General features: G+C 41.5%; 1 protein-coding gene and 1 long non-coding RNA gene across 5 annotated transcripts; one reads left to right on the plus strand and one right to left on the minus strand.

Moving 5' to 3' along the window:
* Nucleotides 1-16,827: 16,827 nt before the first annotated feature.
* On the minus strand, nt 16,828-40,908 carry palmda (palmdelphin a). 3 transcript variants are annotated; one of them, XR_009650246.1, is made up of 10 exons: nt 40,848-40,908; nt 35,052-35,103; nt 34,688-34,768; nt 29,372-29,490; nt 27,527-27,641; nt 26,081-26,105; nt 25,863-25,976; nt 24,789-25,628; nt 20,874-21,163; nt 16,828-17,032 (listed from the first exon to the last, which is right to left on the minus strand). XR_009650246.1 is itself a non-coding variant. In XM_060898164.1 (9 exons), the coding sequence occupies exons 2-9, from the start codon at nt 35,094-35,096 to the stop codon at nt 21,138-21,140; spliced, it is 1,365 nt and encodes a 454-aa protein (XP_060754147.1). In that variant the 5' UTR covers nt 35,097-35,103; nt 40,848-40,908; the 3' UTR covers nt 20,851-21,137. The 3 variants fall into 3 exon arrangements, 2 of the variants coding, with proteins under 2 accessions (XP_060754147.1, XP_060754148.1); XM_060898164.1 differs by lacking the exon at nt 16,828-17,032 and having other exon boundaries at nt 20,851-21,163; XM_060898165.1 differs by lacking the exons at nt 16,828-17,032; nt 27,527-27,641; nt 35,052-35,103; nt 40,848-40,908 and having other exon boundaries at nt 20,851-21,163; nt 34,688-34,761.
* An 11,576-nt stretch (nt 40,909-52,484) lies between these two features.
* On the plus strand, nt 52,485-57,134 carry LOC132864750 (uncharacterized). Of its 2 annotated transcripts, none has more exons than XR_009650248.1 (3): nt 52,485-52,832; nt 52,933-52,984; nt 57,016-57,134. It is a non-coding gene; the product is annotated as an uncharacterized LOC132864750 (long non-coding RNA). The 2 variants fall into 2 exon arrangements; XR_009650247.1 differs by lacking the exon at nt 57,016-57,134 and adding an exon at nt 53,132-53,475.
* The last annotated feature ends 14,955 nt before the right edge of the window (nt 57,135-72,089 follow it).

Raw genomic sequence — 72,089 nt, forward strand, 5'->3', positions numbered from 1 at the left:
GCTCAAGAGTGTCAACACTTTCTGTCAACACTGTTGGATCTTCATCTTCATTAGGTTCAGCTTTACTCTCAGACTGGCTATTAATTTCATCCTCCACTGCATGGTTTTGGTCATTTGTCTCTTCGTTGACATCAAGGGTATCTGATTCTAAAATGCCACCAAACTCATCGTCATCGACAACAGGAGAAAACATGGTCTTCCACTGCTCCTCAGCATCACTATCTGATGAGACAATAGCCATCTCCACATGCAGGCAGTCACTCAGGTCATCTCTATCATTATCATGACAGGATTCGGTAGAGGCATCAGAAACAGCCAGCTCCTTGATTTGCTGTTCCAACACAGATTCTGGCTCTATTTTTGTAGCTTCCTGTGGCTCGTGGTGTTCTGGCTCTTTTGCATCAAAAGAGGATGTGGTGTTGTTTTCTTCCTCCACCAGCTGATCTTGTGCTTGGGGATCTGTGTCAGGCTCCGGAGATGGCACAGATTCTTTAAGATTTGACTCCTCTTCCTTTGTGTCTTTTATCATCATGTCTTCTTGTTGGTTTGCATTTCCGTTACTTTCCTCTGTGCCCTCACATTCACTGGCTGTATCATTGCTTTTGTGCTGAGTTGCGAGTGGGGAGTTGCCCTTTTCAGTATCCAGGCATTTGGAGAAATGTTCATCAAAGCGTTCTTTATCATCCTCGCTGTGCTGGCATTTATCCTTTTCTTTTTCCTCAAGATCCATTTTATAGTCTTTTGCATTAGCCATTTCTGAAAACTGGCTGGTCTCCATGGAGACGGCCTCAGGGAGGTTTTCTTGCTCTATTTGTTGCTGGTTTAAAGAGTCTCTCCTACCTTCACCTATTTCATTCCCATTTGGTCTTTTCACACCAGCTGTGGCCCTCTATGAAAGTTAGATTGAAAAGGTTTAGGCTCATGATCACACAAGGGGCAAAAACATTAACCAAGAATATCAAACTTATGTCAAACCAACATCTTCCCATCTTCTTAGTTTCATAATCAAGGAACGATTAATAGACTTGACAAGTCACATGCATAGGTCAATCAGTTGTCTAATGCTGTTACACTGAAAAGTCATCATGTCACTTTAATTTCGTTGAAGTGGATCCATCACACGTCACGAAACAGGATGCGAGGGAAGATGTTTAACAGATTGAACTACCATGAGACAGGTTTCAAAGCAAGCATGGAATCTGTGTAAGTGGGATAAAGATTCACAACAAAGGTAAAATGAATCTTAAATGCTTAACATACTGTATGCATACGTTTCAGTAGTTGAAAACCTCACTGATATTTACAATCGCAAAACATATACAGTACAATTAGCCATGACTGAAAGAATAAATGAAGGTCCAGGAATCTGACTTCATATGAAAACCTAGGACTTCTGACTGCAGTCTCTGGTTCCTCACATCTGCACTCTCTGTACTTCTGTTACTCAGTTTAGTTTGCGTTATGGAACCGTTATAAACTCCAATATTTTCATTTGCATCTCAATAACAGAGAAACTCAGACACAAGAAAGACAGGCAAGATCCTAGAAGAGTTGAGCTGATTGCACTGCTTTATCCTTTCTCCCATCATTCTTTCCACATATCTTTCTCCACATATCTGGGGGATTAATCCCATGTTCAACCAAGGATTTAATCTAACCCAGAGAGACAGTATTTTACTTCATTTTCTTTTTTTTCTTCTGTAAATGGCAAAGCTGTAATGTTCAACAAATCCTCCAAAATATTCATATATTGGCGTATAATGGAATTAGGGATGGGGCAGAAATGATGAAATGATAAATTCATGTTATATTAACCGTACAATGTTCTTAACATTCTGTAAAATGTTATATAACATTGCAGTGCCATTACAATCAGTAATTTAGTCAATGACCATTTAATGCTGACTGAATACAACAGGCTTGCTCTTAGAAGGATGAGAACTGTGACAAATGTCTGAACTGCTCGTTCTGTGAAAAAAAAAAACCCACAACCTTTCTTCATACAACATGGTACTGTATTGTATAATATTAAAGAAAGAACAATTTCAGGTGTCCTTATTACTGAGAAGTGGTATGTGATCTCACATTCTTCTAGCTGTGTTTTGCATTAGAACATTTGGCGAGCACAAATTTTTCATTCAATGTCAATGTTCAGAAACAGCATGAAACGGTTGCTTGGAAACAGAAGGTTGGAATCAGAGGTCTTTCATGGATGCAGAGTGAATCCACCAGAGTCTCATTTATTATAAATGATTACAGACTATCTGTGATTTTAGTGTAACTACAGTATTTCAGTTGTATTAGGTTTCTGTAGGAGAACTGCAATGGAATAAATATCTATTTCGGTGGAAAGGGCATCGTGTCCTCTTCGATTTGACTGCTATTGATGAGTGACCAGCATTTGACCGGAACACAGACTGCATGTTGTGGAAATTAAGCTTCCACTGTCTGGGCAACAAAGCCAGTGAACTTTATCTATAGATACTATATACCTCATGAATAACACGACTAAATTTAGAAATACTGTAGCACTTGGCACTCTATCTATCTATCTATCTATCTATCTATCTATCTATCTATCTATCTATCTATCTATCTATCTATCTGTCTGTCTGTCTGTCTGTCTACCTACCTCTCTTTTGCCATTCTGGTTGGACTTTGCTAAATATGCCATGATGTCATACTGTAACATAACTTAACCTTATATGATTATATATATATATATATATATATATATATATATATATATATATATATATATATATATATATATATGTTATTTACCAGCTGGGAGGTCCGTATCATGAAATACCGTGACCGAGGTCTTGAAAGTACTGAGCAAGGCCCTCTGGGCCGAGGTCAGTATTCAAGGCCGAGGTCACGCTATTTCACCATACAGACCGACCTTAAGCTGGTCAATAATATGTTTATTTTTTTCTTTACCAAATTCTAACAGAAAACGAGAGCGCCCGAAAGGGAAAACCGAGCCGAGGCAAGCCGCCATTTTGAATCCTCATTCACGGCTGTAATGCAAATTGCTTCCTCCTCGGTATACAAGTGCACTTCTATGACAGGAAAAAAAAAGACATTTTGCCATCTATATAGTCCCCTATTTATACAAATAGGAGTCATTCAGGATTCAGCCATGTTTTTGCTCGGCGTTAGCAACAGTTACAGGTTTTTAGCTTTCTCCTGAAATGTTTTCTTTTATTTCTTCTTCCTCAGGGTAGTAAAACTCGCTTTCGCTGTGAACACTGTCGTTATCACTATCCATGCTGTAAAATTAATGCTATTCTCCTGAGAAATGCTGGCAAAAATCTATAAGATTTTTGATAATCTTATAAATAAATCTTATAAAAAAAAGATAAATGTTGACAAAAAATGCGACTATGTTTGTTGTTGTTGTGAACGAGCGAGTCGCCAGAGGTCCGTAACCGGGGTCCGTAGGATACGGACCCGCTCGCCACCCAATCAGAGCGCAGGATTTGGACCGCGAAAAAAAAAAAATTATTTTATACATGGATCCAGTTATTGTATATAACTTGAATACAGTAATAAAAGAGTAAATGTTATCAGACTGAAATAAGTGCAAATTTTCAAAAACTATACCCAAATTTTATGTCTTTACACAATATTGTGGCTTGACAATAATATATTTTAGAATGCAAAGTATTTCAAAATATTGTGTCTCATCCGTCATGACTTTATTTATTTATTTATTTATTCATCCATCTCCACTGAGCGTTCTTATCCTGGTCAGAGCCGTGCTGGATCCAGAGCCTATCCTGGGAACACTAGGTGTGAGGCAGGAATACACCCTGAGTAGTGTCCATTGTAGGGCACCATGCACACAAACACACTTTTTTTTTTCTTAATACAACTTGGGGCAATTTAAAGTCGTCAATCCTCTTCCTGGCATGTTTTTGGGAGGTAGGAGGAAACTGGAGAACCTGAAGGAACACCCCCGCCACACACACACAAACAGGGAGAACATGGGAAACTCTGCACAGGCACAGCTCAAGATCCAGAGCTCAGGATCAAAATGGGGACCCTGGAGCTGTGAAGCAGCAACACTACCTGCTGCTCCGCTGCCGCCCACATCATTTATTATGATGTCATATCATATTGATCAGCCTTACTGTTTTTTTTTTTTTTGCGTGTGTGTCCATTGCTTGCATTTCAATCTATTGTTCTACTTTAATCCATCTGAACAGGTTTCATGTTTGCAGATTTTCAATTGAAGCATTAACAAGTTCTGAATTGATGCATTAATTTCAAGAATGGAAGAAGAAGAAGAAGAAGAAACCCAAAACATTTTCACTGTTAATGTTCATCAAGTGAAATGAAGTCGCCCTTCAGATGTTCAAATCCCACTGGGTTCATGTGGGTTCAAATGACTGATGTCAGATCTGTTGGACTGGGTGCAGCTCAGCAGCAGAAGGGACCATTATGAAGGACAGGCAGTTATAAAGAGTCATAGGTAACACCATGACTCTTTATACCATATACATTAGATATTTTCTGCATAATGCATTGCATTTTTTTAAAGAAAGGATGAGGCACGATTGCTGTGCGCAAGTGTCTGTTTGCAAACGAATAGAAGGATGCATCAAGAGGGGGAAAACAAACAAACAAACAAACATGGGTACCTACCAGCAGCTTTAAAACGAGCAGCCACACGGAGATCATCTCCAGTCTACCGCAGCTCGTACATGCTTGCACGAGTCGGAGCAGCACGAGAGACCGGGCGGCAGCGCGTTGCCGTCGCGAGCGAATCATAGGGTTCCGTTCCTGCCTTCTCACCTATCGATCACTCAGCAACAGCGTGCCGGGAAGTGGAGCGGATGGAACACGCATTGGCAGATTGGCAGGAAAGCCTGAGAGCTGCTGTCTGCTTTAATCCATAAAGATGCACACAGTCTGTTCTCTCTGCGCGCAGCTCGAGACGCAGGCGCAACCAGCAGGGGTTCCTGCTCTGGGCGCCCACACACTTGTTCTATGCAGAACGCCTGCGCCCGTGCAGCTTAGCTTTGAAGTCGATGGTTTGAACCGAATTTGATACGTGCAACCGTTTCTCATGGATAAAAGGATGTGTGGCAAACTGTATCACTTGGCTGCTCGTTGAAGGTTTCACTCACTGCTTCATCTTCAATCATCCATCCATCCATCCATCCATCCACTGTAGCCGCTTATCCTGTCCAACACGGTCGCCTCACAGCAAGAAGGTTCTGGGTTCAGTACATACTTAGTGCTGGTCCCAAGTCCAGATAGATTTGGGAGGGTTGCGTCAGGAACGGCATCCGGCGTAAAAAAAAAAAAAAACTATGCCAAATAAAATATGCGGATAATGATGATCTGCTGTGGTGACCCTAAACAGGAGCAGCCAAAAGAAGCTAGAAGCAGATGTATAAGTGTACCATCATAATACAAAGCAGGCCACTATAAGCAAAACAGACAAATCTATATTCATATCCTGAACAGTCAAGAAGCAGAAAATCTTATCACAAAGAACCAGGTGACAAGGAAAACTAGAGAGACTAGATAAAACCAGGTTATTGCGGACACCTGACCATCACACCCACATGTGAAGAAGAAAACCTTCTTCGAACTGTTTCCCCAAAGATGGACCACACAATTGTATAGGATGTCTTTGTATGCTGTAAAATGACAATTTCCCTTCACTGGAACTAAGAAGGTGGCACGGTGGTGTAGTGGTTAGCACTGTCGCCTCACAGCAAGAAGGTTCTGGGTTCGAGCCCAGTGACCGACGAGGGCCTTTCTGTGTGGAGTTTGCATGTTCTCCCCGTGTCCGCGTGGGTTTCCTCCGGGTGCTCCGGTTTCCCCCACAGTCCAAAGACATGCAGGTTAGGTTAACTGGTGACTCTAAATTGACCGTAGGTGTGAATGTGAGTGTGAATGGTTGTCTGTGTCTATGTGTCAGCCCTGTGATGACCTGGCGACTTGTCCAGGGTGTACCCCGCCTTTCGCCCGTAGTCAGCTGGGATAGGCTCCAGCTTGCCTGCGACCCTGTAGAACAGGATAAAGCGGCTAGCTGTCCAACACGGTCGCCTCACAGCAAGAAGGTTCTGGGTTCAGTACATACTTAGTGCTGGTCCCAAGTCCAGATAGATTTGGGAGGGTTGCGTCAGGAAGGGCATCCGGCGTAAAAAAAAAAAAAAAACTATGCCAAATAAAATATGCGGATAATGATGATCTGCTGTGGTGACCCTAAACAGGAGCAGCCAAAAGAAGCTAGAAGCAGATGTATAAGTGTACCATCATAATACAAAGCAGGCCACTATAAGCAAAACAGACAAATCTATATTCATATCCTGAACAGTCAAGAAGCAGAAAATCTTATCACAAAGAACCAGGTGACAAGGAAAACTAGAGAGACTAGATAACCACAGAAAACCAGGTTATTGCGGACACCTGACCATCACACCCACATGTGAAGAAAACCTTCTTCAAACTGTTTCCCCAAAGATGGACCACACAATTGTATAGGATGTCTTTGTATGCTGTAAAATGACAATTTCCCTTCACTGGAACTAAGAAGGTGGCATGGTGGTGTAGTGGTTAGCACTGTCGCCTCACAGCAAGAAGGTTCTGGGTTCGAGACCAGTGACCGACAAGGGCCTTTCTGTGTGGAGTTTGCATGTTCTCCCCGTGTCCGCGTGGGTTTCCTCCGGGTGCTCCGGTTTCCCCCACAGTCCAAAGACATGCAGGTTAGGTTAACTGGTGACTCTAAATTGACCGTAGGTGTGAATGTGAGTGTGAATGGTTGTCTGTGTCTATGTGTCAGCCCTGTGATGACCTGGCGACTTGCCCAGGGTGTACCCCGCCTTTTGCCCGTAGTCAGCTGGGATAGGCTCCAGCTTGCCTGCGACCCTGTAGAACAGGATAAAGCGGCTAGCTGTCCAACACGGTCGCCTCACAGCAAGAAGGTTCTGGGTTCGAGCCCAGCGGCCAGCGACAGCCTTTCTGTATGGAGTTTGGATGTTCTCCTCATGTCTGCATGGGTTTCCTCCGGGTGCTCCAGTTTCCCCCACAGTCCAAAGACATGCAGTTAGGTTAACATAGGACAGCCTTGGGCTGAAGTGCCCAAGAGTGGTGGCGCATACGTATGCAGCGGCTTTGCTCTCCTGTGATGAACCAAATTTCATTGTACATTTGTGCAGTGACAATAAAGGCATTCTATTCTATTCTATTCTATTCTATTCTATTCACTATGGGTGAGAGGCGGGGTACACCCTGGACAAGTCGCCAGGTCATCACAGGGCTGACATATAGACACAAATAACCATTCACACATCTGCATGACTGTGGGGGAAACCGGAGCACCCAGAGCAAACCCACACAGACACTGATTTGTGAACCCTTTAGAATTTTCTATATTTCTGCATAAATATGACCTAAAACATAATCAGATTTTCACTCAAGTCCTAAAAGTAGATAAAGAGAACCCAGTTAAACAAATGAGACAAAAATATTATACTTGGTCATTTATTTATTGAGGAAAATGATCCAATATTACATATCTGTGAGTGGCAAAAGTTTGTGAACCTCTAGGATTAGCAGTTAATTTGAAGGTGAAATTACAGTCAGGTGTTTTCAATCAATGAGATGACAATCAGGTGTGAGTGGGCACCCTGTTTTATTTAAAGAACAGGGATCTATCAAAGTCTGATCTTCACAACACATGTTTGTGGAAGTGTATCATGGCATGAACAAAGGAGATTTCTGAGGACCTCAGAAAAAGCGTTGTTGATGCTCATCAGGCTGGAAAAGGTTACAGAACCATCTCTAAAGAGTTTGGACTCCACCAAGCCACAGTCAGACAGATTGTGTACAAATGGAGGAAATTCAAAACCATTGTTACCCTCCCCAGGAGTGGTCGACCAACAAAGATCACTCCAAGAGAAAGGCATGTAATAGTCTGCGAGGTCACAAAGGACCCCAGCGTAACTTCTAAGCAACTGAAGGTCTCTCTCACATTGGCTAATGTTAATGTTCATGAGTCCACCATCAGGAGAACACTGAACAACAATGGTGTGCATGGCAGGGTTGCAAGGAGAAAGCCACTGCTCTCCAAAAAGAACATTGCTGCTCGTCTGCAGTTTGCTAAAGATCACGTGGACAAGCCAGAAGGCTATTGGAAAAATGTTTTGTGGACAGATGAAACCAAAATAGAACTTTTTGGTTTAAATGAGAAGCATTATGTTTGGAGAAAGGAAAACACTGCATTCCAGCATAAGAACCTTATTCCATCTGTGAAACATGGTGGTGGTAGTATCATGGTCTGGGCCTCTTTTGCTGCATCTGGGCCAGGACGGCTTGCCATCATTGATGGAACAATGAATTCTGAATTATACCAGCGAATTCTAAAGGAAAATGTCAGGACATCTGTCCATGTACTGAATCTCAAGAGAAGGTGGGTCATGCAGCAAGACAACGACCCTAAGCACACAAGTCGTTCTACCAAAGAATGGTTAAAGAAGAATAAAGTTAATGTTTTGGAATGGCCAAGTCAAAGTCCTGACCTTAATCCAATCGAAATGTTGTGGAAGGACCTGAAGCGAGCGGTTCATGTGAGGAAACCCACCAACATCCCAGAGTTGAAGCTGTTCTGTACGGAGGAACGGGCTAAAATTCCTCCAAGCCAGTGTGCAGGACTGATCAACAGTTACCGCAAATGTTTAGTTGCAGTTATTGCTGCACAAGGGGGTCACACCAGATACTGAAAGCAAAGGTTCACATACTTTTGCCACTCACAGATATGTAATATTGGATCTTTTTCCTCAATAAATAAATGACCAAGTATAATATTCTTGTCTCATTTGTTTAACTGGGTTCTCTTTATCTACTTTTAGGACTTGTGTGAAAATCTGATGATGTTTTAGGTCATATTTATGCAGAAATATAGAAAATTCTAAAGGGTTCACAAACTTTCAAGCACCACTGTATGTTCCAATGTTATTTCATAGTTTAGGTGTCTACAGTATTGTTCTACAATGTAGCCAAAACACAGAAAAAAAAACAAACTTATGAATGAATAAGTGTGTCCAAACTACTGAACTACTGAAACAACCTATACTGAACTCCAAACATGTATAACCATCAATTGGCTCTGTTGGTCTGACAAAATTTCCACACTCATTACCATTAAAGCTGTTTGAACTTTCTTTCTGAGAAACCTAGTTTCAATCCACTTTTTGATTAGTTCAACAACCACAACAACAACAACAAAAAGAAAGGTTCATTCTGACATGTTAATTACACAATTTCCCAGCCTAAACCAATCGGCTTTCCTGTTGCCTATCTTTTACAATAATAATCAAACAAGTAATAACAATGTGAGCAGATAATAACATATTATTCTATCCACATTCACTGGATATTAACAATCGCACACTCTGATTGGCTACTCTACTACTAGGATATCAGCTCATATACCGTGAGTAGAGAAAAATAAAATGGCGGAGCGTGTTGCTGAACCAACCGAGGATGAAATAAAAACTCTACTTGAAAACAAAACCCCAAAAATAGAAAAAAACAACAAAATATGGAATAAAAGTATTTCATGGTAAGAACGTATATGTTTTTATTTTTCAAGAATTATTATTCTAGCATTTTTCACAAATTGCTACTGTCATTTCGCCGATTTGTTTACATTCCAAACGGAAATTATTTTATCGGACGTTTTGTATAAAGTTTTTATTTATCCAATTTGCAAAAAAATTTGCTCTGTTTCTCAAAATCCAGTGAATGTGGATAGAATAAAACAGTTATTCCACTTAATCTTGTCATACATGGCTTATAGCCAACTTGGTGCTATGCGCCTCATCGGCTATCAGCTCATGTACGACTCGATTTTGTGGAATAATTGTTAAATATCTGCTGATCATTTGACATTACAGTATCAAACTGAACTGACAGCATGCTGCATTTGCACAGTATCTGAGTTCAGAAGCTATTCTTTCCACATCTAATGAATCTAATAGCTACTCTTCATTCCTATCCTATTACTGATGGTGTAATATCTTACCACCTGACTGATAAACATTTTATGTATCAAATTTGCAATACACTGTAGCGCCCATGGGTTGAATATGACTGGTTTAGATCAACCAACTAAGAAAAATGTAGTCACTGCAATTTGGTGGATGACAACCGGCCTGCAGAAAAGTGAATCTAGTGAACTGAAGCACGACAAATAGAGCATCATGAATTTTTATCAAAATTATATGTTAAAAAAATTGGTTTTCCTTCGCCTGATTTTCAAGCATGGTTGAAGAACAGAACATCCTCCAGGACTGAGCTCTGTGTTCAGAATGTACAGTATGGCCCATATTGAAAAAAAAAAAACCAACCAACCAACCAACCAAAAAAACCCCGACAACAACAAACCCTTCAAACAACAGGAAGAAAGGTGAGCGAGCTAGAAGAGCGAGAACAGATCTCACTGGACAGTTTGTCTGTTTTCAGTTCTAACTCAAGCTGTGCTGTGTTTTTTTCTTCATCACCATCCATCCCACACACAAGTGTATATCAGTGTAGTCTGCATAAACACCAAGACACTTTAATGGACACACACTCACAGTAACTTAGTTTTTCTCTTCTTTCTCAGTTTCCTCCCACAGACCTGCAACATTTGCGCAGCACCCCCTCCAAAAGCCGCCCACTCTGCCAACCTCCAACTAGTGCTGAAGAGTGACTCACTTCATGGTGCTGAGACAGCACAGCTGTGGCATGAGCTATGGCACAGCATCATGTGTGTGTGTGTGTGTGTGTGTGTACTTACCGATGGCTGTCTCAAAGGTCGTCTGCTTCAGTCTGCCTCTGTGTGTTCGATGTGTGAATGAAACGACATGCTCTGATTGAACGTGTGGGATTCAGCCAATGGCTGATGGCAGTCTCAATGACAGAAGTGACAGGCACACACACACACACACACACACACACACACACACAACTGTATCTAGCTATAATGTAACATGTAAAAATTTAACACTTGATTTAACATTTAATTTAAAGATAAAATTTAATCGCATTACCTTCTGAGCAAAGCAACTCATTATTTAATATCATTCATCATATTTAATTATTATACATGCAGGACACTTTTTTGATGGAATAAAAACATGTATTCTATTCCCTTCTAGCGGGTTTCATTCATTTGGTTTGGATAGCATGCAATATTGTTCTCATATCGCTTATCCTACATGTATTACGTCACTCTACCCAATGGAGAATGAGTGTTGAATATGGTTTCCAATATTGTATGGTTGTCAAGACAACATGACATCACACGTCGGAGATGTAAAACTTCCACACTGGTGAGCGACTGTGACAATTTGTAAACAAACATGGCTGCCAGGTTTGCTTCATTAAATATAGAAGATTTTGAAATCATTTTGAAAGAGAAACACGCATTGAACACCTAAAAGGAATGTATAATAATAATAATAATAATATTGGCTGGCTTTTTTTCATCGTATATCAGATATATTCCATTATTCCATTCAGCTAGCATGATACAGAACTTGTCTTTGATTCGTTCAAAATCATGCTAGCTGAATGATATATATATATATATATATATTCCCCCCCCGGCGGCACGGTGGTGTAGTGGTTAGCGCTGTCGCCTCACAGCAAGAAGGTCCTGGGTTCGAGCCCCGGGGCCGGCGAGGGCCTTTCTGTGTGGAGTTTGCATGTTCTCCCCGTGTCCGCGTGGGTTTCCTCCGGGTGCTCCGGTTTCCCCCACAGTCCAAAGACATGCAGGTTAGGTTAACTGGTGACTCTAAATTGACCGTAGGTGTGAATGAGAGTGTGAATGGTTGTCTGTGTCTATGTGTCAGCCCTGTGATGACCTGGCGACTTGTCCAGGGTGTACCCCGCCTTTCGCCCGTAGTCAGCTGGGATAGGCTCCAGCTTGCCTGCGACCCTGTAGAAGGATAAAGCGGCTTGAGATGATGAGATGAGATTTTTTCCCCTATAATTGTAAAGCGACCTTGGGTTTTGAGAAAGGCGCTATATAAATTAAACTTATTATTATTATTACACAAGAGATATGCTTGTTTTAAAGTAAACAGTGCTTGGACCCCTAATAATTAATAAAAAGTTGCCTGATATACCACTCAAAAAGATCTGATATACCACTCAACGCCAGCCAATATTATTTAAGTATTCAGCTGGTCCTCCAAAACATTACACATTTGGTGCACAATAATTAACACAATTTTTCACATATGTCTGGCCAGCGTTTTCTCCTCTCATTTCCCCATGGTAAAATATTGTTTTTTCATTAGCTGCATTCTTGAGCTGGGTTTGTTTCCTACTTTGTTTGCTTGAGATGTGGTCTGATTTAAAAAAAATCATTCTCATTATAAAAATGGATACACTTACTCATATAAGGGGTTTTCTTCATTTTTCCAATTTTTAATTGTTTTAGAATAATAATGAAGATTATTAAGATACACTATGAAGAAACACACATGGAACTACTGTATATAGTGAGCAAGAATAAAAATCAAAACTATTTTTACCTCGCCCATGACGGAGTAAGCGGGGCAAGGTATTGTAATCAGTGCGGTTTGTTTGTTTGTTTGTTTGTTTGTTTGTGTGTCTGTCTGTTAACAATCTAGCATTTAGATTGTTACATCGATTGACTTCAAATTTTCAGGGTAGGTGGGCAATGGACCGTAGATTACCTGATTAAATTTTGGGTGTAATCGGGTCAAGGTGAAAGTCAAGGTCACTGGAAAGGTCAACCTTTTGGTCAAAATAACAGATTTTTCATTATAACTCAAAAACGGTTGCTAACAGATGAATGTTTGCTCTTATAAGCATATAGGAACTCCCATATGGCCTTTCATTTGATCTTTGACCTTGATAGGTCAAACTCAAGGTCATGGACTTTCAGAGGGCTGTAACTTGAAAACGGTTGATGGTAGACAGATGCTTACCATTATCAACTTATAGGAAGTGGCATATGGGCTTTCATTTGGCACCATGACCTTTGACCTTGCATGACTTGGAAATGTCAAACTCAAGGTCATGGATTTTCATAGGACCATAACCTGATAGCTGATGACTGAGAAATATTACCATTATCAACATATAGGTATAAAATAAGTGCTGCTGGGCAAGGTTTGTTTTGCCTGGCAACACTTATCTAGTTTAAATTTCTAACAGTATTCCTGAGGAAGCTTTGCACACTCTTGGCATCTCCTCAACCAGTTTCCTGAGGAGCTTCACCCAGGCTGACAGCTCCTCAGTGCTTCTACTAAGTTCTAACCAAAAAATACAAGTTTGAAGAAATGAATAATCTATCCATCCATCCCTTATCTGTAGCTGCTTATCCTGTTCTACAGAGTCGCAGGCAAGCTGGAGCCTATCCCAGCTGACTACGGGCGAAAGGCGGGGTACACCCTGGACAATTCGCCAGGTCATCACAGGGCTGACACATAGACACAGACAACCATTCACACTCACATTCACACCTACGGTCAATTTAGAGCCACCAATTAACCTAACCTGCATGTCTTTGGACTGTGGAGGAAACCGGAGCACCCAGAGGAAACCTACACGGACACGGGGAGAACATGCAAACTCCACACAGAAAGGCCCTCGCCGGCCACTGAGCTCGAACCCAGGACCTTCTTGCTGTGAGGCGACAGTGCTAACCACTACACCACTGTGCCGCAAATGAATAATCTGAAATAAAAACTACTTGTTTTAAGTAAAATACAACTTACATTATTAATATTATATTAAATATTTTAAATATTGGCGGCACGGTGGTGTAGTGGTTAGCGCTGTCGCCTCACAGCAAGAAGGTCCTGGGTTCAAGCCCCATGGCCGGCGAGGGCCTTTCTGTGCGGAGTTTGCATGTTCTCCCCGTGTCCGTGTGGGTTTCCTCCGGGTGCTCCGGTTTCCCCCACAGTCCAAAGACATGCAGGTTAGGTTAACTGGTGACTCTAAATTGACCGTAGGTGTGAATGTGAGTGTGAATGGTTGTCTGTGTCTATGTGTCAGCCCTGTGATGACCTGGCGACTTGTCCAGGGTGTACCCCACCTTTCGCCTGTAGTCAGCTGGGATAGGCTCCAGCTTGCCTGCAACCCTGTAGAACAGGATAAAGTGGCTAGAGATAATGAGATGAGATGAGATGAGACATTCCAGGCATTTAGCAGATGCTGTTATCCAGAGTGATGTACAACATACCCAGAGCACCTTGGGGAGCGGTTAGGGGTTAGGTGCCTTGCTCATGGGCACCTCAGCCATTCCTGCTGGTCCAGGGAAATCAAACCAGTAACCTTTTGGTCCCAAAACTGCTTCTCTAACCATTAGGTTAGAGAAGCAGGCTTCCCCATATGTAATAAATATATACGGTATGTATAAATGGACATTATACATACATGTAATAAATATATGTACATAAATGGACATTAATGCGCTGGCTTCCTTCTACAGTCCAAAGACACGTAGATTCAGAGGCTGTCCACACAGCAACGGATTCAGGTGAATCTGATAAAATTGTTTATCGTTTCGGCCTGGCGTCCACACGGCACCGGCGTTTTGGGTGCCCCAAAACGATATTTTTTGAGAACGGGTTCCAGAGTGGAAAAATCTGGCAACGGCGCCGTTGCGAAGTCGTCTGGATGAGTAGAACGGATTTGTTTACGATGACGTCACAACCACATGACTAGAACAAGCAGCACTCTCGCTGTTTTGTATGAACCACTGCATTGCATTCACTTTTGTATACAGCTTTTCTTTTAAATAAACAAGTAACTGAACCATTTCTTGAATTTCTTTTTTTTATTGGATAAGACTGCTTTTCAAAATGTTCACACACAATATAAAAAGTTATATAAATTATATAAAAATGCTTTTCAAAATGTTCACACACAATAAGAAAATTAAGTTATATAAGACTATGCACACTAATAAAACTAATTTGTACACACAGAAGGCACGATTTCCTCGCGTAGTCGCAGCCATCTTCTTCTTGTTGTTGTGTGCTTGTTCCTGAGTGCTTCACACTGGGTAGAAGAAGGGGTTTATGTGCATGCGTCTACTTCTTCTATTGTTCTGGTGTCTCCGATGGGACCGTCTTACAGCGCACGTAGAGGTGTGGCATGTGTATTGCATCATTTTCAGCAAGCGTTGCGTTGCCATATGAACCTGATATTTTACTGATCCGTTGCCCATGTGGACGCGATATTTTTTTAAATAAAATCTCGTTGCCGTTGTCGTGTGGATGTAGCCTCAGTCAACTGGCTACTCTAAACTGCCCATAGATGTGAATGTGAGTGTGATGGTTGCTCATCTCTGTGTTAGCCCTGTGATAGATTGCCCAGGGCGTATCCCGCCTGTCACCCGAAGTCAGCTGGGATCGGGTCCAGCTTCCCCGCGACCCTGATGGATAAGTGGTAGAGATATCGGATGGATGAATGGATGGACTTCACAATGTAATATAGTTACAGTATTGTGTAAAAGTCTTAGGCACATGTAAAGAAATGCTGTAGACAAAAATGGCTTAAAATAATGAAATGAAATGTTTCAACATTTAAAAATACTATAAACAGCAGTAAGCTGTAATAAATGAAACATAGTCAATACTTAGTCTGAGACGACCCTTTGCTTTTAAAAAAAATAGTAGTCTGAGGTACAGTGAGTGCAGTTTTATGCGGAAATGAGCTGTAGGTTTTACTGAGCATCTTACAGAACCAGACGCAGTTCTTCTGGACACTTTGACTGTCACACTCGCTTCTTCATTTTGCACCAAAACCCAGCAGCCTTCATTATGGTTCATTTTTTAATCTGAAACGTGCTCTCTTATGTAATATGCTGCTCAGATACGTACAAACTTTTTTTTTCCCCTGTAACATGTAATTTTGTGCTGGAAACCGAACGTTTGGAACTCTAAAATGTTTTTGTTCTGACTCGATAATGTAGAAATCATAAAATAGAAATCTATAACAAAGTTTGTATGGAAAATTAGGGGGCTGAAGACTTTTGCACAGTACTGAATGTATGTACTTAAAGCATCTAGCAGTGGAAAATAAAAATGTAGATGGGATGAATGGACTTTGGGTGTTTTTTTCATATTCAATATTAGATCTGGGCTTGCTCATCTATGAAATTACCTCCAAAAGATATTACTGTTAAATATGAATACATTTTTAGTTTCACTGAAACCCCATACAATATGACAGGATGTTGTGATAAAACACTTTGCATGTATGCAATCTCTACTTCATAATTTTTTTTTTCTGTATGTTTCTCAATATCACTATCAAAACTCTTGGGACGTTCACACACCATATGTATCATTAATTGTAGGCGTGTCTGTACTTAACCCCTTCAATGCCCTTGGACGAGTCACGTACGTCATGAAATCTTTTACCGCTGTGCCTTATGACGGAAGAATGTTTTAGGCATTGACTGTCATTCATATGTGCCACTGTGAAGTAAAAGTAATGTGCCAGGTAAGGCACATAAAAGGAGGTGTTTATGACGAGTAGCGTACGTCATAAGGCACAGTGGTAAAAGATTTCATGACGTACGTGACTCGTCCAAGGGCATTGAAGGGGTTAAATATCCTGTGTGATGGATATGTGACAACTTTATTACTATTTATTACTAACACGAATACACATCTTTGTTGAATCACATGCTGCACAAATGAAAATATCTTAAATACAGGAAGATTTATATCTTTTATTTCTTCTTATAACATTATTGTAAACTTGATTACATGAATCACTTGATATATCTTAGTAATATTAAGCTTTCACCTTTCTTATTTTATTGATAAATGCATTAGGGCTGAAACATCATGTCTGTGTTATAACATGGCCAGGGTTGGAGTCTGACAGCGCTCGTCTCAAATCAGCTGTCGTAACACAGGTGACATAAACAGCTGCTACAAACATAAATGACGCACTGATCCACTCACAAACCAGATCAGATCCCCTTCAGCTTTCCAGATGACATTCACCTTTTCACCGCTTCCTTGAGGATCTATTTTAATATTGGATTAAAAATGGAGCAACATGAAATACATTTTTTTTTCAAACATGAAAAGAAATTTTGCTCAATTATGACGAAACTGGCATAATGATGAGATGAAGTGAGAGAATTCAAATAAATTACAGTACATTATACAGTTACTGCCCTCCTGTATAATGGATCGTCCATTGCTAAGTCTTTCTTACAGGAGGGTGAAACCTTTTCAGTAGGAATTGTGTTTATTAGAGATAGATCTAGATTTTTATAACAATGTTTAAAGAAAGAAAGAAAGAAAGAAAGAAAGAACAACTTTATTCATCACACACTTGTGAAATTCCCTCTCTGCATTTAACCCATCTGAAGCAGTGAACACACACACACACATACCCAGAGCAGTGGGCAGCCATGCTAACAGCGCCTGGGGAGCAGTTGGGAGTTAGGTACCTCGCTCAAGGGCACCTCAGCCCAAGGCCGTCCCATATTAACCTAACCGCATGTCTTTGGACTGTGGGGGAAACCGGAGCACTCGGAGGAAACCCACGCAGACACGGGGAGAACATGCAAACTCCACACAGAAAGGCCCTCGTCAGCCGCTGGGCCCGAACCCAGAACCTTCTTGCTGTGAGGCGACCGTGCTAACCACTACACCACCGTGCCACCCATAAGTGGACATTGCATATGAAGAAATAAATATTAGTGCCGGTTTTGATTATTAGTAGAAAAAGTAGGACATTATCAAAAACGGATGACAGGCAAAGACAGTTACAAGAAACAGTACTGATTATATGATCATAAATATTGGAATACATGTTTAAATATTTATGTGGTATTTCTCAAATGTTTATATACTGTACAGGGGGCTGCAAAAGTAGTTATACAGTAAGGATTATTCCAGTATTATAATAGTGGTGCTAGGTTTCATTTAATACTAGAATTCATTTAATTAATTAAAAACATTATTACTATTTTTACCTTGACAAAGAATTTCCCAACAGGTGGACTGGATGTCGGGGAGCCGTTGACTGGCCACCACGTTCGCTGGATCTCACCCGTATGGACTTCTTTTTCTGGGGATGTGTAAAAGATAGGGTTTTCGCACGCACGCGACGTTCTGTTGATGCCATGATTCAGTTCATGTGGGAGGCTTGCCAGGAAATTGATGCTGATAAAGACCTTTGTGCCAGAGTGTGCATGGGTGTCAACACTCGATTAGTGGAGTGTGTGAATGCCGGGGGCAAACAGTTTGAACATTAAGGGCTTGATATGTTTATTATTGATCTGTTATTATTAATATGTTTGAATCTCATCTCATCTCATTATCTCTAGCCGCTTTATCCTGTCCTACAGGGTCGCAGGCAAGCTGGAGCCTATCCCAGCTGACTACGGGCGAAAGGCGGGGTACACCCTGGACAAGTCGCCAGGTCATCACAGGGCTGACACATAGACACAGACAACCATTCACACTCACATTCACACCTACGGCCAATTTAGAGTCACCAGTTAACCTAACCTGCATGTCTTTGGACTGTGGGGGAAACCGGAGCACCCGGAGGAAACCCACGCGGACACGGGGAGAACATGCAAACTCCGCACAGAAAGGCCCTTGCCGGCCCCGGGGCTCAAACCCGGACCTTCTTGCTGTGAGGCGACAGCGCTAACCACTACACCACCGTGCCGCCCCTAATATGTTTGTATAATCAATAAAATAACGTTTTGTGTGAACGTTTTGTTTTTCATTACTTTTGCAGCCCCCTGTGTAATCGTAAACAGTGATATTTTGTAAATAGCATAAATATTTTCAGTGCATTATTATGCAGATGGGAAATGAGGTATTAGGGGTATTGTGGTCTTCTACTTTTAATTACTCCATTTTTATTTACTTATTTTATTTTTAATTTATTCATCTTCAGTATCCTCTGTATCATTGCTCAGAGTGGTGGTGGATACGAGTGTATCTCAGGGACACTGGATGGGACGTCAGTGCATCAAAGTGCACCGCGCGCGCGCACACCACCACTTTTTTTTTTTAAATACTTCACACATACAGTAACCCAGGTTCAGGATCGAACCTGGTACCCTGGAGCTGTGAGGCAACAATGCTACCCACCACCACATTTTTTAAGATTTACTTGTTTTTTTTCTTTTTTAATCCTAATTTACTTCTGTCCAATTCCCATGCACTAGGTCACACCATTTACACAACAGCTTCCTGATCCACGATGAGCACGATGATTGCTAAAATATTACAGTTCCAACGCTGCTGCAACATTATTGTTGGCAGGAATGATTAACACAAATCTAATGTCTATCTGGGAATGCTGCGTAAGTGACAGTCAAGACCACTGCAAGGGAAAAAAAAAAGATTATTATTAGACTATAACCATTAAAGTATCAGAACATTGGGCACATGGCATACCAGCCTTAGGAATTAAAGCATATACACAGAACCATGGCCTCACTTTTTGTTTAGAAATGCCTTGATATGTCAAGAATGGCACAGGAATAGTTTTAAGCGTTAACAATAAATCTAATATAGTAATTTTTACAGTTAAAGTGATTTATATAGGTAGCGGTCTGAGTGAATGACCTTGACATCTGTGACGTCACAGCAGGAAGTCTATCAGTCTCATCGCCATTTCCGCTATACTAAAACACAGAGCTGACTGCAACTCCGATCCTCCATTTTGAGCTAATTTATCGCCGTGCCACGTAGATGTGTTGCTGGCCAGTGCAGCAACACGACAGAAGGTGGATTTACGTTGCATTCATGGCCCAAGAATGTTCAAACTGCAAAGATTTGGACGCGTTTTGCGAGTTGTTCACGGGCACATTGGGCGTCTATGAAGTGGTCTCTCCTCTGCTCTGCACATTTTACTGAAGACTCGTACGAAACCTCTGATCTGTTGAGAAGTGTTGGCTATAAACCCGTATTGAAAGAGGGTGCAGTACCAACAATTAAAGAAAAACTACAAGAAAAGGAAAGTAAGTTCAGTTGCACTAGTTCTCTTGGAGTGTGAGCTGAGGGTTGTTGCTAAAACTGGTGATGTCCCGCCCCGTCCCACGTTTTAGTAATTGCCTGAGCCGAGCAGTAATGGTGGAGTACTCAGTATGGAGAAAATGGAGAATGAGTGGAGCAGCCGTCTGATTTCTCCACTGGATATGCTTGCCTCAGCAGCAGTGTCTCGCCTTTACATGGAAGAAGTGAATGAACGGAGAACTGAATGAACAACTGAAAGTCAGATTGTTTCAAAACAATCGGCCACAAGGTCGGCCTTCAAGGAGTGAGAACACAGACGGGTAAGCTCCGACTCTCATTTGGATATAAAACATGTTTACCTGCATACATGTAACTTGAGATTATTTAATTTGCTTCAGAATGTGATTGTCTCAGTTCATCTGATTATTTAATTTGCCTTTTACGTTTTATCAGTGAAAATGCATGCATGTACATGTATGTTGCATAAGTTATAGCACCTATCCTGTTTTAATGAGAGTCAACCCACAATCAATGAAGTCAAATCAGTCTTAGTTGAGCAAGTCAGTAACGGGATTTCTTACTTTCACCATAAATTTTTATTTATATGACTTTGGTCTATAGCTGTAAAAGGCCTCGGCCTTAAAACCGGTTACTGCTGTGACGTGTCACACTCAGGGCTGGCTGGCTCAGCTCAAATGCCAACTTTGCAATCGATTTTAGCTCTCAAAAATATTCTTTAAATTCCCATTTATACAGCATACAAGAGTCAAGGATGGAGATGCTATCCACTCAGAAATGTATTTAAAAATAAAGGCTCTGCGTATCTGCTTTAACCATTTTGGGTTCCCTTTACATTTAATCCATTTTCAAACTGACCTTTGCTAATGATATGCTGCTGACAGTAATAAAGTCGAATGACATCATGGTTCATAAGGACAGAAGGGCTGGGATTTGACTCTATGACCTCTCACAGTCAAAGTGCGAATCATATCCCTGTGCAAATCCAATTAGATGTTCTTACTCCTTTCACTCCTACTGGATACTGGAAGTTCTTGCGAGTGAGTCTTGTTGATTTTGTAGTCAGCAATCTTTAATTTCCTCCATGGAGCCTTCGAGCTGATTTCCATCATCTGCCACTTGCTACACTGTTCGGCTGGTCAGGGAAGCTGTGAGTGGGAGAGAAAAGCAATCGATTCAACTCTCCATCAGCTGAAACACTGCGGGGGATTATGGCAAGGCCAGGCTACTGTGCTCAAGAATAATGCTGTTAGCATCACAACAGACTCAAAGCCAATCTTTTGGTTTCTATCAAACCTCTATTTTTCCACTTCTACAGTACGGTTAAAGTTTTCTGCTTAGGAAAAACAGGTTAAAGCATCAAGACTGCTTATATAAAGACAGACAACATTAAAATGACAAATGTAGGGATTTAACAACCCACCATTAGGAGCTCGGTGTGTGATTGTGTGTTATTCAGTGAGATGTGTGGGTGTGCATGCTCCATTTAAACATGAAAATCCTGCCATCTACAGAATGAGCTGTGCAATTAGAACACACCATTTCACACGACTTATTATAATCTCTCACATCCTGATGGCTCAAAATCTTCAGGTTTTAGATTAAACTCAAAAAAAAAAAAAACCCCACAACCTTCCATATTCAGTCAGCTTTATTACAAAAACAACCACACAAGAACGAAAGCACATACAGTATCAGACACATTTAACAGCAAAAGCAGAACAGTCAATGACATTAAATGTGATTGCTCAAATCTCCACAAATGACAAGCTACCTTTGACAAACAGAGGACAGAATATAAAACAATAAGGTTTTTGAAAGGGCGGCATGGTGGTGTAGTGGTTAGCGCTGTCGCCTCACAGCAAGAAGGTCCTGGGTTCGAGCCCCGTGGCCGGCAAGGGCCTTTCTGTGCGGAGTTTGCATGTTCTCCCCGTGGGTTTTCTCCGGGTGCTCCGGTTTCCCCCACAGTCCAAAGACATGCAGGTTAGGTTAACTGGTGACTCTAAATTGAGCGTAGGTGTGAATGTGAGTGTGAATGGTTGTCTGTGTCTATGTGTCAGCCCTGTGATGACCTGGCGACTTGTCCAGGGTGTACCCCACCTTTCGCCCGTAGTCAGCTGGGATAGGCTCCAGCTTGCCTGCGACCCTGTAGAACAGGATGAAGCAGCTACAGATAACGAGATGAGATGTTTTTGAAAAAGTGTGTGACAGGTAAATTTGGCCAAAAATTAAATACAGGGTGTTTCAAAAAAAATTGACATTATTTCACAATCTAATAACTTCGCTAATTCTCATTCAATTGACCTCAAATTTTAACAGCATGTACGGAAACAGGTCATTTATGTTTTTAGGTACAGAAATGCCATTTACTGGAAAAGAAAAAGGCGTTTGTGTTAGAGTACGCTTGAACACAGTCAAACAAGAATTTATGAGAGCATTTATGAGAGAATTATTTTTTAATTTAAAAAAAAAAACGCATCAACTGCAATGCAGATTTGGACATGGCACAAAAAGTTCAAAGAGGAAGGTGCATCCTTGTGCAGGGCAAAAGGATCTGGATGACCGCCAGCATTGGAAGAGACGGTCGAGCGGGTTCACGAATATTGAAAATTTGTGAAACTGTTCATGGAATCCACATACCTTTGAATTTCTCATTCAAATTTTGAGGAATAAAATCTTATATTGCTCAACATTAAGCCTGTTCAGTTTCATTTGCCTAGATTATGTAGTTTCTGGGATATTTACATCTCAAATTTTTTTTTGAAACACCCTGTACATGCTATCTGTTTCTTTTATACCAACCATCCATCATCTATAGCTGCTTATCATGTTCTACAGGGTTGCAGGCAAGCTGAAGCCTATCCCAGCTGACTATGGGCGAGCGGTGGGGTACACTCTGGACAAGTCGCCAGGTCATCGCAGTTATACTAACCAATTACTGTTAAAAAAAAAAAAATAATAAACATGGACAGCATGGCTCCATGACCTTCCATTCTATAGTAATGAAGCTAAAATTCCTCTGCCATATTTTAAAACTTGGAGATAGTCCCTACTGAGCAAACTCTTTCTGCTGCTATCTGGAGCCAGAGTCTGCACAGTAGAGATGAGAGTCGAAGTCTGGTACACCTACTCATTTGGTAGGCCCGTCCCCTTCTCCCAATACCAAGGTCCATAGCGCAGCAATGCGGTCAGTCACTTCATTCCCAAGCGTATCCATGAATTCTTATAATATACTAGAATTAAAAAAATAAATTTCTGGGTGAAATTTAAAAAAAAAAAAAAAAAGTTTGGATATCAGCATAGGGAAAACTGTCTGAATTAGACACTGTAGACAGAAAGCCAGTTTCAATTAAAGTGTGACATGGAAAAACCATTTCGTCACTGAAACATGAGGATGGGCAGAGCTAAACATTATACTGCAGACAGCCAGCAGGGGCGCTAGACCTGTGGGTCCTTCACTTTTTAGAGATGTTATGCTGTCCATGTTTTTTTTATTTTTATCAACAAGTCTTCAGTTAAATTTATGAAGTGTTTATCTTTTTGTTAGAAAATGAAAACATCAATGCAGCTAGCAGTCTAACAAACGATGAAACCATGGATTTCAAATGCATTTAAAAAAAAATATTTTACACTGGTATTGTTTAACACCTTCTCATCTCATCTTATTATCTCTAGCCACTTTATCCTGTTCTACAGGGTCACAGGCAAGCTGGAGCCTATCCCAGCTGACTACGGGCGAAAGGCGGGGTACACCCTGGACAAGTCGCCAGGTCATCACAGGGCTGACACAGACAAGCATTCACACTCACACCTACGGTCAATTTAGAGTCACCAGTTAACCTAACCTGCATGTTTTTGGACTGTGGGGGAAACTAGAGCACCCAGAGGAAACCCACACGGACACGGGGAGAACATGCAAACTCCGCACAGAAAGGCCCTCGCCGGCCACGGGGCTCAAACCCAGGACCTTCTTGCTGTGAGGCGACAGTGCTAACCACTACACCACCGTGCCACCCTGTTTAACACCTTAGTGATCATAAACCTCACCACTAAAATGCCATAAAGGTTAAAAAAAAAAAACACATTCAAAAAATTGTGTTTACTGATGTCTTTTAAAAAAAAAAAAAAAAAAACACCCCTGCATACAACTCACTGTGGAGCATGAATGTCTCATCTCTATCTCTAGCCGCTTTATCCTTCTACAGGGTCGCAGGCAAGCTGGAGCCTATCCCAGCTGACTACGGGCGAAAGGCGGGGTACACCCTGGACAAGTCGCCAGGTCATCACAGGGCTGACACATAGACACAGACAACCATTCACACTCACATTCACACCTACGCTCAATTTAGAGTCACCAGTTAACCTAACCTGCATGTCTTTGGACTGTGGGGGAAACCGGAGCACCCGGAGGAAACCCACAGGGAGAACATGCAAACTCCACACAGAAAGGCCCTCGCCGGCCCCGGGGCTCGAACCCAGGACCTTCTTGCTGTGAGGCGACAGCGCTAACCACTACACCACTGTGTCGCCCCGAGCATGAATGTGTTTTTAAAAAAAAAAAAACCCACACACATTCAGTCATGGAAAGGTAAGACAGAGTCGAAGGTAAATTAGCACCCAGAAAGAGCAGTGTTGTACTGCGTAGGCCATGCAGAGAAAGCTGTTCAGGGGAGCAGCTGCAGTTTGGAAAGCACGAGAAAGTTAGTGAAGTCATTCAATGCTACATGAGCATGCAGCAGTATTTTAGTCTTGGTTTTTTGGAGATTTGTCTACCTGGGGACGGCGTCTCCGAGGTCAGGTGTGCGGACGCGTTGTTGGTATTGTGGTTCTGGGAAGAATGGGCGTGTTTTTTCTGGGAAGGAGTGGCACTGGTTAAAGCTTCTTCCTCACCATCTCCGATGATGACAAGCTCTGCCTGAATGGAGCCTTCGTAGCTCTGGGCATCTTCTTCAGCTTTCTGATATCCCATGAAGATCATAGTAACAGGTTCGTCTGAAGGCAAAGTGTTTAGGATGCCGAGTTTCGAGTTCTCTCCGTAGGATAAAGGAGATGTATGATTCACAACAGAGTCTACATGCTGACTTTGAGTTCTTCTGAGTCGCTCTTGGGGGTTATAAATCTGCTTTGGGTCATTTTTTGTTTCTCCTCTATACATCTCATAGCTGTTGCCATTGCTGTTATAATATTCATGCTGGTCATTGTAATGGTGGATCATGTGAGCAGGTCCATGAACTTCCTGGTAGGGGTCGTGTACACTACTGTGACTGTACTCGAGCTCTGGCCATTCACTCAGACCCATATGATAAATCTCTGAGCCGTGGCTATTCTGGTAGTTCTTGAGACACTGAGGCTTGTTTTGCTCTTTTGGCTTCTTCCTTTTCTCTGTGGCCTGTTTAAGGAGCTCCTCCACCTCCTTTGGGCTGAGCTCATCCACTCCACTGGCTTCAGGTTGATCCAAGGCAGTATGTACAGCATATACAGACTTCAGGCCGTCATCGTACACCTTGATGCCGCGCTGCTGTATTTCATGGGCTGGGACTGTGCAGGTGGAGAGGACGCAGCTCTCACCAGTGCGCAGGTCCTTCTGCACGTTGATCTCCATGGCAAACAAAGCTGGGTGTGAAAGAGAAGGATGCAAACATTAAGAGTAAGAAAAAAAAAAAAAGATTTGCAGACCACAAGATGCACATGAATGTTTTTGCACATATGGGATTACCATTTCCAATACTACCTGAACAAATCAATCCATCAGTACACTGATCAATCCAAAAGTAAACATGCAACAAATCAACCAAGTAACAATCAACCATTCTCACCAACCAACAACCCATTCAACCAAACAATTACCAGGTTTCTGTTGGTCACTTCTGGTTCCTTGATCCACAGTTGGCCGTTTCCTCATGTTTAGAGGTGTGTAGGATTTTCGACCATCAGGAATTCCTTTATAAACATGGATAGGTTCTGCAAGGAACATGACACATAGTGGCCAATGCTTATTTCATCAACTAAGTGGAAATTTGTAATGTACGTAGGCCTAATTGTTTGTAATTAAACAATTTCTTTACCTGACTTGAAATTTTCATTTGCTGCCTGTAAGGAAATTCAAATATTGAGGTAAGAGGAGTCCTATAAATCACATCAAGGCCATAAATGCATTCTTAAGACCATAAGACTAACAATCCGAATGCTCAAACTTAATTTTTCACACAACAAATATTGCATATAGAAACATCTTCAGGAAGACCGACATCTGCATCTCGCCTGTCTGTAAACAGAATATGCCTTATTATTCTACCCACATTCACTGGATATGAGCAATCGAGCACGCTGATTAGCTATACTACTCCTCAGATATGAGCTCATATATCATGAGTAGAGAAAAACAAAATGGCGGGGCATGTTGTTGAACCAACCGAGGACGAAAAAAAAAAAAAAAAACCCTCTACTCGATAACAAAACCCTGGCACGGTGGTGTAGTGGTTAGCACTGTCGCCTCACAGCAAGAAGGTCCGGGTTCGAGCCCCGTGGCCAGCGAGGGCCTTTCTGTGCAGAGTTTGCATGTTCTCCCCGTGTCCGCGTGGGTTTCCTCCGGGTGCTCCGGTTTCCCCCACAGTCCAAAGACATGCAGGTTAGGTTAACTGGTGACTAAATTGACCGTAGGTGCGAATGTGAATGGTTGTTTGTCTCTGCGTCAACCCTGCAATGACCTGGTAACTTGTCCAGGGTGTACCCCACCTCTCACCCATAGTCAGCTGGGATAGGCTCCAGCTTGCCTGCGACCCTGTAGAACAGGATAAAGCGGCTACAGATAATGGATGGATTAATACACACAAAAAGTCTCTTATTTTCCAATAATTATTATAGCATTTTTCACAAATTGCTCCTGTCATTTCGCCAGTTTGTTTACATTCTAAGCAGAAATAATTTTGTCTTTTTTTTCTCAACCATCCTAAGCTTGTGTGTCTCATCTCATTATCTGTAGCCGCTTTATCCTGTTCTACAGGGTCGCAGGCAAGCTGGAGCCTATCCCAGCTGACTACGGGCGAAAGGCGGGGTACACCCTGGACAAGTCGCCAGGTCATCACAGGACTGACACATAGACACAGACAACCATTCACACTCACATTCACACCTACGGTCAATTTAGAGTCACCAGTTAACCTAACCTGCATGTCTTTGGACTGTGGGGGAAACCGGAGCACCCGGAGGAAACCCACGCGGACACGGGGAGAACATGCAAACTCCGCACAGAAAGGCCCTCGTCGGCCACGGGGCTCGAACCCGGACCTTCTTGCTGTGAGGCGACAGCGTTAACCACTACACCACCGTGCCACCCCTGACTTTTGTATAAAAGCCTTTATTGAATTTGCAAAAAATAAAAGATGCTCCATTTCTCACCATCTAGTGAATGTGGATAGAATAAAACAGTTATTCCACTTAATCTTGTCGTACATGGCTTATAGTGATCAGCTCATGTAGGACTCGATTTCGTAAAATAACTTAAATATTACCTTAATAATGTCCTCTGTGGACTTCTCGATGGCTTTCAGCCTGTTCAGGATGAGTCCTTCATTTGTGGAGATGTTGAGTTCTTCCCTCTCCAGAGCCTCAATTTCCTTCTCTATCCTACACGACATAGTGGTTATGGGACATAATTGAGTTTAGATGGATAGTTAGAGTCTAGCTCCCAGTACATTCCCTTTTGGTACCCACAGACTGCAGCTGAGCTCCGGTACAGAATCCAGACATGGTTCAATGCCAGTCAGCCCCACTGCTGGCACTCACTCTGGCATTTACTAACGATGTAGAATAAGCTGGAGGTTGCAAGATGATATTGCAAGTCACTGTGTGATATGAGAAAATATTTGGCAATGATCTGGGAGTTCACTTTGCAAAATACGGATCGTGTGGACTTATCGTTAGTCTCAGTAATTTCACAAAAAAGTCATCACAAGTGACACAGACACCAGGATTGCCCTGCTAGAGTGCAAGAGCTTATAATATGAACCTATAATAGCTTATAGCATCACATCATTGCACCTCTGTTGCATCATGCTTCATTCTTATTCTCTGGTGTGAAACCAGGAAGTGGTACAGGGCAAATGACTAGAACAAAACAGAGTTCTCTAAATGCCACTGTAAACTGCCTTACAAAATGCCCTACTACTTTATTTAGCGCAAGAAAGCACTGAATACAGTTTATTTGCCCTAAATGTCAATCCATTTTGGGTAGAGACAGTGAAGCATCAGGGACTGGGACAAGTAGAGGTGAACAAATTAACCTCCTCACTTAAGGCAGACTTTTTTTTTTTTAAGAAAACTAAAAATCACAGTATGTGGGTTGTCTCCCCCCCCCCATTTTCCTTTTCCAGTTTTGACTGGGATTGTTGTTGAACTTACTTTACATTGTTGGCAATACATGTTTCTCAAATTCATGCTGTCTAATATTTGTGGTCTGAAATGGAGCTACATATAAAAAGTTACCACTTAAAGTAAACAAGTCCACATGACAACAAGTAAACTATATTTTTTTTTTCTCAACCATCCTAACCTTGTGTGTCTCTCATCTCATTATCTCTAGCCACTTTATCCTGTTCTACAGGGTCGCAGGCAAGCTGGAGCCTATCCCAGCTGACTACGGGCGAAAGGCGGGGTACACCCTGGACAAGTCGCCAGGTCATCACAGGGCTGACACATAGACACAGACAACCATTCACACTCACATTCACACCTACGGTCAATTTAGAGTCACCAGTTAACCTAACCTGCATGTCTTTGGACTGTAGGGGAAACCGGAGCACCCGGAGGAAACCCACACGGACACGGGGAGAACATGCAAACTCCGCACAGAAAGGCCCTCGCCGGCCACGGGGCTCGAACCCGGACCTTCTTGCTGTGAGGCGACAGCGCTATCCACTACACCACCATGCCATCCTGTGTGTGTGTTATATATACACATAATCGCAAAGCAGCTTTACAGCATTAGTGCCTCAATCAGAGGTGACTGATGAGTCAAAGCTTCCAAGGATACAGCTAAGCAAGAAGAAACCTTGACAGGAGCCAAGACTCTGGCTGGTCCTGGATATCAAGTTATTTTCAGATCAGATATCTTTGGAATCGGTACACTTGAGGTAAAGGAGGTTGTTCAGCAGGCAATTAAAAAAGGCATTCCAGAATTGTCACAGGACGCTCAGAATAGTCACAGGAGGACCTCAGCTTGGCAGAAGCAGCATCCAGTTAACGTTGAGCTCTTTTAGGAATTTTGATTGTTTGCAGAATTACTTGACAAACAGCATGAAATCAGAATGAGGGTATACTTGAGGCCTAAACACGCACGCGCAAGTGAGTTTACTTACCGATGAATGTTGCTTTGTAGTGCTTTGGTCTGCTGGGTAACATCCTGAGCTGTCTGCTCTTTCTGGGATGCTCCAGCACTCGTGCCACCCATAAGCCATAGATCTCTTGCAGATTTTTTCTGTTTGACATGCAGCAAAGAATATTGCATGCTGTATTTCTATTACATTAGTTATTATTAATATTAAATTTTAATCAAGGAACAAATACAGGGGGCTGCAAAAGTAGGCATACAGTAATGAAAAACAAAATGTTCACACAAAACAGTATTAAATGAAACCTAGCACCACTATTATAATCAGGGTTTCCCCAGGTTTGACCACCATAAATTTAAGACCTTTTTAAGACCACTTAAATGAGAATTAAGACCTACATCGCACCCATTATGCGGTCGTAGAACACCAGATCAAATTCCCAATAATGACAAATGTTTCAAGTAAAAATACTTTTATAATAAAAGTTACATACTTAAGTCATTACGTGCATTGCTTGTCAAATCTTCACATTCAAGACAAGCAAGACCGAATTCCACAGGAGAATGTTGTAACAACTTCCGAGTCTGGGAACATAGCCTTAAAGAGTTCGCTTATGCCCTCATTCGAGCTGTACGAGTGGTGTTCCGTAATTGTTTTTAAAATCCAGAGCACCTCTGCCCGAAGTGTCGGGGTTCCACTGACACCCATCATGCCACTGCTCGGCCCTTGTGTTGTTGCTAGCCTTGCCGATGATGTCTGGCTTGGCTGATGCTGCTGATATCGACAGTGGTGCTCGTGCCAACTCCAGGTGCATTCGGAGATTAAACCGTGCAGAACTGAGCGATGGGCTGGTGGCGGTGGAGGGCAGATGCAATGTGCTTTGAGCTCATGTGAGACTCTAAAGCGAAATGACCTATAGTGGACAACTTGAAGGTCTTTCGACAAACACAGCATCTTGCTTCAACATCGCTTCCAGGAACCTCCCTCACCCAATCACGATATCTTTCATCTGAAAGCCACTGCTGATTAAAACGACACTTCCCCATGCTGCGATTCGCGGAGTCTCCTCTCCACCACGGACTCCAACGACTGCGCCGTATCAATATTGTTTCTTTCTTTGCGCATACTCCAAGAAATTCACTGATGTTACACAAAACCCACGTTTTCACATTGTAGAATAGTATGAGTAAATTTAAGACCTTTGTTTAAAAAATTAAGACTTGGGCAAAGCAATTTAAGACTTTTTAAGGCCTTAATTTTGGAATATTACATTTAAGACTAAAGACTTAAGACCCCGCGGCTACCATGATAATACTGGTAATACTGGAATAATCCTTACTGTATACCTACTTTTGCAGCCCCCGTATTTGTCTAGATTTACATCTCCAAAATTGTATTTCCAAACAATCTTGGAAAAATATCCTCATTCATTCATTCTCTATACTGCTTATCCATTGTGGGTCATGGGCGAGCTGGCAATCCCAGCAGACATTGGATGAGCGGCGGGGCACACCCTGGACAGGTCGCCAATCTATTGCACGGCTAACACAGAAGGACAAACAGCCATTCACACTCGCATGGGTAATTCAGAGGAGTCAGGTGACCTAATCCACAGGTCTTTGGACTGTAGGATGAAACCAGAGCACCTGGAGGAAACCCACACGGACACGAGAACATGCAAACTCCAGACAGAAAGGCTATCTGGCAGGTTCGAATTCAGAACCTGCTTGCTGTGAGGTGACAGCGTGAATGGTCATTTGTCTCTGAATCAGCCCTGTGATGACCTAGCGACTTGTCCAGGGTGTACCCCACCTCTTGCCCATAGTCAGCTGGGATAGGCTCCAGCTCGCCTGTGACCCTGTACAGGATAAGCAGCTACAGACAATGGATGGATGGACATTTGTGCGATTGAGTGATTAAAAAAAAATAAAATCAGTAAATAAATAAAATAAAATCAATCACATGTTGCATTAATGATATCATGTCACTGTGTAGATCAGTTAACTCGTTAGAATAGGCACGCCGAGTTTAGTTTGTAAGCTAGGCAGACTATGTCCTGGTCTCCTACTCAGAAGCAGTGATGGGAATAACGGCGTTAGAAATTAACGGCGTTACTTTTTTTAGTAACGAGTAATCTAACTAATTACTTTTTACATCGTTATAACGCCGTTCCCGTTACTTACAATAAAATACTATGCGTTACTTTATTAAAGCCGTTTTCATCTGGCACGCTGCTCGTTCAGCCTTTCTTTACTCTGCTTTCGTGTGGGGCGGGGAGACGCGAGACAACAGCATAGTAAGCCAATCAGAGTAGATTTGGACAACATACGTAGGTAGGCTCCGCCTAATGCACTACTGCGCACACTTTCAATGAGAAGACACAGCGATGGCGAGCGGTCAGCCCAGCACTGCGCTTTCACATTGGAAATACAGCCATTACTTTTCATTACTTGAAATAAAAAGCAAAAATGTGTACGTGCAATGCACATTATGTCGAGGAACAAAGCGTTTGTCCTCGTCAGTGGCCAGTAATTAGTAACAATTTTAATAACTACAAAAATATATTACATTTGATAGATGTCTTATCTCTCATTATCCCACAAAAATATTAATCTATAGTGTAGATAACGTTATTAATTGGTTTTGTTAAGTGTCAATTTCAGTCATTAAACACATTTAACATTCACTTTTATTATGATTACACTAATTGAATTTGATTTTTTTTTTTGGGGGGGGGGGGGGGGGACGACAAAATGTAACGGAATAATTACTTTCCCTGGTAAATAGTTACTTTTATGACAAAGTAACTCCGTTACTAACTCAGTTACTTTTTGGGAAAAGTAACTAGTAACTATAGTTACTTTTTGAAAGTAGCGTGCCCAACACTGCTCAGAAGTACGAGGTGGGGAGGGGGTTGTGGGTAGGGTGCCAGAAGCCTGAGGCAGAGGGAGTGGGGGAATCTATCAAATAGCATACCTCTAAAGCCTAGGTCACAACCGGACATATGATTTTTTGGCCGTGCGATTTTTGGCATTTCCCCAAATCGCTGCGTTTTTTTTGTTCATGGAGAAAGACGCACGTTGGCCGCAAGTTTGTCTTGCAACCTGAAAAAAAACGTAAGTGCCCGTAGAGTTTGACATGACAAAGAACCTCTGCGGCCAGTCTACGGCTCGAAAATCAGCACGTCACATTAGTCTGGTTAACACTAGACCATATCACAAGTGAAATACGGTCTGGAATCCACCTATTGAATTTCTCGTAGGGGAGGTGTGGTTTACGATTGTCAACGGCCGTTTATTGGACGTTGCGAATGTCTATCATTTGGCGTATACGTAGCCCATGGCCAATCATGGCAGTTGTACCCGGTGACGTAGTTAGAGCGACGAAGACGCTGTTCTTTTTTTAAAACAAACTTACGCTCTAAACTATTCAGAACAGTGTCTAAAGCTTGATCGAAAGTTTGGTTCGTATCGCTCGCCGCCATGTTAAATGTGATCCGTAAACAGTCCCAAATAAACTACAAGCTTCCGTTTGTCGAGTAGTACGCGTCACCGTCTTTCCACCCCTCCCCACTCTCTGATTGGCTCCCTAACTCAGGCGAGCCTTTAGACCATAGTTTCCATGCCGTCTTTTCAGATCGGAACGATTGTGCAAAGCAGCATGGGATTTCCCAGGCTAACGTCACATGCGCGCCCTCCGTGCGTTTCACGCGCGCCCTCCGTGCGTTTCTTGCGTTTTTTTACACGTAGACCGGCCGTAGGAGCACGTATGGCCGGTTGTGACCGAGGCTTAACTTTGCATAGTACCAATGCAATTAGGAGTATAATCTTTCAGCTGTTCCATTAGGGGTCGCCACAGCAGATCTGTTCTGCACATTTGATTTGGTGTCGGTTTTACACCAGATGCCCTTCCTGACGCAACCCTCCCCAGTCTATCCAGGCTTGGGACTGGCACCAAGTATGCACTGTCTTGTACAAACCCAGTGACTGGGAATTTTACCTAACCTGCATGTCTTTGAACTGTGGGGGAAACCGGAGCACCCAGAGAAAACCCACACGGACACGGCGAGAACATGCAAACTCTACACAGAAAGCCCCCCCCATCAGCCGTGAGGTTTGAACCCGGAACCTTCTTGCTATGAGGCGACAGAGCTAATCACTGCACCACCGTGCCACCGCAATTTGGAGTACAATATTATGCATGTAATCAGGGGCATCGTAGTGGGGGGGAAAGGGGGACTGAGTTACCAGGGCCCCAAGTGGGGGGAGGGCCCTTGAGGAGTCTGTAATTTTATTTTCCTTTAAATATCAATACCATTTAAAGATCACATGTTGCTAACTAATGTAAATGTATTGTTTTGGGTAAATAAATCGTTTGATTAATGGATTGAATTGTGTGTCCTAGCCTACATATAGTGTCCGGGGACAGGCCCCCCCCCCACCCTTTGCACGATATGGTTTAGTCCGCTTTCACCGGGCTTTTTAACTAAGCGCATTTAACGTAGCGTTCATTCTGCTGAAGCAGCGCTGCGCATTGTAGGCTATCTGTGCTATGGAAGATGATGCACAAGAAAACAAAATCCGGTTTTCAGAAACAAAAAGAGAGGCAGGAAAGAGGCAAGAAAAGAAATGAGGGAAAGCAACTGCTCATAAACTTCTTTCCCGAGAAAGGTGAGCCCAAATGTGAAAGCAAATAGCCTACATTAAATGAACACCCGTGGTTATAAATGCTTCAATACCACCGCGATTGTCAGTGCTAAAAACTGCACAACACAAAATTAGAAATAACATGATGCCTTTTTTGTTTACATTCCAATAGTATACTAATCGAAAATTGAATTAATCTTTATTATTGGGTCATAACAATTAGGCTAATGGCCTAATTTAGTCTCAATGTCATAGGTGTTTGGTGACCTTTGGTGGCATTTACTGTTACAACTTTTAATCATTCTGCAAATAAAACAAAGATTCAGTGAAGTATTGTGTGATTAGGGTTTTTTTAATTCATTTACGAGTTGTTAGATTAATGTGTGGCTACATAACTGACTGGACTGGTAGTACGCCCTTGTTGTTAGATACTTTCAGCATTGTTAACTACTGAGCTTTTTTTTTGGGGGGGGGGGGGGGGGGGGGGGGGCATGGCCACTGCTTGTGCATAGGGCGCAGAATTTGGTGCTACGCCCCTGCATGTAATGAAATAGGTTAGTATACCACTCATGTTTGTTAGCCTATCTATTACACACAGGGCGACAAGATTCTACTTTCTGTCCAACTAGCTTACATAGCATAAGGTGAAGGTGAGGTTTGGTCATACAAGCCAAAACTGCCACGGTCTAAAATTCACCTTCAGTTGCTGAAGTTTCAGTTTTTCCTGGTCAATCTCCAGCCGCTTTGAGGCAATGTCCTCCTGGATTTTTCGTTTACTCTGCATATAAACATTCACGTACAAGTTTAAACTGATTATTTAAAAAAAAAAAAAAAAAAAAAAAAAAAAAAAACCCCCATCCTTATCATGAAAATTAACAGAATAATAGAATCATGTTCGTCATACAGAGACTCAGCAAAGCCTTAATATTACACAGATAGTTGGTTGTAGCAGAATGATTGGCAAGCAAATCATCATGAATATATACAACTTCAATTGCGATAAAAATTATCCTCTACATAATTTATCCAATTTTCTCTGTAATAAAGCAAGACTACATTACTGTAATGGCTTGAAGTCTCTCCTTCAACAGTTCTGCCTCTTCCATCACGACTCTAAAGAGGACAAAAACACATTCATCAGTTCTAGATACATTTACAAACACATTCACAGCTTTACACGATTATATTTTGCCAGCTTGAAGTCTGATTAATAAAATGACGTGTGCTGAGTGGATGTGGATTCGACTTCGTGATCGGAAAGCAATATGGGCCAACTGAAGATGGTGAGGAAGTCAGCAGTCTCATGTCGCCCTCTTCCTCACTGCGATGCCAGGAATAGCATGAGTGGTGGCTCTGACCGACACACATGGACTCCAAAAATAATCTGCCTGACAGGATTTTGTCATCACAGACAGACGGTCATCATTCAACACTTCTAAATCAGCGATGTGGACCAGTGGAGATCTGCAGGTTTCCTACACCACGGATATCGTACATGGAAATGTGATCGATATTCTATTAACCAATACACTTTACACATATTGCATCATTCCAAAATAGGGTCTATTCAAACGACCAGTGGATTCACACAGTATAGTTTCACTGAAACCCATAATCATGGGTAATTCCTGAATTGAGAGTTATTTATATCTTGAAAAGTCCAGGAATTCCAGTTTCTGATGAATTCAAGTTAATAGCTAATGATAGTCAGATTAATCTACTAGTTAGGACTGGATGTATGTATAACTATAACTTCCAGGTGATAGAGGTCAGTCAATCAGTTTGCTGGGCAGGAGCTTGTTTTTATTGTACGCAGTGTGTAATATAGAGCCAGACGTCACAAACGTCTAGCTTAGATTACTAAATAATTTGATCCGGTTTTAGAGGAGTATGATGATTTCAGCATGATAAATCAGAGTGCTCAGCTCGTTTATTAGTTCCAATCTAAGTGTAAATCAGATTCCTGTGCAAACTTCAGTACATTTACATTTATTTACTCACCGCAAGCAATCACTTGGTTTTTTTCCCTTTAAACCATCATAAAACATAATAATAATGCTAAAATGTTAACATTACAAATGCTTAATGGACTTAGTGTGACAAGGCGGAAAGGTCCGAATGCTTGAAGCTGTATGGAAAGTCCTGCTCAGAACCAGTTGCTTGAACACAACGCTGTCCCCCCCCCCCAAGCAGGACACACTCCAACACAGACACATACTCCTCCTGTTCCCTGCATTCCCAGAGTCTAGGAATAGATAGCAGGCCACCCGGAGCTACAGACCCACCCTACTCCACTGTGACACTGACTCATACATCTCTAACAACAGACGACAGGTGACATCAACAGGACTATTTCCTGCACAAAATGAACAAGTAGACCTCCGTGCCAACGGCATCACCTTCACCGCCTACAAGTCTGACCCTTCTCCTTACTAATTTGTATAGTGGAAAATCCCTTAAAATATACTTCGAACAGGGAGGAATCTATTCAAGAATAACTATTTTAGAGACATTTGACCTTAACCCTGTTTGGATCCATTTCAAAATCTAAATCAGTTCATCTGCTGGTACGAGTGATGATTTGATATAAATCTTACAAACATTCAACCACTCGAATAATTTAAATGAGAATCTCAGATCGATGGACAACCCAAAAGCATAACCCATGGTGGCACGGTGGTGGAGTGGTTAGCACAGTCACCTCACAGCAAGAAGGTTCTGGGTTCGAGCCCAGCGGCCGGCGAGGGCCTTTCTGTGTGGAGTTTGCATGTTCTGCCCGTGTCTGCATGGGTTTCCTCCGGGTGCTCCGGTTTCCCCCACAGTCCAAAGACATGCAGTTAGGTTAACACAGGACGGCCTTGGGCTGAAGTGCCCAAGAGTGGCGGCGCGTACGCATGCAGCGGCTTTGCTCTCCTGTGATAAACTAAATTTCGTTGTACATTTGTGCAGTGATAATAAAGGCATTCTATTCTGTAATACCTTCACCACCTTAACCTGCCCTTAAAGGTTGTAGCCTCCCATGGAGATTATCAAATGAGCTCCACACGTCCAGTTCAGTCCAGTCTCCTCGGTTATTTGCTGTAGGGAGGAAGTTTCCTCTAATCTGATCAACGGTGACTTAAGCACCAAATCTCTTGTAGCATCTGCTGCAATATAACAACTGGACAAACACTTGGTAACCCACAGCTATTGTAATACACACAGGCATTACTATAAACTATGAAAATTACCACCAGTGTTTTAGCAGAAACAAGCTAATTGCTCTCATAATTTAAAGCGCCAATCATTTGCATTTGTTTATGCAAATTGGTTCAATAAAAATAGTAACAACGATTAGGAGGAATTTCATCTCATCTCATTATCTGTAGCCGCTTTATCCTGTTCTACAGGGTCGCAGGCAAGCTGGAGCCTATCCCAGCTGACTACGGGCGAGAGGCGGGGTACACCCTGGACAAGTCGCCAGGTCATCACAGGGCTGACACATAGACACAGACAACCATTCACACTCACATTCACACCTACGGTCAATTTAGAGTCACCAGTTAACCTAACCTGCATGTCTTTGGACTGTGGGGGAAACCGGAGCACCCGGAGGAAACCCACGCGGACACGGGGAGAACATGCAAACTCCGCACAGAAAGGCCCTCGCCGGCCCCGGGGCTCGAACCCGGACCTTCTTGCTGTGAGGCGACAGCGCTAACCACTACACCACCGTGCCGCCGGAGGAATTTCTAAGTAGATTTATTTGCTGTAAATATTAATATAATGCTGCAAATACTAGCAGCAAAAACTTTAACATAAGACAGACATGAAAGGGACTTAAAGTCTGAGATCCATGTAAATGGTCTGCACAACTTTTAGCATCGTACTCATGAGGATACCAAGCAGAGAATAGGTCATAGTGTGTTATGCACTAGTTTGTAATTCATTACACACAAACAGTTTCAAACCTGAGTGAGAATGACTCTCACTTCAACACGTGCCTCATTCAATCCATCAGGACTGCTTCCAGGAACCTGCCGTGCACACTTTGTGGCATTAACAGATTAGTTAACACCCAGCAGTCACAAGCAGAAAAGAAAAAAAATCTGACCCTTTACACCGAGGCCACCACATATTTAAACTCTCTCTCTCCAACAGGCAATTCAGAGGAAGTGGTGCCAAAACCACCACAGCTGCTTTCCACATGCAGTGAGATTTATGAACACTGAACTGTCTCACAAACATGATGACCGTGCCACAGAGGGCACTGTGTTTTGCATGCAATCAGTTTTGTGTGCAATATTCTCATCTCTTAAACATCCTTGCATATCATATAATATACATTTCTGTTCAAAGCAAACATATTACCAGTTATGTCTACATCCCTGTCTTTATCTTACTGTAATGTTTACATGTGTAATGAGAAGGTCACAATGTGTGTGGCACGGTGGTGTAAGTGGTTAGCACGGTCGCCTCACAGCAAGAAGGTTCTGGGTTTGAGCCCAGCAGCTGGCGGGGGCCTTCCTGTGTGGAGTCTGCCTGTTCTCCCCGTGTCTGCGTGGGTTTCCCCCACAGTCCAAAGCCATGCGGTTAGGTTAATATGGGACGGCCTTGGGCTGAGGTGCCCTTGAGGGACGCACCCAACTCCCAACTGCTCCCCGGGCGCTGTTAGCATGGCTGCCCACTGCTCTGGGTATGTGTGTGTGCTCATTGCTCACACGTGTTCACGGCTTCAGATGGGTTAAATGCAGGGAGGAATTTCACAAGCATGTGACGAATAAAGTTCTTCTTCTTCAATAAACACATTCAAATTTGTTTAAAGTACAAATTCCTCAAAAACCCTAGTGCACCTTGCGAACAAGGCACAATTTGATTCAATAAATAATGAATCATTTTGGGATCATTTTACAGGAATTATATTTTGTGGTACTATAAAGTAAATGAAGTAAATTAATATATCAGAAACATAATGTGTAATGTCTATAACCACAATAAGAGCTCAATAACCGAGTCAAATTCCTTTTATGATCTATAAAGTCAGTAAAGCACAAGTCGACTCAATTCGATTCAGTAAATAATGAATCATTTTGGGATCATTTTACAGGAATTATATTTTGTGGTACTATAAAGTAAATGAAGTAAATTAATATATCAGAAACATAATGTGTAATGTCTATAACCACAATAAGAGCTCAATAACCGAGTCAAATTCCTTTTATGATCTATAAAGTCAGTAAAGCACAAGTCGACTCAATTCGATTCAGTAAATAATGAATCATTTTGGTATCATATCACAGGAATTATATCTTGTGGTACGTTAAAGTAAAAGAAGAAAAATTCATAAATCAGAAACATATAATGTGTAATGTCTATAACAAGAGCTCAATAACGGAGTCAAATTCCCTTTATAAGGCCAGCAAAGCATGAGTCGATTAATTCGATTCAGTAAATAATGAATCATTTTAGTACCATTTTACAGGAATTATTATAATTCGTAGTACTTTAAAGCAAATGAAGAAAATTCATAAATCAGAAACATATAAATGTGTAGTGTCTATAAATCACAATAGGAGCTCAATAATTGAGTCAAATTCCTTTTATAAAGCCAGTAAAGCATGAGTCGATTCAATTCGATTCAGTAAATAATCATTTTGGTATCATATTACAGGAATTATATTTCATGATACTATAAAGTAAATGAAGTAAATTAATATATCAAACAATGTGTAATGTCTATAAGCATAACAAGAGCTCAATAACTGAGTCAAATTCCTTTTATTATCTATAAAGTCAGTAAAGCACGAGTCGACTCAATTCGATTCAGTAAATAATGAATCATTTTGGTACCATATTACAGGAATTATATTTTGTGGTACGTTAAAGTAAAAGAAGAAAAATTCATAAATCAGAAACATATCATGTGTAATGTCTATAACTAACAAGAGCTCAATAACTGAGTCAAATTCCCTTTATAAGGCCAGTAAAGCATAAGTCGATTCAATTCGATTCAGTAAATAATGAATCATTTTGGTACAGGAATTATAATTCGTACTACTTTAAAGCAAATGAAGAAAAAAGTCATAAACCAGAAACATATAAATGTGTAATGTCTATAAATCACATAAGAGCTCAATAATTGAGTCAAATTCCTTTTATAAGGCCAGTAAAGCACGAGTCGATTCAATTCGATTCAGTAAATAATGAATCATTTTGGTACAGGAATTATTATAATTCGTACTACTTTAAAGCAAATGAAGAAAAGTCATAAATCAGAAACATATAAATGTGTAATGTCTATAAATCACATAAGAGCTCAATAATTGAGTCAAATTCCTTTTATAAGGCCAGTAAAGCACGAGTCGATTCAATTCGATTCAGTAAATAATGAATCATTTTGGTATCATATCACAGGAATTATATTTCGTGGTACTGTCAATTAAATAAAGAAATAAATTCATAAATAAGAAACATGCACACGCTTAAGTCTTACACAGTGTTCTTATAATGTGTAATGTCCATAACCACAACAAGAGCTCAATAACTATGGCCTTTAAAGCATGAGTCGATTCGAGTTGATTCGATTCAGTAGGAGTGACCGTTCTGTGGTACTTGACAGTTTAAAAAAAAAAAAAAAGTTCAATTCATTATTAAGACGCATGCGCAGAATTCATTCTTACACAGTTAGTGTTAACTGAGTATATAAAACACTGATACTACTAATATAATAGTAGAAAAATATTTACCAAGGTAAGGTATTGAAGCCCAAACTATATTTATGAGTAATCTCGAGTCTCCCTTTATCTAATATAATGTAATAAAGTACATTTGTAGCACAAGTATTTTAAAACTATAATATTAAAAGCACACACACTCACCAGGTCTCCTGAAGGCAAATGAACAGATTGTTACTACGGCTACTTTAACGGCGCGCGCAGGTGCTATGGGCGGGGAAATGCCGATGACTGACATCGTGCTGCACCAATCAGAAGAGAGCACAGTCCAACAACCCGGAAACTGCCTGTGGAAATGCATTTAGTTTTATTAAACATTACAGCCATAACATAATCATTTATCTTTCTGCATTACGTACTGGCTACAACACTTTATGGTACTTTGTAACAAAAAAGGTGGACTCTTTCATATAATGCACCTATTATTTTTATTTATATTATTTCCTAGAAAAAAAGTCATACTTGAATTTAAATGTAAGCTGCACAGAAAAGTGTGCTAGATGTGATTAAGTCTGTTAAAGTTAGAGGTATATAAACAGTTAAACGATTATGATTACTAGGGTGGCATGGCGGTGCGGTGGTTAGCACTGTCTCCTCACAGAAAGCAGGTTCTGGGTTCGAACCATCTGGTTGAGCAGGGCCTTGATGTGTGGAGTTTGCATGTTTTCCTCATGTCTGCGTGGGTTTCCTCCGGGTGCTCCAGTTTCCTCCCACATTCCAAAGACATGCAAGTTAGGTTAATTGGTAGCTCTAAATTGACCGTATGGGTGGCACGGTGGTGTAGTGGTTAGCGCTGTCGCCTCACAGCAAGAAGGTCCGGGTTCGAGCCCAGTGGCCGACGAGGGCCTTTCTGTGCGGAGTTTGCATGTTCTCCCAGTGTCCGCGTAGGTTTCCTCTGGGTGCTCTGGTTTCCCCCACAGTCCAAAGACATGCAGGTTAGGTTAACTGGTGACTCTAAATTGACCGTAGGTGTGAATGTGAGTGTGAATGGTTGTCTGTGTCTATGTGTCAGCCCTGTGATGACCTGGCGACTTGTCCAAGGTGTACCCTGCCTTTCGCCCGTAGTCAGCTGGGATAGGCTCCAGCTTGCCTGTGACCCTGTAGAACAGGATAAAGCGGATATAGATAATGAGATGAGATGAGATGAGAAATTGACCGTAGGTGTGAATGTATGTGTGAATGATTGTTTGTCTTGATGTATCAGCCCTGCGATGATCTGGTGACTTGTCCAGGGTGTACCCTGCCTCTCGCCCATAGTCAGCTGGGATGGGTTCCAGCCTGCCTGTGACCCTGTAGAACAGGATAAGCGGTTACAGATAATGGATGGATGGATTACTAGGGTGGCATGGCGGTGCGGTGGTTAGCACTGTCTCCTTACAGAAAGCAGGTTCTGGATTCGAACCATCTGGTTGAGCAGGGCCTTGATGTGTGGAGTTTGCATGTTTTCCTTGTGGCTGCATGGGTTTTCTCTGATTGCTCCAGTTTCCTCCCACATTCTCAAGACATGCGGATTAGATCAACTGGCTGTGTGTATGTGAGTGTAAATGGCTATGTTAGCCCCATGATAAATTGGCGACCTATCTATGGTGTATACACTTTGCCTCTTGCACAATGTCACCTGGGATTGGCTCCAGCTCACCGGTGACCCACAATGGATAAGTGGTTTATAGCAGTGTTTCTCAAGCACTGGGCTGTGGCCCATTGGTAGGCCTAGAAGTGCCATCTAGTGAGTCGTGATTTTTTTTTCCAAGTTGAAGCTAATTTTTAGCTCATCTGGTCATAGGCCAGGCCGGATAAGCTTATGCGCTCAAGCGTCGTCGGTCGTCGACGTCCGACCACAATTTACAAAATTTGCTACTTGTTCTACAGGATTGATCGGATTTCGATCAAACTCACATGCAATGCATAAAAGTTGTCAAGATGGTAGTGCCACCTGTCATATTTACGATTTTATGGGCATCTGAAATTTTTGGGTGACTCATCACATTAAAAGCTACTTTTCGTAAACTGCTGGGACGTGTTCACTGAAACTCACCCAGAAGACTCTAAAGACATATATCAACAAGAGTTGTTCGCCAGGTGGCGCCACCTACCATGGATGAGGCGACAGAAGGGTCACATGCAATTTCACAAAAAGCACTACTCCTTCTACAGGAGTGATCAGATTTTGATCAAACTCATATGGAATGTTCCCCAGGTTGGTATGTATAAAAGTTGTCAAGATGGTGGTGCCATCGGTCATATTTAACATTGTAAGGGCGTTTGAAAATTTTGGGTGACTCATCACACCAAACACTACTGTTCGTAAACTGCTAGGATGTTTTCACTGAAACTCACCAAGAAGACTCGAAAGACATATTCCAACAAGAGTTGTTCACCAGGTGGTGCCACCTGCCATGGATGTGGCTACGCAGGGGTCATATGCAATTTCACAAAAATCACTACTCCTCCTACAGGATTGATCAGATTTCAAACTCACACACAACAACAGTGGCCAGTATGAACTACAGCTTCATTGAGGCTATTTTTATTAGTAGGGTACAATTGTTGGGTTTCATCTGACGTCACATCCGCCTTATTAGATAAGCAAAACATGAAGTGGTGGTCAGCTAAGCTCACTGTTCACAAAGTGTTACTATCACTGGGGCACCTTGATAGTCGTTAAAATGCCCTATGCTTGCTTTGTTTCGGGCTGCTTGGATCAAACAAACCATGAAACTGATAAAAGTTTCTTCTGGATTCTGCGTGAAGTGATAAAAAGGGTGAAATAGCAAAGGGTTTTACCAAAAGACGATGAGAAAGGTGACTCTTGAACCTTTTGCTGTGATGAAAGGAAGCTAAGTTTAAGAACACTCGAGTTTGCAGTGATCACTTCGTGAAAGGTTTGTAAATTCATCTCATCTCATTATCTCTAGCCGCTTTATCCTTCTACAGGGTCGCAGGCAAGTTGGAGCCTATCCCAGCTGACTACGGGCGAAAGGCGGGGTACACCCTGGACAAGTCGCCAGGTCATCACAGGGCTGACACATAGACACAGACAACCATTCACACTCACATTCACACCTACGGTCAATTTAGAGTCACCAGTTAACCTAACCTGCATGTCTTTGGACTGTGGGGGAAACCGGAGCACCCGGAGGAAACCCACGCGGACACAGGGAGAACATGCAAACTCCGCACAGAAAGGCCCTCGGCGGCCCCGGGGCTCGAACCCAGGACCTTCTTGCTGTGAGGCGACAGCGCTAACCACTACACCACCGTGCCGCCCAGGTTTGTAAATTCCTTTAATTTATTTGGTTAAAATAGATAGCGTTAAAGAAGAAAAGGTTGAGAACCCCTGATATAGAAAATGGATGATGGATGGACTACAGAACATGGACAGAAATATTTTCACACCATTACTCTCCGCTACCCCGAGTTGGCTTAGTGGTTAGCGTGTCCACCTCTCGACCGGGAGATTGTGAGTTTTACTCATGGTCAGGTCATACCAAAGACCATCATAAAAATGGTACCTAAGGCACACTGCAATACAGATGTGAGTGGAGAAGTCAAACTCTCGTGGTTACCAGAGGACCAGCCCCCCACTGTAATCCTAGCTTTATAGGTGAGAGGCCAAGGGCTATCGAAACGCAGATTGGTGCTGCACCCATACGCCTCAAAGAGTTGGTTAGTACTGGGACAGGAGACTGCCTGGGAAGACCAGATTCTGGTGTGAGAGGGACTTTGACTCTCCACCCCTTGATGTTACAATTCTGTAGCAAAAGCCTGCATGAATTTGAAGAATATTCAGATGCCATAGAACCAAAGGATTTCATTTGATGCCATATTTGCCTTCTCTTCAGGCCTGCAATGTGACGTCATCAGAGGCAGTCTCTACTTTGGGCTCTAAAATGAGCTCACACACTCTGCATGTGCTTCTGTGGGGGAAAAAACAGGGTCACAGATCATCCTGACAGGTGGCAGCTCGCACACTCCAGTCAGATGTCAGCCGTTCCTGTAGTTATTTACGGGGCCTATGAAAAATGAGTGTGCGTCAGAATGCTACATTCCTGCTGCAGTCTCTAATGAAATACGAGATGTAGCCTAGAAAGTGGGCGGCACTCAAAACTGCTCAGACAATTTAGAGAGTCAAGGTCAATGCAATCAGATTTGAATGTCCCTGTGGGTGGATGTTATAGAAGATCTTAAATAATTAAGATCATAGAGCTAGGCATTGTACAGCACCTCTGGAGCAAAGACAGTTAAAGATGTTGCTCAGGGGCCCAACATTGGGAGCTTGGCAGTGCTTGGATTTGAATTTACAACCATCCAATCAATAGCCCAGAGCCTTAGTTGATGAGCTAGCAATGGTAACCTCTGCCTTTAATAACAAAACACTGCACAGTTAATGGCGGTTCAATGAAAATTGACTTGTCTGACTTATCTTCTTGAAGTCCAAAAATCTACTGAATAATCAAGCTGCTTCCAGTTGCTGATAAAATCTGTATTATACACAAACACAAATACTATCAAACAAGAAAGTTCTCCATTTTGGTGAACTTATCAATGTAGATGCTACATGATGTAATTTTAAATGTGGCAAATGATAGGATTAAAATGTATTCTTTTTTGAGTTGGTTGCGAGCAAAATACAATAGCAGTCATTATTTTGAACATCCTATATTAACATTTTTGGTTAAGGTTAAGAAATGAGTTCAAGAAAATTAAGAATTTGAAAATATAAATACATTTTGTATAATATGTAGAAAAGAGATGAAAATATTTGTGAATTTTTTTGGGAAAAACCCTCAAAAGTCGATCTTGCAGCTATAATTACATCTGCTTTTGAGTAAACTTTAAAAGAGTAAACTGTAATAAAATGTACAAAAATAAAAACACCACATTTTGACTGGAAGTGTTGCCAATGCACGGTGGTGTAGTAGTTAGCACTGTCGTCTCACAGCAAGAAGGTCCTGGGTTCGAGCCCAGTGGCCGATGAGGGCCTTTCTGTGTGGAGTTTGCATGTTCTCCCCGTGTCTGCGTGGGTTTGCTCCGGTTTCCCCCACAGTCCAAAGACATGCAGGTTAGGTTAACTGGTGACTCTAAGGCCAAGTTTACATTAGACCGTATCTGTCTCGTTTTCTTCGCGGATGCACTGTCCGTTTACATTAAACCGCCTGGAAACGCCGGGAAACGGGAATCCGCCAGGGTCCACGTATTCAATCCAGATCGTGTCAGCTCCGGTGCTGTGTAAACATTGAGATACGCGGATACGCTGTGCTGAGCTCTAGCTGGCGTCGTCATTGGACAACGTCACTGTGACATCCACCTTCCTGATTCGCTGGCGTTGGTCATGTGACGCGACTGCTGAAAAACGGCGCGGACTTCCGCCTTGTATCACCTTTCATTAAAGAGTATAAAAGTATGAAAATACTGCAAATACTGATGCAAATACTGCCCATTGTGTAGTTATGATTGTCTTTAGGCTTGCCATCCTTCCACTTGCAAGTGGTAAGTGATATGCGCTGGGATCACACACACAGCAGCTCAGTCCCGAATCATTGCTTGTGCACTACACTCACGCGCTCTGTGAGCTGCGCAGGGCCGGAGTGCGCACCCTCCAGAGGGCACTCGCTGTTCAGGGCGGAGTGATTTGGAGCGCAGGATGCCTGCGGAGCCGAGCGTATCCGTGTATTGGTGTTGCTGTGTGCACGCAAATCGTGTATTGGTGTTGCTGTGTGCACACTAATCGTTTTAAAAACGTTAATCTGATGATCCGCTGATACGGTCTAATGTAAACCCCACCTAAATTGACCGTAGGTGTGAATGTGAGTGTGAATGGTTGTTTGTCTCTGTGTCAGCCCTGCAATGACCTGGCGACTTGTCCAGGGTGTACCCCGCCTCTTGCCCATAGTCAAGGATAGGCTCCAGCTTGCCCGTGACCCTGTAGAACAGGATAAAGCGGCTACAGATAATGGATGGATGGATGTAGCCAATGTAACAACAGCTAAAACATGAAAAAAACCTTGTTATTCCATTTATCTGGAATCTGGAGTACTCTACTGTATGGGGCCGAATTGTGGTCTTTGAAGAAAGAGGATTTGTGGAAGCTCAAGAGCTGTGAGATGTGGCTTTGCAGAAAAGTCTTGAACATCTCTTGGTCGGGCAAAGTAAACAATGAAGAAGTACTGCGACATGTTGGTGATAAGAGAGCTATCATATCTATTATCAATAGAAGACAGAGTAGATGGCTTGGTCATTCTCTACGGCATGGTGATCTTCTCCTGCTAGTAACAGAGGGGAGAATAGAAAGGAGGAGGCCTCCTGGAAGACTCTGAACAGGAATGTTGGATAGAGTAAAGAATGGCGGCCCCTGTGTAACGGTCAAGAGACATGCCATGGAACGGGAACTATAAGGAAGGACCTGCCTGTAGGCAGAACACACACAACAATTCCATTTACAGTATATCAGCCCCCACTTGACTGTATACTATTCACTTTCTTTGTAATGGAATATTTTATAGAGCGGCGGCTACAATTATCGACACCTTAACGATCTTTTGGCCATTGCAAAAGTAGAAAAAACTTTCAACACGTAAATTGTGCATGAATAGTTACTAAACTTCCACTGGAAAAAAGACGACTCGATTCCCGATTACTTAGCATAGTAGATCATGTGACACCGTTCCACAATTATCAGCACCTTTGTCCACAGTTATCGACACTGTTCCACAATTATCGACATCCAGATGATTATTTATAAAATAAATAAATCGGTATGTGGTGTTAAGTTAACAAAACATAGTTTTTATTTAAAATTTGTTTTACATAGACTTATATTTAGTACAAAATATCTTTTATATAAATATATTGATGTTGCTGCTTATGTCAATGAGGAAGTAATTCTAATGTTTGTAAACAAATTAACTGATAATGTTTAACCTGTATCAGAAAATCTTTTTGTTCCACTTTCTATGTATTTTCAAAGATCGCATTTTGTTAATCATTCGTTGTTGTTTGTATTGATTTTGAGTTTTGTAGATTACCGATAAATGTCAACATGCAATCAACATTATAACCACATGAAAATCCAGGTCAAAGATCGCATGTTATTCCTCGAACCAAAATATAAAATGTCTACTGATATTGTAATATGTGGCAGATATTTACAATAAACTGAAAAAAATTCTGAATGGAATAGAAAAAATGTGAATATTTCAAGCATGTAATTTTTTTTATATGCTAGGAATTTAATTCTGGTCTAATTCTATTTATTGCAATAGGATTCCAAATACTCTATAAACATTCCATTCTGTTATGGATCAGAAAAAAAATATGATAAATCACAGCACTTTTATTTTTTTAAAGTACTTCATCTACTTCAACAATGTTACACAAAGATCGATACGTAGCAGTTGTAAATGTCAGTTAATTCCACACACTGTAAAAAAAAAATCCGTTGTTTTTATGGAAAAACACTGGCAGCTGTGGTTGCCAGAATAATCCTGTTAAAAATACAGTGAAATGTAAACAACATTACAGAATAACTTGTACATTTCACTGGGATTCCATGTACAATTAATGATAACTAAATGTAAATTTTACAGGTATTCAATGTACAATAATCAATACATAACTGTTAATTTTACGGATATTCATTGTACAATAAAAAAGCATCTAGGAATGAATTGCGAGTGTTCTCGATTATTGGTTTTTGTGGCTCCAAAATGATGGTTACAAGCAATGATCTACTAGACAGATATTTTATTTGATTTAGAGTTTTACGAAATGTGCCGGAGAGCCTCTACTGACATTTTTTTATTTTTTTAACAGGGCAATGATGTAATTTTAACTATCACATTCTGTTTTAACATTACAGTTTGTCTGTGTTTAAATTACTGTACAACAATTTGTAAATTCTACAAAAAATATGATCAATTCAACATATTCTTACTGTTAAATTAACAGTGGTATTTGGTTAGGAGTTTTACAGTATATTGATGTAAATTACACACTGCTTCATTGTTTTTGTATTTATAGTTTTTTTATGTCATGATTTTACATAAATTCACCGTTAATTCTACGGACATTTTTTACAGTGCAGCGTGTCGATAATGGTGGACACCGGTGAAAGTGATCACTATTATCGACACCTCATGTGACTTCTCAAACGCGCGTTTAGATACAAAATGGTGATGATCAAATGAAAGAGTAAGAAACAAAGTAGGTTTCGACAAGGAGATCATGAAATATCGGTGAATTTGATCAGGAAAAACATGTCCATGATCTTTCCACCATGCTTACCTGTGATGATAACGTCCGGGTTTTCCTCAAATTGCTGATCGTGCTAAAAAAAATTCCATCTCAGGTAATGAGCTGTGTCATCAGACGGCAAGATCAAAGGGTGGCGGGTGGGATGGGGGGGGTCTTCCAGTTGATTAATTAACCAATAATAACTGTTGTAACTGAAACTCACCTTTGTAAAATAGTTTTTTTTATTGGTAAACCTGAAAAGGTGTCAATAATTATAGACTGTTGATAATTGTAGCCGCCGCTCTAGTTGGGTTGGGAACAAGAAGCAAGACTACTAAAATGAATGCTTTCTCAACTTTGGCTCTATTACACTGCAGTACAAAGCACCAGACCATCAGAGATCAACACAACCAAAGCACCTGTGATACTGGTTGAAAATGCAAATTTCCATGTCTGATTCTACCAAACTTAAATTTGATGCAATGTTTCACTCATGGTACATATTCACATCAGAGATCTGTGTCAGAAATCATTGATTATGTTCAACTGCACAAAAATGTATAGTATATGTAATTTTGTTTGTGAACTTTTACTAACTGTGCCTTCTCAGTGTACTATACCATCCATAGTGACAGGTTTACAAAATATCTTAATTGGAATGCGTCAAAAAAGAAATGATCTCATACTGTTATTGATTCTTAATTAGTTGTAACATTTTTCTCGTGAGGGCGGCACGGTGGTGTAGTGGTTAGCGCTGTCGCCTCACAGCAAGAAGGTCCAGGTTCGAGCCCCATGGCCGACGAGGGCCTTTCTGTGCGGAGTTTGCATGTTCTCCCCGTGTCCACGTGGGTTTCCTCCGGGTGCTCCGGTTTCCCCCACAGTCCAAAGACATGCAGGTTAGGTTAACTGGTGACTCTAAATTGACCGTAGATGTGAATGTGAGTGTGAATGGTTGTCTGTGTCTATGTGTCAGCCCTGTGATGACCTGGCGACTTGTCCAGGGTGTACCCCGCCTTTCGCCCTTAGTCAGCTGGGATAGGCTCCAGCTTGCCTGTGACCCTGTAGAATAGGATAAAGAGGCTAGAGATAATGAGATGAGACGAGATTTTTCTCGTGATTGTTATTCTGACATTGCACTTCCTGAAGGTTATTTGTGCACACTCATGGTGTTAAAATAACACGGTCTGTGAGTACACCTGAGCTTGCTGCCCTTTCATCTCCAACTGTCACACACGCTGTTCTTTCTCATCAACCAGACACATGGTAGCAGTACAAAGGCCATGACCTGGTGCAAGGCCACATCCATGAATGACAGCTAAGGTCAGCATAGGTAGCCTATATTTTTACAAGCAGAATCTTTTAAGAAAACATCATTGGCCAGCACTAAGCAAAACTAAATGTTTGTCTTGCTACTGAGTTTGGTGTGTTAAGGGTTTAATTTGTTGTTTAATTTGAGAGAGAGAGATGGCTGAAATCTTGGCTTTATGAGTTTAAATTTTGATATGGCCAGGCAAAATCATGGTGTAGTTGCGGTATTGTTCCTTTATTGACTGTATTCATGATCAGAGGTGGACAAAGTACCCAATTTTATTACTTAAGTCAAAGTACAGATCTCATCTCATCTCATTATCTCTAGCCGCTTTATCCTTCTACAGGGTCACAGGCAAGCTGGAGCCTATCCCAGCTGACTACGGGCGAAAGGCGGGGTACACCCTGGACAAGTCGCCAGGTCATCACAGGGCTGACACATAGACACAGACAACCATTCACACTCACACCTACGGTCAATTTAGAGTCACCAGTTAACCTAACCTGCATGTCTTTGGACTGTGGGGGAAACCGGAGCAAACCCACGCGGACATGGGGAGAACATGCAAACTCCGAACAGAAAGGCCAGCCCCGGCCACGGGGCTCGAACCCAGGACCTTCTTGCTTTGAGGCGACAGCGCTAACCATTACACCACCGTGCCGCCCCAAAGTACAGATCCCACTGGTTAAATGTTACTCCGACACAAGTGAAAGTTGTCCAGTCAAATTTTTTCTTAAGTACTGAAGTACTTGCTTTTAAAAATACTAAATAAAAGTATTAAAAGTACATTTTCGGTCAATGCATCATTGTATTATTGCCATAACACAAAACCTAATGCCTCTGAAGCAACCGACTGGATTTTCTGACTAGTTTGTAGAACCTGTAGAGCTGACGCTCCACCTGACATGCTAACAAACTCTTTTCAAACTCAAAATCATATTGGGTAGCTAATGTTACTAGAAAAGAAAGATTTCTACATTCTGTTTATTTGGCAAAATTATGCTAAAGTTAACATTATTCATATTAGTTTAACTCTGTTTTTACATGCTAACTAACAGTGTCCAAATTAACTAGCTATGTGTTATTGTTAGCCGTGGACAAGGCTGTAGCAACTTGGTGGGCAAATCCATAGAAAGTCATTTGACTAACCAGACGTTATCGCTAGCTCTAAAAGCACAGACAACTTCGTTGCAAGCTTTCTCTTGGTATAAAATGTTTGCATACCTCAATATGCTTCTACAGGTTGGATGGCGAGTTTTTGTAGGCCGTGATGTAGTTTGTTTTAGGCAAACAAAGCAAACATTTAAAATCTTTAATCCCTTCTGAAAACTGAAACATGGCTTCTAGGTATGGTCATGAGGGCGCGCATTCTCCAGAAAAAAACGCCTCCTTCCATTCTGCCATCAATTGATCGTGTTCAAATAATACTGCTGAGAAATTGATCTTGATTTTATACAGGCTATGGACGTAACATGACCCTAGTGATTACTGAGAGGCTGTCTCAGTGTCACCTGCAAAAGAAACCAATCATGTTTTATAAAAGAAAACAAAAAACATCCACTTTCAAAGTCGCTTCATAGTAACGAGTAACGAGGATCTTGACAGAAATGTAGTGGAGAAAAAGTACGATATTTGTCTTTCAAATGTAGTGAAGTTAAAGTCATAAGTTTCCAAAAAAAATAATACTCAAGTAAAGTACAGATACTCAAAAAGTGTACTTAAGTACAGTACTCAAGTAAATGTACTTTGTTACTGTCCACCTCTGTTCATGATTAAGTGAGTAATGTGCTAACTGTATTGGTGTGGGTTCATCACAGTTCTAAGTTATTTTGTTGGTATCTATGAAAGCTCTTAAATCAATTTTCATGTTAGATTTCAATCCACACGTCTCCATCATAGTGTTGCCACCTGTCCCGGTTTTTCCTGATTGTCCCGGATTTTCATGGTCTGTCCCGGAAAATAAAAATAAAAATCCGGGACACTGAATGTCCCGGTTTTTTGTACATGATGGGCAAAACGTGTATTTCAACTTGCGAGCCAGCCGAGAACCAGTTTGCTTTTCCATAGCTCGCCCGTGCTAAGCGCCACTAAGCGGAGTCACGTCATCACGTCGCTGAATACGTCATTACGTCGCTGTATAAGTCACTTACGTCGCTGTATACGTCAGTTACGGCGCGACGTTTACATAAACCTTGGCGCGAATATCAAAGCAAAAACACGGAAGAAGCAGCAGTAACAACAACAACAATAATAATAATAATGGATGACTTCGCGTTTGTACAGCTGCTGCTTCTCGGCGCTTAAAAATGGCGATCTTTCATGGTCTTGTTATTGTTGTTGGTCTTAACAACTCCGCCCCCCCGCTGACGTAAGCGGTTCTTTCCTCTGGCCCAGCAGAGAGTTGGTGCTCGCCTGGAACCGGCTTGGACTGATAAAAGAAATAGACTCTCTGTTGCAATGGTGAAGGCTGAGCTTCAAGTCAGGCTAAACTTTCAGTTGTCCTGTACTGAGTTCAAGACATTCATTGAAAATCAGCCAGGACTCATAGCAGCAGCAAAGAAAAACACCAAATATAAATGGAAGATTAGGTAAGGTTTTGGTGAATTAAAGGAAATAGTGTAGTGTAGTAACATACTCCTGTATGTGCCAAGTTATATCAGTTACATGTCCTCCTATATATTTGTTTAGCCAAGAGCAGCAGAGGCACAAGCAAAGCACACACCACACTCTAAGCAATCAGGTAAGCTGTTTGACACTACGCCTTACATTGCTACATTCAGGTATTCTTAGATACAATGAAAAATTAGATTATTTATTTTTATTCCACATAAGCAAACAAACAGAACTTATGTATTTCCCTTTTACCTGTGCCCACTACTGCCCCCAGGTGTCCACAACCAAAAACTGTTGGAAATAAATCAAAATACTGAAGACCTAGCCTAGTAAACTAGACCCACCCGCCTAGCGGCCAAAAATATTTTTGCCTAGCGAATGGGTCTAGCCTCGCACCATGTAAACAAAAACACCCCGGGCATCAAATCGTGCCCGCCAATCACAACGCAAGGTTTTTGTTTGGATTCTTTGGGCGGCCTTTTGCAGGAGTGACGACAAAGCTGCGCGACGCTGGAGAAAGCGCAGCAGGAAAGATGGCTACGGCTAGTGAACAGCGCTCGTTTGACTCCGCTTTGGAATCAGTTTTAGAAGAATTAGACTTGGGGTTTTCATTGAAACATGAGCAGGAAGAGGCTCTCCGCTCATTCCTTTTCAAGAAGGACGTTTTCGCTGTTTTGCCGACCGGCTATGGCAAAAGTCTGATCTACCAGCTGGCTCCGCTCGTAGCCAAAAGGATGGGGCTAGTTTGTGCAGTACGAAGAATTAATAAACAGCTTTGAAACATTACTTTTTGATTGTTTCTTATTTTCCCGTTATTTTAAATTTAAGGGAAATTATTTCACCAAACACCACTAAATAAAAACTCTCAAAAACAGTTTAAGCAAACCCTTGAAAAACACTTGGGGGAAAAAAATGACTATGTTATGTATGTGGTACAGACTCCAAACTTGTGGTCATTATCTCCAAACTTCTTAATATCTAGAACGTTTATTAATTAATACGCATTTTGAAAAATGATTTATTTCAAGGCCTCCCCCACTGCTTTCTGTCGCTCTGACTACGTCACAGTCACTGTTGCGCTGATTGGTCAGAGCGTTGGCCTATACGCACAGAGACAGTTTGAAAGACAGCGGGTTGTTCCTCCTACCCGCTTCGGAAATGTCTATGGATCGAGGCCAGACTAAATATTCACATTTAGTCTGGCTTGCCAGGCTACTGAAGACCTGCTATATTATGTAAAGCAATTAACTAAACAAATAACTAGCAAAAGCGTCATTTTTACTAATTAGAGCAATACAGTTTCAGCGTAGAAGGGCGATTTTTGTCTTGGGTTAGATGTGTGAAGGGCGCCGTTGCTTACAAGCAAAAAGGTCGATTGGATGGTCGAAATGTCCAGGATTTTTGTCAGACACAGGTGGCAACCCTACTCCATCACCAGGAATAATTGATCATAAAGAGCGTGTATTAAACCTGATTTAGTTTCACACAAGCTAAAGTCTCCAGGGAGTGCTCTCTTTTTCTCTCTTTCTTGCTGTCTCCCACTATAATCTATCTATCTATCTATCTATCTATCTATCTATCTATCTATCTATCTATCTATCTATCTACAGTATCTACAGTGGTGCTTGAAAGTTTGTGAACCCTTTAGAATTTTCTATATTTCTGCATAAATATGACCTAAAACATCATCAGATTTTCACACAAGTCCTAAAAGTAGATAAAGAGAACCCAGTTAAACAAATGAGACAAAAATATTATACTTGGTCATTTATTTATTGAGGAAAAAGATCCAATATTACATATCTGTGAGTGGCAAAAGTATGTGAACCTCTAGGATTAGCAGTTAATTTGAAGGTGAAATTAGAGTCAGGTGTTTTCAATCAATGGGATGCCAATCAGGTGTGAGTGGGCACCCTGTTTTATTTAAAGAACAGGGATCTATCAAAGTCTGATCTTCACAACACATGTTTGTGGAAGTTTATCATGGCACGAACAAAGGAGATTCCTGAGGACCTCAGAAAATGTGTTGTTGATGCTCATCAGGTTGGAAAAGGTTACAAAACCATCTCTAAAGAGTTTGGACTCCACCAATCCACAGTCAGACAGATTGTGTACAAATGGAGGAAATTCAAGACCATTGTTACCCTCCCCAGGAGTGGTCGACCAACAAAGATCACTCCAAGAGCAAGGCGTGTAATAGTCAGCAAGGTCACAAAGGACCCCAGGGTCACTTCTAAGCACCTGAAGGCCTCTCTCACATTGGCTAATGTTAATGTTCATGAGTCCACCATCAGGAGAACACTGAACAACAATGGTGTGCATGGCAGGGTTTTGTGGATGTTTTGTGGATGGATGAGACCAAAATAGAACTTTTTGGTTTAAATGAGAAGCGTTATGTTTGGAGAAAGTAAAACACTGCATTCCAGCATAAGAACCCTATCCCATCTGTGAAACATGGTGGTGGTAGTATCATGGTTTGGGCCTGTTTTGCTGCATCTGGGCCAGGACGGCTTGCCATCATTGATGGAACAATGAATTCTGAATTATACCAGCGAATTCTAAAGGAAAATGTCAGGACATCTGTCCATGAACTGAATCTCAAGAGAAGGTGGGTCATGCAGCAAGACAATGACCCTAAGCACACAAGTCGTTCTACCAAAGAATGGTTAAAGAAGAATAAAGTTAATGTTTTGGAATGGCCAAGTCAAAGTCCTGACCTTAATCCAATGGAAATGTTGTGGAAGGACCTGAAGCGAACAGTTCATGTGAGGAAACCCACCAACATCCCAGAGTTGAAGCTGTTCTGTATGGAGGAATGGGCTAAAATTCCTCCAAGCAGGTGTGCAGGACTGATCAACAGTTACCGGAAACGTTTAGTTGCAGTTATTGCTGCACAAGGGGGTCACACCAGATACTGAAAGCAAAGGTTCACATACTTTTGCCACTCACAGATATGTAATATTGGATCTTTTTCCTCAATAAATAAATGACCAAGTATAATATTTTTGTCTCATTTGTTTAACTGGGTTCTCTTTATCTACTTTTAGGACTTGTGTGAAAATCTGATGATGTTTTAGGTCATATTTATGCAGAAATATAGAAAATTCTAAAGGGTTCACAAACTTTCAAGCACCACTCTATCTATCTATCTATCTATCTATCTATCTATCTATCTATCTATCTATCTATCTATCTATCTGTCTGTCTGTCTGTCTGTCTGTCTGTCTGTCTGTCAACCTATCAAGACAAACAAAGATTCTACAGCAGCTATGCAGGCAAATAAATAGTCTTATATTTATGGCTTTTTCTTTTGCCATTAAGTGTAGTTGAGTTATAAATCTGTAAGTGTGCCAGTTTACTGAATGTTACAAGAACACGAAACAACTTTACTCAAAGAGACGCATACTTCCTTTAATGAATACCTTCATGCCAGTGTATAATGCATGTAATACGGATACCAGATTTGAGGAATGGAGTCGAATTTCCAGACATTTGAACAAAGCATCCCTTGGGATCCAATCATCGGCAGCCTTAAGATCCACAAAGGCTATAAAAACAGAGAATTTTGATTTTCTTACGTTTTTGAGCAACTGGCATAGAATATATATTGCATCAGATGTTTATCTGTTGTAGTTCAACAGTTCCATCAACATCGAGTATTTCACTTGTTCCGTGTAGATCTTATCCGTCCCCTGACATCTGCCATTCTTCGGTCTCTTTATGCTGTTCTCAACTTCTTCATGGTGCCATGACATTTACGGCAGGCAAATCAGTTGGCGGTAATATACACAGGTAGTTCTCGGGCTGTTCCAGTTCCGGTTGTAGCTCAAAATCATGATCACTGAGCGCTGAAAAGTGTTCCTCGAGTTTTCGAGTTGAAATCAATGGTCTGTTGAGTCACGGCATTGATGTGTGTTCTTTCATCGGGCAGAATTCCTCCTTGGTTTCCCTCTGTTCACTTGCAAAATTCAGTTGGTCTGCCTTAGCTTTAAAGTAGGCATTCTTCAGCTCCATACGCATCTTTTTCACCTCATAGTACAATTATTTTTTTCTTTATCGGGTCCTTCTCCACCCGGAGTCTCTGTGTGAGCTCCTGGTAGGCATGGTTTGTCCACAGTTTATTAATCTCCTTCTTGATCTTTGGTGGTATTTCCTTAGATGCCTCCTGAATGGCCTCTATCATCCGTTCCTCCACATCGTCAAGCTGTCTCATGTTTGGTTCGTCTCCCAGCAGGGAATCAAGCTTTGCACTATATCTGGCTTGAATGTCGGTGTCATCTCTCAATTTCCTGATATCCGGGTATGTAGTGGGCATTTTCTTTTTTTGAAAGATCTTCGAAAAAACACAGAGTTGTGGGTAAGCTAGCACTGGTCTTCGCTAACACTACTGATGAATGCTACATCAGCTGGAAGGTAACCGCACTGCGGCACTGACAGCACTGACTCGTGGGTAAGTTAGTGTTGGCCTTCGAGAATGCTGATATCGTAATGTATTAATGTAACTGAAGGATTAAGCTTTTCCAGTGCGAGACTGTATCCTGTTGAACTGCAGCTCCATGTTGATGTGATCAGCATGGACACAGTGAGCTAGCAGCTTGTCATTAACTTGTCTTTCACTGGCAGATTAATTGTGGCAGATGAATTTGTGACCCGGTGCAGAAGAAACTCTATGAGACTGTGTTTCTGTATTGTCCATTCTTTTGCTACTTACTGCTTTGCAGTTTATAATAAGGTAAATGTTTAACTTGAAGGCAAATTAGTCACATATACAGTGGTGCTTGAAAATTTGTGAACCCTTTAGAATTTTCTATATTTCTGCATAAATATGATCTAAAACATCATCAGATTTTCACACAAGTTCTAAAAGTAGATAAAGAGAACCCAGTTAAACAAATGAGACAAAAAATATTATACTTGGTCATTTATTTACTGAGGAAAATGATCCAATATTACATATCTGTGAGTGGCAAAATATGTGACCCCTCACCGGATCCAGGGACACATGTCGGCCGAAACGAATCCGAGATAATCGCAAAAGAAGCATTTTTTTTCGAAATTTGTGATTTTTGTTTTTTTTCCATCATGTACAAGTTGAGATCTTGAAGAATGCAATCAGTATTTCAGATAATAGATTGTTTTGTTGGAAAAGCATACATTTTTTGTTGCAAATTGTCTCATTTTTGTCAGGACTGTAGCCTGCTGGGGTGTGTGGGTAAATTACCATATGGGCCATTCACATGATGATTTAAGTCTTTTGTTTTTTTTCCCGCGAATCAGCTGTATGATCCGAGCTGATCACATGGCTACTTAACTGCATACAGGCATGTAATTTCACTATGGAATGAGTTACTAAACAGAGTGCAGAGGAGCAAACACCGCGAAGCAAACAGACGCATGGTATTTACATCAGAGATAACCATTTCTAGCAAAAAAAAAACGCAACCTCGTTTTCCAGATTGAATGGAATACTTGAATGATTGGATGATACACGGACTGTTCTAGGACTACATTCCATCGGAGGCATTGGTGTGTGCAAGGCGCCGTTTCTCTTTCTGATGGGGTGAGTTTATTAATCTAAGGCTGTGTGGTTATTTTTGCATGTAACGGAGAGTGTTGTGGTTTGGTTAAGCCTAGGTCACAACCGGACGTACGATTTTTTGGCTGTGTGATTTTTGGCGTTTCCCAAATCGCTGCGTTTTTTTTTTGTTCATGGAGAAAGACGCGCGTTGGCCGTAAGTTTGTCTTGCAACCTGAAAAAAACGTAAGCGCCCGTAGAGTTTGTTTGACATGACAAAGAACCTCTGCGGCCGGTCTGCGGCTCGAAAATCAGCACATCACACACGCGCTCTCGTGCTTTTCACACGCGCGCTCTTGTGCGTTTCATGCGCGCTCTCCGTGTGTTTCTTGCGTTTTTTGCATGTAGACCGGCTGTAGGAGCACATACGGCCGGTTGTGACCGAGGCTTTACATGAAACTAGTGTTGTGTTAGTTGTGTCATCATCGTGCTATCTTTCTTTCTTACGGTGTGAGTAATTTTTCAACCACAAAATGTTAAAGTATACTTTAGGACTTATTTTTGTACTTCATAATTGTGTTGGGCATACTTTGCATGGAAGGAAAATTGACGTGGTGATCTTTGTTTACATGAAAGTGGCATCGTGCTAGCTCGTAGGGGGTAGGGCTTTCCTTAATATCATGCAGATGAGCACTATTATGTGCCTGCCCTACACCCAGAGTAGCTGAGATGGAAAACTTTGAGGGCGATTTTCTCCCTTTTCTGTTTTAAGAAGTATACACTTTCAAAAGGCCACACATTCTTCAAATATTGTCAGATCTCCACATGGAAGGCATCGTTGGAAAGCTTAGAAACTGTACTTTCTGAATCTGTCAATAACTCAAAATGCCCCCGGGCAGACATGTGTCCCTGGATTCTGTGATCTGCCACATATGTGAACCTCTAGGATTAGCAGTTAATTTGAAGGTGAAATTAGAGTCAGGTGTTTTCAATCAATGGGATGACAATCAGGTGTGAGTGGGCACCCTGTTTTATTTAAAGAACAGGGATCTATCAAAGTCTGATCTTCACAACACATGTTTGTGGAAGTGTATCATGGCACGAACAAAGGAGATTTCTGAGGACCTCAGAAAAAGCGTTGTTGATGCTCGTTGTTGATGCTTACAAAACCATCTCTAAAGAGTTTGGACTCCACCAATCCACAGTCAGACAGATTGTGTACAAATGGAGGAAATTTAAGACCATTGTTACCCTCCCCAGGAGTGGTTGACCAACAAAGATCACTCCAAGAGCAAGGCGTGTAATAGTCGGCGAGGTCACAAAGGACCCCAGGGTCACTTCTAAGCAACTGAAGGCCTCTCTCACATTGGCTAATGTTAATGTTCACAAGTCCACCATCAGGAGAACACTGAACAACAATGGTGTGCATGACAGGGTTGCAAGGAGAAAGCCACTGCTCTCCAAAAAGAACATTGCTGCTCATCTGCAGTTTGTTAAAGATCACGTGGACAAGCCAGAATGCTATTGGAAAAATGTTTTGTGGACAGATGAAACCAAAATAGAAATTTTTGGTTTAAATGAGAAGAGTTATGTTTAGAGAAAGTAAAACACTGGATTCCAGCATAAGAACCTTATCCCATTTGTGAAACATGGTGGTGGTAGTATCATGGTTTGGGCCTGTTTTGCTGCATTTGGGCCAGGACGGATTGCCATCATTGATGGGACAATGAATTCTGAATTATACCAGTGAATTCTAAAGGAAAATGTCAGGACATCTGTCCATGAACTGAATCTCAAGAGAAGGTGGGTCATGCAGCAAGACAACGACCCTAAGCACACAAGTCATTCTACTAGAGAATGGTTAAAGAAGAATAAAGTTAATGTTTTGGAATGGCCAAGTCAAAGTCCTGACCTGAATCCAATGGAAATGTTTTGGAAGGACCTGAAGCGAGCAGTTCATGTGAGGAAACCCACCAACATCCCAGAGTTGAAGCTGTTCTGTACGGAGGAACGGGCTAAAATTCCTCCAAGCTGGTGTGCAGGACTGATCAACAGTTACCAGAAATGTTTAGTTGCAGTTATTGCTGCACAAGGGGGTCACACCAGATACTGAAAGCAAAGGTTCACATACTTTTGCCACTCACAGATATGTAATATTGGATCATTTTCCTCAATAAATAAATGACCAAGTATAATATTCTTGTCTCATTTGTTTAACTGGGTTCTCTTTATCTACTTTTAGGACTTGTGTGAAAATCTGATGATGTTTTAGGTCATATTTATGCAGAAATATAGAAAATTCTAAAGGGTTCACAAACTTCCAAGCACCACTGTATTTATATGATGGTGCACCATTAAATATGAGTAGTATCACAGATCTTTTAAAGCTGTTCAGGCCTGGCCATAACTCACTATGAGGATATCGACGTCCATACCTTGGGAGTTGTGTAAGTTTTTCTTTTTCTTTTTTATTTATTTTTTAAGGCCACACCAATTTAATTAGTTGGTTCTCGGATTTTTTCAGGTAAAATATGAAGCGAGCGGGTGAAATAAAAATAAAATTTAAAAAACGCTCTGATGGTAAAATTAGCGGTGGAAATAGACCAAACAATACAGGCAAACCAGGAAACAGAATTTCAACATACCTGTCAAAGATTTTACACTTCTGTTCGCTGAATATCCTAACAGTCACAAACACAGGCTTTGTAGGATTCCCCTCCACAGGCCTGTTTCTTCCACAAGTCTTTATCTAAAGTAAAAGGGGCGATTTGATTGGTTTTCGGCGTCACGTGACCTTTTCTGTTGGCGGGAGTTTGATTTCGATTTTTTTTTTCATATTGCATTTTTTTCAAGCGGTGATTCCGAGAACCAACTAATTAAATTGGTGTGGCCTTAACATGCATTTGTATGGCTTTATGACAACCAGTAGGAACTGGGGGTGGGGGGACGGGCAGCCGCTGCTGGTCCGTTTTTAGCTAAAACGTACATACTAGAAAAGTTTACATGGAAACTTTCTTGTTTACTACTGCATGTAATATTTTCAATTTTAATGTAAATATGCTAAACTATACAAAAATAAAAACCAGCCCTGTTGTTTACTCAGTTTATTGTGACAATTCTGAAAACAAACAAGGAACAATAAAGAAAATCAGTAAGAAATCATTATATGTCTTCAATTTTTAGTTAGAAACTACATTACATTTAGCAGATGCTCTTATCTAGAGCAACATACCCAGAGCAGCCGGGGGAGCAGTTAGAGGTTAGATGCCTTGCTCAAGGACACTTCAGCCATTCCCACCAGTCTAGGGAATCAAACCAGTGACCTTTTGGTCCTAAAGCTGCTTCTCTAACCATTAGGCCATGGATTGATGTAGTACATATTTGGCATTGTGCTATATTCACTATGACATATTTCTACAATGTGGACCTCATTAAAAATTTGATTCTGGTTAAGGCCCTGTGTGTGTCCACGACTTTCAGCACTTTTAATACCTCTTACTAAGGCAACAGCTTTGTGATCAGTGTTTGTACATGATATGGCCAGAAGTTTGTGAACACCTGACCATCACACCAATATGTGCTTGTTGAACCTCTCATTCCAGACTTCGTCTACTCTTTGCTGTTCTAATAACCTCCATTCTTCTGGGAAAGCTTTCCACTAGATTTTGGAATGAGGCTATGGAGATTTGTGCTCATTTAGTCACAAACACTGATTTCGGGGTAGGAGGCATGGGGTGCAGTCGGCATTTCATTTTATGCCAAAAGTATTTAGTGGGGTTGAGCCATGTCTAAACCTTGCTTTGTACACAGGAGCACTGTCATGCTGGAACAGGTTTTGGTCTCTTAGTTCTATCCATCCATTATCTGTAACTGCTTATCCTGTAGAGGGTCGCAGGCAAGCTGGAGCCTATCCCAGCTGACTATGGGCAAGAGGCGGGGTACACCCTGGACAAGTCACCAGGTCATTGCAGGGCTGACACATAGACACAGACAACCATTCACACTCACATTCACACCTACGGTCAATTTAGAGTCACCAGTTAACCTAACCTGCATGTCTTTGGACTGTGGGGGAAACCGGAGCACCCGGAGGAAACCCACGGGGACACGGGGAGAACATGCAAACTCCACACAGAAAGGCCCTTGTTGGTCACTGGGCTCGAACCCAGAACCTTCTTGCTGTGAGGCGACAGTGCTAACCACTACACCACCGTGCCACCTTCTTAGTTCCAGTGAAGGGAAATTGTCATTTTACAGCATACAAAGACATCCTATACAATTGTGTGGTCCATCTTTGGGGAAACAGTTTGAAGAAGATTTTCTTCTTCACATGTGGGTGTGATGGTCAGGTGTCCGCAATAACCTGGTTTTCTGTGGTTATCTAGTCTCTCTAGTTTTCCTTGTCACCTGGTTCTTTGGCGGCACGGTGGTGTAGTGGTTAGCGCTGTCGCCTCACAGCAAGAAGGTCCGGGTTCAAGCCCTGTGGCCGGCAAGGGCCTTTCTGTGCGGAGTTTGCATGCTCTCCCCGTGTCCGCATGGGTTTCCTCCGGGTGCTCCGGTTTCCCCCACAGTCCAAAGACATGCAGGTTAGGTTAACTGGTGACTCTAAATTGAGCGTAGGTGTGAATGTGAGTGTGAATGGTTGTCTGTGTCTATGTGTCAGCCCTGTGATGACCTGGTGACTTGTCCAGGGTGTACCCCGCCTTTCGCCCGTAGTCAGCTGGGATAGGCTCCAGCTTGCCTGCGACCCTGTAGAAGGATAAAGCGGCTACAGATAATGAGATGAGATGAGATGAGATGAGATGAGATGAGACCTGGTTCTTTGTGATAAGATTTTCTGCTTCTTGACTGTTCAGGATATGAATATAGATTTGTCTGTTTTGCTTATAGTGGCCTGCTTTGTATTATGATGGTACATTTATACATCTGCTTCTAGCTTCTTTTGGCTGCTCCTGTTTAGGGTCACCACAGCAGATCATCATTATCTGCATATTTTATTTGGCATAGGTTTTTTTTTTTTTACACCGGATGCTCTTCCTGACGCAACCCTCCCAAATCTATCTGGACTTGAGACCAGCACTAAGTATGTACTGACTTGTGCAACTGCAGTCTATTACAGTTTAATCTCTGTTGGTGCCTCAGAAAAGAAAAGGTAATGAAATTAAAATGAAATTAAAAAAGAAAGATAATGAAATTAAACAGGAAACAAAGGTTAATTAAAGAGATTAGCATTCTTCCAAACATATACTGTACATCTGAAAGTGCCTTTGATTTATTGCATAGAGAATGATTACTATTTTGCAATTTTGTAGTCCATGTCTGATCTGAAAGAGTGGTGAAATTTATCCAAAGGGGAAAGTGAGTAAGCCTATGGATAAAATACTACATTACATTAATGGCATTTAGCGGATGCTCTTATCCAGAGTGATGTACAACATATCCAGTGCAGCCTGGGGAGCAGTTGGGGGTTAGGTGCCTTGCTCAAGGGCACTTCAGCCACTCCTGGTGGGCCAGGGAATTGAACTGGTGATTGTTTGGGCCCAAAGCTGCTTCTCTAACCATTAGGCCATGGCTTGCCCCACTAGAGTTATCAATTAGAGTGATTCAGGTGTCATTTTTAAAAAAATATTCTTTTACTTGTGTGGCTTGATATGTCCTCTTCTGCTGCTATCCACTGTGCTGCTGCAAACAGGAAATTTCCCCATTGTGGGATAATAAAGATCATCTTATCTTAATTTTGGATTAGATAGCCTATAGATTGTCCATTCATTATCTGTAACCTGCTTATCCTGTGCAGGGTTGCGGGCAAGCTGGAGCCTATCCCAGCTGACTATGGGCGAGAGGCGGGGTACACCCTGGACAAGTCGCCAGATCATCGCAGGGCTGACACATAGAGACAAACAACCATTCACACTCACATTCACGCCTACGGTCAATTTAGAGCCACCAATTAGCCTAACCTGCATGTCTTTGGGGGAAACCGGAGCACCCGGAGGAAACCCACGCAGACACGGGGAGAACATGCAAACTCCACACAGAAAGGCCCCCGTTAGCCACTGGGCTTGAACCCAGAACTTTCTTGCTGTGAGGTGACAGTGCTAACCACTACACCACCGTGCCGCCTCCTATAGATAATTTCCAATAAAATAAAAAGTCACAATAAATTCTCAAAAGATCAGAACTCTGGCAAAAAAGAAACAAACAAACAAAAAAAATCATGTAAAATATGTTTTACATGGGGCGGCACGGTGGTGTAGTGGTTAGCGCTGTCGCCTTACAGCAAGAAGGTCCGGGTTCGAGCCCCGTGGCCGGCGAGGGCCTTTCTGTGCGGAGTTTGCATGTTCTCCCCATGTCCGCGTGGGTTTCCTCCGGGTGCTCCGGTTTCCCCCACAGTCCAAAGACATGCAGGTTAGGTTAACTGGTGACTCTAAATTGACCGTAGGTGTGAATGTGAGTGTGAATGGTTGTCTGTGTCTATGTGTCAGCCCTGTGATGACCTGGCGACTTGTCCAGGGTGTACCCCGCCTTTTGCCCGTAGTCAGCTGGGATAGGCTCCAGCTTGCCTGCGACCCTGTAGAACAGGATAAAGCGGCTAGAGATAATGAGATGAGATGAGATGTTTTACATGAAAATTTTATTCAAAGGATGATACTTTATAACACATGCCAGCAGATGGCACTGCACCTCACCATGGGTGGTGTAAAAATCACTTTAGGGAGTGTAGATGAGCATTTTGCCCATAAAGCACTGTGCCAACTTACTAAAGGACAATGAGCACTAAACTGATTTCCTGTTATCAAAAATGGATGCCATTAGAGAAGGAAGGCGAGGTTATTTGTCTCTGTGTTTGGTTCACTTTTGTTTAAAGGATTGGTCACTGAAAATGTCTTTTTGAACATTTTTACTCTTCATAGTGAGAAAAAATGTGACTTAATCATGTTGCATGTAGTGGGCTGATCTGATGATATATATATATTTTTTAAATTTACCTCCAGATTTGGTGTTCATTACAAATTTCAGTGATTTAGCAGATATCCAGTCCATTTTGCTGTCATATGCAGTAAACAAAACACACACTTACATGTACATACATGCAAGCACACATGCTTGCACATACTAAAAAAAAATGACATATCAATTTCTGAGAGATAGTCATGCAGGCATTACACACACACCTGTCGCCACACACACACACACACACACACATACACACACACACACACACACACACACACACACACACACACACACACACACAATGGAGTGAATATGTTTAATACATTATTCATAATGTACAGATGAATGTGTGTGTGTTTAAAGCTCAGTCTGCTGTAGATAAATCTGCAGTGAGCTCTGAGCCGTGCTGAGAATCGACTGAATGGCGCGACGCTCCAGTTGCTGCGGTGGCACGGTTGCCATGGTGAATTTCTAGTGCCCTCCTCAGTGTGTCAAGCAGCTAACCATGAACATGCTCGATGAAAAAGAAAAATAAGCCACAAATGCTAGGGGAAAAGGCTGATGGTAGAGGGCCGTTCTTTTATGCTTTTTCAAAAGATTTCCCTTTCCTCTCTCTGTCTGTACCTAGAAGCATTACAGAAAGTATTGAGAGATTGGGAATAAATTATAGCTGAAATGCAGGCATGAAATTGATTTCGAAACAGATTTAGTCAGTTTCAGCTCTTTGTGAAAGAAGGAATATCTTGGCTCTGTTTTTATATTTGTGGATGAAGTCTCCTATATGAGAAATAAAGAAATATAGTCTTTTTGTGTACTTCCTTGAAGTCATCTTCTACTGTCTGAGTTCATTTTTAATAAAAGAATGCAGGTATTGAGAACAGTTCAAATCACACAAAGTCTAATCGAATGTATCCAAGTACCGGTCTGTGAGTTTTTAATGAAAAAGAAGCACCAATAACCCACTGCAAGAACACAGGAATAGTGGTTGAGGCAAATAAACTGTAAGTTTTAAACTTTTTAAATTTAACTCAATTCAGATCTACTTTCAACTGATAAATCGGTAAACTGAGTCAGTCTGTTCTAGCTGCCCAGCTGTGATATTCTCAGAAATGCCAGCAAATACTGATGGATAAAAATCCATCTGGAGTGGATATGGAGCGAGCGATGTTGCTGGCGGCGTCACGGCGGCTGTGCTGGAGATGTGGGACTTGTTTTCGTGTTTTTTGGTGGGACTGTGGCTGCTACACCACTGGAATGATATCCTGACCTCTATTTGGTGGACTTTTTTTTCTTTTCTTTTTTCTGCCTATTATTGTAAAGCGACCTTGAGTTTTGAGAAAGGCACTATATAAATTGAACATATTATTCATTATTATTATTGTTATTATTATCAGTGTGCTACACTCATTTCCACAGTTGGGGCTTTAAGAAGCTCTGAGATGACATGTATATTGTGTTGAAGATGTGTTGAGGCACAGGAAGTGAATCAAAAATTTTTGGAAAGAAAGTGAAATCAGTTGAAAGTATTCAAAACAATCTCAAAGAACAAACAGGAACAAATAGTCATTTGATGACATTATTTTAGCACTAACTTCAATAAAATAGTTTTCTAACTACCAGAAATATTGGGTCAAATAGGGTGATTTGATGGGGTAAGCAAATGTTAGCTGGTAACATTAAGACTAGATGTTACTGTTAGCTAACCTTATCTGGCTTAAACATTAACAGTTGCTGCTTTCGTTAGTTAGCTAACTTTATCTGGCTGTAGCTGTTTCCATTAGTTTGCTAATCTTATCTGGCATTAGCATTAACTTTAGATGTTGGCATTAGCTGGCTAACTATATCTGGCATTAACATTAGCTGTTTCCATTCGTTTGCTAAGCTTCTGGCCTTTACATTAGCTTTAGATGTTAGCATTAGCTAGCTAACGATATCTGGCATTAACATTAACTTTAGCTGTTTCTACTAGTTACCTAACTTTATTTGTTATCAATATTAACTTTAGCTGTTTCCATTAGCTAACTTGAACTAGCATTAACATTACCTAGCTGTTTCCATTAGATAGCTAACTTTAAGATGAACATTAACATCTTCTATTAACATTAGCTGTAGCTTTTACTGTTAACTATAATTAGCTAACATTAGCTAATTTGTGGTATTTGTTCCTGTAGGCCAATGAGTTATTATTATTATTATTACAACCCCGATTCCAAAAAAGTTGGGACAAAGTACAAATTGTAAATAAAAATGGAATGCAATGATGTGGAAGTTTCAAAATTCCATATTTTATTCAGAATAGAACATAGATGACATATCAAATGTTTAAACTGAGAAAATGTATCATTTAAAGAGAAAAATTAGGGGATTTTAAATTTCATGACAACAACACATCTCAAAAAAGTTGGGACAAGGCCATGTTTACCACTGTGAGACATCCCCTTTCCTCTTTACAACAGTCTGTAAACGTCTGGGGACTGAGGAGACAAGTTGCTCAAGTTTAGGGATAGGAATGTTAACCCATTCTTGTCTAATGTAGGATTCTAGTTGCTCAACTGTCTTCGGTCTTTTTTGTCGTATCTTCCGTTTTATGATGCGCCAAATGTTTTCTGTGGGTGAAAGATCTGGACTGCAGGCTGGCCAGTTCAGTACCCGGACCCTTCTTCTACGCAGCCATGATGCTGTAATTGATGCAGTATGTGGTTTGGCATTGTCATGTTGGAAAATGCAAGGTCTTCCCTGAAAGAGACGTCGTCTGGATGAGAGCATATGTTGCTCTAGAACCTGGATATACCTTTCAGCATTGATGGTGTCTTTCCAGATGTGTAAGCTGCCCATGCCACACGCACTAATGCAACCCCATACCATCAGAGATGCAGGCTTCTGAACTGAGCGCTGATAACAACTTGGGTCGTCCTTCTCCTCTTTAGTCTGAATGACACGGCGTCCCTGATTTCCATCAAGAACTTCAAATTTTGATTTGTCTGACCACAGAACAGTTTTCCACTTTGCCACAGTCCATTTTAAATGAGCCTTGGCCCAGAGAAGACGTCTGCGCTTCTGGATCATGTTTAGATACGGCTTCTTTGAACTATAGAGTTTTAGCTGGCAACAGCGGATGGCACGGTGAATTGTGTTCACAGATAATGTGCTCTGGAAATATTCCTGAGCCCATTTTGTGATTTCCAATACAGAAGCATGCCTGTATGTGACGCAGTGCCGTCTAAGGGCCCGAAGATCACGGGCACCCAGTATGGTTTTCCGGCCTTGACCCTTACGCACAGAGATTCTTCCAGATTCTCTGAATCTTTTGATGATATTATGCACTGTAGATGATGATATGTTCCAACTCTTTGCAATTTTACACTGTCGAACTCCTTTCTGATATTGCTCCACTATTTGTCGGCGCAGAATTAGGGGGATTGGTGATCCTCTTCCCATCTTTACTTCTGAGAGCCGCTGCCACTCCAAGATGCTCTTTTTAAACCCAGTCATGTTAATGACCTATTGCCAATTGACCTAATGAGTTGCAATTTGGTCCTCCAGCTGTTCCTTTTTTGTACCTTTAACTTTTCCAGCCTCTTATTGGCCCTGTCCCAACTTTTTTGAGATGTGTTGCTGTCATGAAATTTCAAATGAGCCAATATTTGGCATGAAATTTCAAAATGTCTCACTTTCGACATTTGATATGTTGTCTTTGTTCTATTGTGAATACAATATCAGTTTTTGAGATTTGTAAATTATTGCATTCCGTTTTTATTTACAATTTGTATTTTGTCCCAACTTTTTTGGAATCGGGGCTGTATTATTATTATTATTATTATTATTACCTCACCTGGGACGGAGTCCACCCGGGGGCTTTGGTTAACAATATTACGGAAAAATCCTAGACTAATCTTCATGAATCTTTCAGAATAGATGGGCATTGGTCTCAAACACAACCTCCAACATTTTGAGGGTCATCTGGTCAAGGTCACCAAAAAGGTTAAAATCATTTTTGTTGTGGCCTCATATAGAGGCCACATATAGAGGCACTAGCCACTATGTAATTGTGCTGTAAGAATGTAAGAGTGTAACAATTGTGCACTGTGCATGCGCATACATGTGTTTTGATTAAAATGGCCAGTGAGCGTATACAATTCGGTTCACCATTTGAAATAAATGGACTAAAGAAATCGCTTTCAGACATGTTTATGCTTATTATAGGGGGAAAGTGCGTTCCACTGAGCTCTAGCGCAAAGGCCATTTCCAGGAAATAAGAGTTTCAGTCATGGTGACAGCATGTGTGTGTCAGCCTCGGTTCAGAGGTTTCAGTTTTGAAAACTGTAAGAGGTAAGAGTAGAATAATATAAAATACAGACACTTGGTATATTTTCTCATCTCATTCTCATTATCTCTAGCCGCTTTATCCTTCTACAGGGTCGCAGGCAAGCTGGAGCCTATCCCAGCTGACTACGGGCGAAAGGCGGGGTACACCCTGGACAAGTCGCCAGGTCATCACAGGGCTGACACATAGACACAGACAACCATTCACATTCACATTCACACCTACGGTCAATTTAGAGTCACCAGTTAACCTAACCTGCATGTCTTTGGACTGTGGGGGAAACCGGAGCACCCGGAGGAAACCCACGCGGACACGGGGAGAACATGCAAACTCCACACAGAAAGGCCCTCGCCGGCCCCGGGGCTCGAACCCAGGACCTTCTTGCTGTGAGGCGACAGCGCTAACCACTACACCACCGTGCCGCCTGGTATATTTTAGTTTTGTGATTTTTAAATTGTTCATTTTTGGATTATGCTTCATGTTTGTGGCTACTGCCTCATAGAGTAAATATATATATGCTATATTTACTGTATGGACATGGTATCAGAAAACAATTTTATTTATACGGTGGTGCTTGAAAGTTTGTGAACCCTTTAGAATTTTCTATATTTCTGCATAAATATGACCTAAAACATCATCAGATTTTCACACAAGTACTAAAAGTCGATAAAGAGAACCCAGTTAAACAAATGAGACAAAAATATTATACTTGGTCATTTATTTATTGAGGAAAATGATCCAGTATTACATATCTGTGAGTGGCAAAAGTATGTGAACCTTTGATTTCAGTATCTGGCGTGACCCCCTTGTGCAGCAATAACTGCAACTAAACATTTCTGGAAAACTGTTGATCAGTCCTGCACACTGGCTTGGAGGAATTTTAGCCCATTCCTCTGTACAGAACAGCTTCAACTCTGGGATGTTGGTGGGTTTCCTCATATGAACTGCTCGCTTCAGGTCCTTCCACAACATTTCGATTGGATTAAGGTCAGGACTTTGACTTGGCCATTCCAAAACATTAACTTTATTCTTCTTTAACCATTCTTTGGTAGAACGACTTGTGTGCTTAGGGTCGTTGTCTTGCTGCATGACCCACCTTCTCTTGAGACTCAGTTCATGGACAGATGTCCTGACATTTTCCTTTAGAATTTGCTGGTATAATTCAGAATTCATTGTACTATCAATGATGGTAAGCCGTCCTGGCCCAGATGCAGCAAAACAGGCCCAAACCATGATACTACCACCACCATGTTTCACAGGCAGAATAAGGTTCTTATGCTGGAATGCAGTGTTTTTCTTTCTCCAAACATAACGCTTCTCATTTAAAACAAAAAGTTCTATTTTGGTTTCATCTGTCCACAAAACATTTTTTCCAATAGCCTTCTGGCTTGTCCACGTGATCTTTAGCAAACTGCAGATGAGCAGCAATGTTCTTTTTGGAGAGCAGTGGCTTCCTCCTTGCAACAGTGCCATGCACACCATTGTTGTTCAGTGTTCTCCTGATGGTGGACTCATGAACATTAACATTAGCCAATGTGAGAGAGGCCTTCAGTTGCTTAGAAGTTACCCTGGGGTCCTTTGTGATCTCGCCAACTATTACACACCTTGCTTTTGGAGTGATCTTTGTTGGTCGACCACTCCTGGGGAGGGTAACAATGGTCTTGAATTTCTTCCATTTGTACACAATCTGTCTGACTGTGGATTGGTGGAGTCCAAACTCTTTAGAGATGGTTTTGTAAGCTTTTCCCGCCTGATGAGCATCAACAACACTTTTTCTGAGGTCCTCAGAAATCTCCTTTTTTCGTGCCATGATACACTTCCACAAACATGTGTTGTGAAGATCAGACTTTGATAGATCCCTGTTCTTTAAATAAAACAGGGTGCCCACTCACACCTGATTGTCCTCCCATTGATTGAAAACACCTGACTCTAATTTCACCATCAAATTAACTGCTAATCCTGGAGGTTCATATACTTTTGCCACTCACAGATAATCTAATATTGGATCATTTTCCTCAATAAATAAATGACCAAGTATAATATTTTTGTCTCATTTGTTTAACTGGGTTCTCTTTATCTACTTTTAGGACTTGTGTGAAAATCTGCTGATGTTTTAGGTTGTATTTATGCAGAAATATAGACAATTCTAAAGGGTTCACAAACTTTCAAGCACCACTGTAAGCAGTAGCCACATGTACCCATAGGATATCTTTTTTTTTCATGATTATCTTCCTTCATATTCATCATTAGTGCTACCAGGTGAGGTTCATTTTGCCTGGCAACACTTGCTATTATTATTATTACAAACTAACATGGCATAAACTTTGTTCCTGCACATCCATTCTTTCCATTCTCTGTATTAAGAGCTTTCTGCTATCTACTGTAGTCATGCATTAAGGCTACATCCACACGACAACGGCAACAAGATTTTTTTTT

This window comes from Neoarius graeffei, chromosome 17, assembly GCF_027579695.1.
Source record: "Neoarius graeffei isolate fNeoGra1 chromosome 17, fNeoGra1.pri, whole genome shotgun sequence".
NCBI classification, from domain to species: domain Eukaryota; kingdom Metazoa; phylum Chordata; class Actinopteri; order Siluriformes; family Ariidae; genus Neoarius; species Neoarius graeffei.

What these genes read in the sequence shown, in the direction of transcription:
- palmda (XM_060898164.1), bottom strand. Translation starts at nt 35,096, where the DNA reads ATGGAAGAGGCAGAACTGTTGAAGGAGAGACTTCAAGCCATTACA. An exon ending in TGAAACTTCAGCAACTGAAG is followed by an intron (nt 29,491 to 34,687) that starts GTGAATTTTAGA and finishes CATGTCAAACAG; the next exon opens with AAAAAATCTGCAAGAGATCT. An exon ending in AAGTGACCAACAGAAACCTG is followed by an intron (nt 25,629 to 25,862) that starts GTAATTGTTTGG and finishes TTTCACACCCAG; the next exon opens with CTTTGTTTGCCATGGAGATC.